Consider the following 72,089-nt stretch of genomic DNA (forward strand, 5'->3'; position numbering starts at 1 on the left):
TGTGGCTGCACATGCATCAACAAAGGAGCAGCGCCAAGCGTGCGCCTGTGTCCCATAAGTAAAGAGCCGGCTGGCTCATTTCTTAAAGGGTGGTGTAACCCACAAAGTGCACTACTCTCCAGCAAAAATAAAAAAATATTTTCTGTGTTTGTGTGCGCTTTAGCCGCACGTATATATCAATATAACATAAATGGAGGACCAAACTTTCTCCGATAAAAATAAAATAGGGAAAGATCAAGAACCACTTCCTCCTAGTGCTATTGCTGCTGCTGGGAGTTGTTCATCATCCCAGAGAGGAAGTAGGAACATCACTACTTTTACTAAACAATTGACCCTCCAACAGTCCTTAGCGATGAGGATGAAGTACGACAGCAGTCATCCTGAAGCAAAACGTATAACTGAGGCCTTGACTGCTATGTTGGTGTTAGACGTGCATCCGGTATCCGCCATTAGTGCAGTGGGATTTAGACAATTGATGGAGGTAGTGTGTCCCCGGTTCCAAATCCCGTCTAGATTCCACCTGCATCCTCGAAGCAGCAGCGACAAGCGTGCGTCTGTCTGTTAAAGGGTGGTGACACCCTCAAAGTGTGCTACACAAACAATAAAAATATTGTTCTTTTTTTTTCGGTCTTTGTGAAATGTGTAGGCTGTAGCCGCACCTGCATCCTTAAAGCAGCAGTGACAAGCATGCGTCTGTCTGTTAAAGGGTGGTGACACCCTCAAAGTGTGCTACACAAACAATTAAAATATTGTTCTTTTTTTTTCTGTCTTTGTGAAATGTGTGGGCTGTAGCCGCACCTGCATCCTTAAAGCAGCAGCGACAAGCGTGCGTCTGTCTGTTAAAGGGTGGTGACACCCTCAAAGTGTGCTACACAAACAATTAAAATATTGTTCTTTTTTTTCGGTCTTTGTGAAATGTGTGGGCTGTAGCCGCACCTGCATCCTTAAAGCAGCAGCGACAAGCGTGCGTCTGTCTGTTAAAGGGTGGTGACACCCTCAAAGTGTGCTACACAAACAATAAAAATATTCTTCTTCTTTTTTCTGTCTTTGTGAATTGTGTGGGCTGTAGCCGCACTTGCATCCTCAAAGCAGCAGCGACAAGCATGCGTCTGTCTGTTAAAGGGTGGTGTAACCCTCAAAGTGCGCTCCACAAACAATAAAAATATTATTTATTTTTTTTCTGTCTTTGTGAATTGTGTGGGCTGTAGCCGCACTTGCATCCTCAAAGCAGCAGCGACAAGCGTGCGTCTGTCTGTTAAAGGATTACATCGGTGACAGCATCCAAGTAGGCATGTCAGACAGTCCGTACCTGTACTGGCAGGAAAAAGAAGCAATTTGGAGGTCCCTGTACAAACTGGCTCTATTTTACCTGAGTTGCCCCCCCTCCAGTGTGTACTCCGAAAGAGTGTTTAGTGCAGCCGGGAACCTTGTCAGCGAAAGGCATAGGAGGTTGCTTCCACAAAATGTGGAGAAGATGATGTTCATAAAATGAATTATCAACTCTTCCAGGGAGACCAGCCTCCAGAACGTACAGAGGGACCTGTGGTTCAAGCGGGGACAAATTAATACTCTAAGGGTGGGTGGGAGGGCCCAAGGACAATTCCATCTTGCACCTCTTTTTTTTCTTTGCATTATGTACAGTTTGGGGCCTAGTTTTTCAAACTGCCATCCTGTCTGCCACTGCAGTTTCACGCCTAGATGGGTCACGTGTTTGTGCCGCCCACTCGTGTCGCTTAGCATAGTCATCCAGCTACCTCGGTGCAACCTTTTGGACATAAAAACACTATTGTGAGGTGTGAGGTGTTCAGAATAGACTGGAAATGAGTGGAAATTAAGGTTATTGAGGTTAATAATAGCATAGGAGCAGAAAAACCTACAAATTCTGTGATTTTAGCTGTTTTTATGCTTTTTTTCAAAAAAATACAGATCCAAAACACAAAACCCAGAACCCAAAACACGGAAGGGTGGTTTTGGCAAAACCAATCCAGATCCAAAACACGAAGAAAGATCCAGATCCAAAACCAAAACACAAAACACGAAAAGTGGCCGGTGCACACCCCTACTACTTACCAAAAATTTTTCAACAGCAAAAGAAAATAGAATAAAAAATAATATATTACAATTTTAAACATACACTTACCTGGATTTCTTTTTTACTCTTTTTCTCTGCTTTTCTCTCTTTTCTTTTATTTACTTTACCTGGGCTAATTTCTTCTTTCCTTGCTTCTGTCCTTCCCCTGCTTGTTTTTCTGTTCCTTCCAGGGGGCAGCCAGGGGCGGACTTTCCATGGCCCTGCCTGTATGGGAGTCTCCTACTCAGAGGCTACCATATAGGGTTCTAGACTCATATGAGTCAGTTATATATATTTTAGTAGTAATACATATGGGAGCCTCCTATTAAGAATGACGCTCCCATTTATTATATATTTATTATGTTATCTGGGTGTGGGGGCACCTGAAGTCTGAGGAGGGTCCTGGGTGACACAGCCGCTAGCTGCAATACAGCCATGTCACTAATATGGTCACACTGCTGGCCCTGCTTGTTGTGTCTCAGGCTGTCATCTGTGACTCACGGAGCACAGCCACAGCTACACACAAGCAGTCTCCCCTGTAATACGGTCGCCAATATCACAGCCTGTTCTGTTACTAACTTATAGCGTACATGGCTTCTGTCACCCTGCAGGACATAAAGTAACAGAAGCTGTAGCATGCAGCCGCACATGCAGACAGGTGGATCAAGGCCACATCAACCACTGAACCACCAGGGCGCTTACTGCAGAGAAGGCAGCCCAGGACTCTAGGTGATGGTGCGGCCCAGGAGGGGGAGGGGGGGCATAGGTCCCCCTGCCCCCCCTAGTCCACTGCTGCTGTGTAATTATCACCTACAAAAGTAATTTTTCAGTCATTATTTTTTTGAAACAAAACTCTCAGGGACCTGAATTGTCAGAGCTTTGCTCATCTCTAGTAACAGAAGTGACACGTCCATGACTGAGGACTATTTTCAGTATTCAGCTGTGAAATAAATAACATTATTTGTGCTAACACCTGTGTGTTCTGTATTTATCTTTTCAATAACTATTTGGTATTGTTATAAACTGTGTGCCCCTGTGATAGGGAATAGAGATTGTAAGCTCCTCCGGGGCAGGGTCTAATGTCAGTAACTGAAATGTTCTCTGGGAAGCACTGTCTAATATTTGTGCGCTACATAAATAATTGGTAATACATAATATATAGATAAGAAACAAATTAATGCTTTTTTTTTTTTAAATAAAATAGGTGACAAATATAATACAATATACACCTTAATATAGATACATTTTAATCTTATCAATTTACATTGATAAAACGACTCCAACCCCATAATTAAGGAAACCCCTATTTAATCCAGTGCTAATCTCACACATGCCTCCCTATTGATGTTACATGTACATAGGCTCGCCCAGCATACACCATGTATGTAGCACAGGGATATGGGCAGGTAACTGCCACTGATGGCACATGCCACTTTTGAAAGCTGCAGCTGGCGTCAGGGCAGTTTACTTTCAAACCACTGGTGGAAGAGCGACCGTTGGAAGCCAGGGATGAAGAAGGCCACCATGGAGAGGAGCATCGGTTCCAGCAAGAATGGGAAGAAGAGGTGCAGGAAGCTATCATCCAGCTCAGAGGAGTGGAGCAAGAATGGACATGACATGAAGAGGAGCATCACTTCCATCTCCTCCTCCGAAGAAGAGGTGAAGGTCTCCATCAAGAAGGGGATGAAGAGATGGAGGAAGCCATTATCCAGCTCAGAGGAACAGAACAAGACTGGACATAACAGGAAGAGGAGGATCCTATCTGACTCCTCTGATGCGGAAGAGGTTGTAGTCTCCATCAAGAAAGGGAGGAAGAGATGGAGGAAGCTATCGTCCAGCGCAGAGGAGAGCAAGAACGGACATGACAGCAAGAGGAGGTTTATTTCCAAACCCTCTGATGACGAACAGGAGGTCTCCAATAAGAGACAGAAGAGATGCAGGCACTTGTCATCTTGCCCAGAGGAGAAGATCGGAGATGGGGATAAGAAGAAGAAGAGCAAAGAACATCACGTAGATGCAGAGAGACAGGGTAAGGGAGACTCATACATACAAACTGTTTTCATACAAACACTGTGAATGACTTTTGGTAGGCTGTGCTATAGAAGACAAGTGCTGAGGCCTCTATTTCTATTACTATTATTTGAAAATACTTTTACAGTACATATATTTATTTACATCATGCTAAGTTTCTTGCATCAAAATCTAATTTAATGGTGCCTTATTAGTAATCCAAAAATGCTTATAAATTAAAATATTTGTATTTATTAGTAATAAGAGGTTGCGTTATATCTGGGCTGAAATATTGTGCCCCATGTACTACAACCAAACTTTTACTTATTGTGGGGAGATGTAACAAATCTTAGAGAGATAAAGTGGAGAGAGATAAAGGGATCTATTTACTAAGCCTTGGATGGAGATAAAGTGAACAGAGATAAGTTACCAGCCAACCAGCTCCGAACTATCATCTTTCAAACACAGCCTGTGACATGGCAGTTAGGAGCTGATTGGCTGGTACCTTATCTCCATTCACTTTATCTCCATCCAAGAGCCGTGTTCAATTAGCAGTGAAAACTGCAGTTTCTTTTCTCCATTTTCACCTGTTTGCCTTTTTTTGGCGATCACTTTGATTGTGCCCCCCACTGGCTATGTGCCAGGCTCAGGGGGCTCACAGCACGCCCCTTCCCAGCATGCAGCAGCGCTGCAAAAATATTATTTTTATTATATTTCCCCCTAAGGGGGCGTGGCCATGCCTCCCTGCGATTAGGCCACGACCCCCAATCACCTGGCCCCGGCGTCACTCTTGGTGCGCCTGCATCTGCCCTAAGAGTATCGGTAATGTGTAAAGCACCATTGACACCACATGTATTACTGTGCACTTTGTCTTTGCCATGGAGCCGCTCTTTTGCATCAGAGACAAATCAGAGCTCTGGTTTCCAGTAATGATACTCAGGTTAAGGACTCAGGCCCTCATTCAGAGTCGATTGCTAGTTACAAGCGGTCACTCTAAATGAGGGCGGACGCTTGTGGTGTGAAGTGCGGCCTCCTGGTCGCTAGCTAAGCTGTGGTTACCACCCACAGCTCTAGTGAGTGACCAGGTTGATGGTTGCGATGGTCAGGACCATCGCGACCATCGGGGCTTGCGACGAGACCCTAAGGTTGGGTCTCGGCAAGCGCAAGCCCCAGGGAGCTTCCTGCTCCGATCGAGCAGGAAGCTCCCCACTGACATCATTGCTGATGCCAGTGGGGCCGCCCCCAAACGGCAAGCGTTCCGTCAGGAATGCCTACGTTTGGCCGGCCACCCCCCCTGCCCACCTCCCAAACAGGGCAAACTGTCAATCACCATCGACAGCTCGCCCCCTTTGGTGCGAGACCCGTAGCGACGGAATGCCCACCGCTAGCCGGGTCTCGTGCATGTGCACGTCGGAGCCGGCTCTGACGTTTGCATGCCCAGTGGGCAAACATCGACTCAGTTGCGAGTGCTCAGCGCTTGCGACCGGGTCTAAATAAAGCCCTCAATCCAATTAATTGCGATGTACTCGCAGGTGCGTGTCATCGTGACACCTGCCGCACTTGACAGCGGCCAGGATTCGCATATAAGTGCCTGCACCTCCATTCAACTCAAAGCAAAATTCTGCAAATTCAGGCTCAAAATGGGCAGCGAGGGTTGCGAGATTCCATGCCATTGCCGACTTTTTAATGCTGTGGAAAAGGCAACTTGCGCCCTGTGCAATCAATTGAGTTGACCTCTTAGTGTGTGGGTGATGTACTGTAATTGGATGTGTAGAGCTGCCAATGACAAGGAAGCTTCAGTCACTTGCAGTGTGGGTAGTATTTGGATCTACTGATTAATGTGAATTAGAAGTAATGGTGAATACACATGTAATGATTTTGTAACCAACGATTTTCTGTCAGATTTTCCCTTGAAAAAGTGAACGATTTTTTGAAGTGTAATGAATGATGAACGAATAATGGGCCTGATTCAGACCCGGTCGCAAGCGCTGAGCGCTGGCAACTGAGTCGATGGTGGCCCAGAGCGCATGCGCACGATGGAGCTGGCTCCGTCGTGCTCATGCGCGAGACCCGGCTAGCGACGGGCAATCCGTCGCTCCGGGTCTCGCACCAAAGGGGGCGAGCTGTCGATGTTGAGTGACAGCTTGCCCCCTTTGGTGGGCGGGCCGGGGGGGTGGCTGCCCAAACGGAGACGTTCCCATGAGAACGCCTGCCATTTGGGGGCGGCCCCACTGACATCACGAGTGATGTCAGTGGAGAGATTCCGGCACTGTTAGAAATCTCTCTGGGGCTTGCGGCCACGAGACCCTACCACTAGGGTCTCGTCACAAGCCCGATGGTCACGATGGTCTTGACCAACGCGCCCATCATCGTGGCCGCTCACAATAGCTGTGGGTGGTCACCAACAGCTATGCGAGCGGCCAAGAGGCCGATCCAAAAAAAAAAAAGCCCGGCCACTAGGGCCGGTTTGACGGAGTACAGGCTTACCCGGGAGAACAACCTCCCAGATGGCGCCATACTCTGACATGCGCGGCCGCGTCATTGCGTAATGACACCATGATGCAGTCGCGGCTGGTGCCAAGACACTCCCGGGCAGCGTCCACCCAGGTAGGTGGATGCTATAGTGAGACAGCTCCTGCGAGCTGTCAACGTGCAGGGCTGCCCGTGAACCCTGCTTCCTCTGTTACTATGTGCGGCCACGTCAGGGCCGGATTATAGGCACGCCCCCTGGCTGGCTCCTGCATCCCGCCTCCAAGCAACAGCACCCAGTGATGATCGCGGCTGACTTAGGAAGGCCTGCCCCCTTTGATGAAATAATTCCGCGATTCGCGGGTGAGTAGGGTGTGGGGCATTATGCCGCGAAGTGCCTGCTCTCTTTAGAAAAGCTGGTACCTGCACACACTCCTTTCCTCCCTCTCAATCTTTCTCTGTTCCTCACTCCCTTCACCTCTCTCTGTCCCCTACTTCTTTCTCCCACCCTCTCTCTTCCTTTATCTCACTCTCTGAGGGGAATTCAATTAGGAGCGAATACATTCGCCAGGTCGACTCTGCGCGGCAGCAGCCGCACTTTACTGCGTCGGGATTTCGCTCGTTAAGTAACGAGCACTTTTGAGTGAATCGGGCATTCAGCTGACCGTGCCAAGGGTGCGAGAAGGGATGCCGTTGCCGGCGTTTAAATCCCGTGGCAACGGCAATTCGCACCCTTCGTTTGCAATTGAATTCTCTCTCTGTCTCTCTCCATCTCCCTCACTTTCTACCCCCTCTCTTATGGTCCATACACACATACGGACCATAATTCCATTGATACAATATTGCTGGCAGATCATTATGCACCCTCCCTGGTATGCTGGATGATCAATATCGATCATCCAGCACACCACCAACTTACCGACTACTATTGCAATCCGCGATCATCGATCGCGGGTCCCTATAGTAATTTGCTCATAATTGAGCAAGTTGACCGGCATGCATAACAATTTGAAAGATTACGGTAACGATATCATTATCGTTCAAATTGTTCTTTTAAATCGCTACGTGTGTACGCACCATTACCCTGTCTCCCTTTCCCCCCCCCCCTCTCTCTCTCTCTCTCTCTCTCTCTCTCTCTCTTTCGCTCTCTCTCCCTCCCTGTCTCTCTCTCCCTCACCCCTTTCCCTCTCTTAGGGGTCTATTTGATGCTAATTATCGGGGTCCGGACAATTCATCATAGCTCCAGCGCGGAGACAGCTGATCTGAAAATCAGCTGTCTCCCTAAAGTGTTTCACTGTTCCTTTCAGAAGAGACAAGTGCGCATGTGTGACCTACAGGTCACGCATGCGCACAAGAGCGTATGGGGACAGCGGGCCATTCTGAGAGAGGAAGGTAAGCAGGAGATATCTGTGATATCTCCTGCTTTACCTTCTTGATGAATGGCCCAAAAACCTAGGCCCTGATTCAGAGCCGGACGCTCTGACCAGAGCGCTCGCTCTGAATCAGGGCCCTCCTCCATTAATATGGAGCATCCTCCTGGACGCTCGTATATCTGTGGGTCACCACCCACAGCATATACGAGCGTGCAACAAGATGGTCGCAATGGTCTTGACCATCGCGACCATCGGACTTGCGAGTGAAACCCTGTGGTCGGGTTTCTCAACCACAAGCCCTGGAGTGATTTTGGCTCTATCAGAGCCAAAATCACTCCCACTGACATCACTAGTGATGTCAGTGGGGCCGGCTTCAGACGGCAGGCGTTCCCATGGGAACGCCTCCGTCTGGCAGGCACGCCCCCGACACGCCCACCAAAGGGGGCGTGCTGTCAATCAACATTGACAGCACGCCCCCTTTGGTGCGAGACCCAGAGCGATGGAAGCTCCCTCCGTCGTGCGCATGCGCAGTGGGGGCCATCGACCCACTTGCGAGTGTACTGCCGCTCGCGAGTGGGTCTGAATGACCCCCCTAATTTCTACAATTGCAGGTGAAAATGTTCATTTTCCTGTGCTTTTGTAAAAAAAAGTGACGATGAATATTCCGCTATGTATCTCACTCCCTGTCCCTCTCTCTCTCTATCTCCTTGTCCCTCCTTCTCTCTTTCTCTCTCTCTCTCTCTCTCTCTCTCTCTCTCTCTCTCTCTCTCCCTTACTCTCTCCCCTCCCTCACTCTCTGTCTCTCTCCCTTCAACCTTTCTTCTCCCTGGCAATTTTATTGATGGGGCCCCCACAAGTCTTAATCCGGCCCTAGTCCACGTTTGTACTTAGTGATGCGGCCAGGTAAGAGATGCGTGGCGGGGCTGGGCCTGGGAGTAACCTGGGAGGAATGGCTGGACGACATTTTGACAGCTCCTGTGAGCTGCCAGTAGGATTGCCCGGCGGCACCATGCTAAGGACACGGTTTAGTCACTGGAGTGTCACGTGCGGCCGCGGTGATGTCATGACGCGGCTGGCCGATGGATGAAAATCGCGGCAAGGGCGGACGAGAAGCTGACTGGATGTACTGGATGCCATCTTCGTACACCTCATGATCTGCTGACAGACGCCATCTGCAGATGCCAGGGTATTACTGTGAGTGGCATAATGTTTTATAAGAAACATTATTGTTTGTTAGTCATAATGTATAAGGGGCATTACTGTGTAGCATAATGTATAAGGGGCACTACTACTCCATGTCACAATTTATAAGGGCCACTACTACTGTGTGGCATAACGTGAATGGGCTCTACTGTGTGGTGTAATGTGAATAAGGGACACTACTGTGTGACGTAACGTGAAAAAGGGACACTATATTGTGTGACGTAATGTGAATAGGGGACACTACTGTGCAGTGTAGTGTGATGAAGGGATACTACTGTGTGGTGTAATGTGACTAAGGGACACTACTGTGTGACATAACGTGACTATTGGGCACTACTGTGTGACATAACATGAAAACTACTGTGTGACGTAAAGTGAAAAATGGACACTACTATGTGACGTAACGTGAAAAAGGTGCACTACTGTGTGACTTAATGTGAATAAGGGACACTACTGTGCGGTGTAATGTAATGAATGGGCACTACTGTGCGGAGTAATTTCTTTAGATTGTAGGCTCTCATGAGCAAGGCCCTCTTCCCTCATGTGCTTCTCCTTATACTTTCTTTTACTTCTTACTCCTCAAAAGAGCTCTAACAATTGATTGCTGACTTCCTGCTGTTTATTTTGAGTGCTATGATCGCTAATGCAGCATATACTTGTCCTGTATTCTATTGTACTGTAAGTCACTGGTTTCTTGTTCACTTATTTATTTATGTACTTTCTAAGACTCTGTGGAACACTTATGGCACCATAGAAATAATTTGAATTGGGGGTACTACTATGTGGTTACGCACCTTCCCAGCGAGACCACACCTGGATTTTTGACCACACCTGGATTTTTTTGGCGCATGCCTGCGGCACGAGTTCTCCCTGCTACACCAGCGGGTTGCGGCACAAACGCTCTTTTGTTAAAATGTGTAGTTACAGCTCTGCTTTGGTGTGCACAGATGTGTCTTCTGCGTACAGCACCTCTGCCCTAAAAAATTCCTGCAGTGAACACTATCTAATCCTGTACAACTGCTAAGCTAGGGCTTGGTCATTTGGGAAAATGTAATGTCTGACTATGGCACATGTTTGAAACCCTTGCAGGATGAGCTCTGTTGTAGGTATTACATTTTTAATACAGAGAATTATGTGTACTTTTATGTTGTTCTAATATTATATTTGTAAGAGCATAGACTAAGAAGTGGGAGGGGCCAGGAATAGTAAGGGGAGGAGTCTATGCCAGCAGCCAGATGCTGTCGTGAGTTGGGCCTGTTTGCTCTTTAAATGCCGGGGCCTATTTTCAGTCCCAGTACGGGCTTGTCTGGGGCCAAAGTACGATTTGTGGAGCTTGTTAACTATATCTCCTTCCAGAGCTTCACACTTGTGTATATGACAATATGACAACCTGCATCGTTGTTGGGCAGACACTGAATCATGATTGGCTTACAGTAGCAGCGCTGTCATGTGACCACACATTATAGGCAAATGCTATTGGAATAACATAGTTATTGAGATTAGACACATTTGTGTGTATATACTGTTATTGTGAGCAAAATTAAATACTATAGGGGCGATTCAATTGTTTTGTTGGCAACGATAATTGATGGGTGCCTAGTATTGCAATTCAGTTGTTCTGGGTGCCCATTAATTATTGTGGTCATTGCGCCGCATTAAACCAGGTTTAGCCACGTAAAATGGCTAAACCTGGCTAAAGTCCTGGTTAGGGCACCCAAACTGCTGTTTGGACGCCCTAACCACCGGTTTATTGCACAATTTTGCTCGCAGCCACCAGAGGGTGCAAGCAGAAATTCCAACGGCTATTGCGCCCATATGGAGCAACAATTGAATTGCTCTTTCTGGTGCCCAAAACAAATAGCCACCAAATAAATTTTTATTCAAAATGAAAGTAGTCCTGCTATGTACTAAACTGAACCCACAGGGACAGCGGTAGTGATAACTGCTGTCCCTGTGAGTTATTTCCCCGGCATTTTGGAGAGGAGTCTTTCACATTTGTGAAAAACTCTCCCTGGAGAATCTGACACTGCATCGGAAGATCTCTCTCCTGAGAGTAAAGCCTCCATAGACTTAAAGAGGTTTACACCATCTGAAAATGATGTAAACTAATAGGGCCAAACTACAAAACAATTTGCTTTTTGGAATTTGGGAGATAGGGGTCAGATCGTAGTCCTCATTGATAATAATGGGGACTGCGATCTGCAGTGTTAATTAGACTTCTGCAGGAGATTTCTCTGAAATGCCATGCATTAGGCTATTAGTACATAGCAACAATTCATAAAATTATGCAGAAACTGCAGTTTCTACATAATTTCATGAAAATAAAAACATTTGATAATTAGGCCCCTTAATGTTCTATGATATATGGGTGTTATTGAAATGTTCTCATCTCACTTTTCACTCCATTAGGAACCAGCAGTGCTCAGTCATCCTGCCTCAGCAATGAAGTCTCTCACACCATCCAGAGACTAACGTTCTTCCGTCAGCTAGGCCAGGGTGGCTTTGGAAAGGTAAATAATGAGGTTTCATTTGTCACAGGGGAATTACTGTATGTCTGAATTTGGACTTTAGTACAGATGAACAGAGCTACAGCACAATTTCTTTCAATGTTAGTTTTGATTTGTCAATCCACCTAATGTTATTCCACACTGTACTTGCTGCATTACATGTAATTTATAGTGCTGGGGCTGTGACAGCGTCAATTCATTGTGCATTGTGGTGTGGTTGGTGTATTATTAGGAGACAGCATTTGGGGTTATAGAAAGCATCTAAAGATAGACATACAGGACCTGATTCAGAGCCGCTCGCTAGATGCGATCGCTCGCCCCCAGCGTATGTAAATTTGGCTAAGTGACAGCATGGCATGCGCTCGCTCAGAAAGGCATAAGCACGCCCACTTTGTATTGGCGAGCGATCACTTTGTGTATGCAGACGCCCATTAGCGTATGTAGAGACGCCCACTAGCGCACGTCATCTCCAGGAAGTGTATTAAAACATTGGTACATCGAGGACCATCGGAAGAGCTCACAGCACTTGTGGTTGCCTTACCTTACCGCAAGCACTGCGAGGATTTCATTGTAAAAAAAGGCTTGTGACATGTACTATGACGCTCTCTGTTAATTATGCACGCCTTAGAAACGGTGTTGCAACACACAGGCACGCCTGCGTTCACACCTCCACTCCCCCATTATTAGTGTCCTGCCCCTTTTACCACCCACAAACAGCCTCTCCTGTCACTCATCACACTGGGCTGTCTTTGCTGGGCGGGCGAGCGGATTACGATCGCTCTGAGTAGTTCGCGTACACACAGAACGAAGCGTGCACATGCACGGCCGCTAAACATCGGCCGCTTGTGAATGGGTCTGAATGAGGTCCACAGTGCAAAAGTGTAAAGTTTGACCTCCTACCACTTTAAAATTACCCAGTGGCAGATTAAGGTTGACAAGGGCCTGGAGCTGAAACATATGAAGGACCTTTGGTCTGACTAGTGATGTGGTGGGTGTGACCTAGGGATGTCATCGTCCATCGATGATCTATAATCTACTATGGTTTATGGTCAGTGTCAAATGCTTTTACCATCGATGGGGAGAACCAGTTGGTTTCCCTCCATCAATGGTATAGCATAACCGAATAGTTTTTTTGATAAAGTTCCTGGACACGTAGCACAGCTTCACTTCAACACCTGCGAAGCTCCACCCCCAGGTTCTGATTGGCCTACGGGCCAGCCAGTCAAAGAACAGGGATGACCATCGGTTGGTGAAACCATCGATGGTCATCCATTGCATAGTTGGCAACCATCAATGGCCACTTGCTATATCATCATAGATGGTAACCCCACCAATGGCCATCCCTAGTGTGACTACCTCTACACACACACATATACTAACGGGGGTACGCTGCCATCAGGGACTAACAATGGGCAAGTGAAGCGCCATACCCATGCCCATCGGAAGCCCCGCCCACTGTCAATTAAGCTCCGCCCACCAACTGCCAAGGTAAAGTAGGTTCCAACCATTTACCCTGTGATGTCACGCGCAGCCAGTGGGGGGAGGAGCCCAGGTTACTGCAGGTGCTCATTAGTCACTACATAACACAGAGCAGAGGAGCCAGGTCCATCCATCTCTGAGAGTCATATTCTCCTTCTGGACAGGAAAGTGTAACTGGTCATCTGAAAAATGTCTTAATGTTATCTAAGAGGGTTTGTATATGGGGGGGAGAGGGATGGATTCATTTTTTTCTGGGGGATGCTGTTTTTTAATATGGTCTATGCCGGTGTATTAATGTTGCATGTGTGTGTTGGGGAGGGGAGTATTAATATTGTGTGTGTGTAAACGGTGTATTCATATTTGTGTTATATGTGGGTCACTGATGCTCTCTGTATTATATCACATGCACTGCAACACTTTCTGTTATATAGTGAGCACTGCAACACTCTCTGCATTATATGGTAGGTACTGCGGCACTCTACTAATATGGGGGTAAGTGCGGCACTCTCTGTATCATATGGCGGTCACTGCGGCACTCTGTAAATATATGGTGGTAACTGCAGCACTCTCTGTATTATATGGTGGTCACTGCAGCACTCTTTAAATATATGGTGGGCACTCCCGCACTCTGCATTATATGGTGGGTACTGCAGTACTCCCTGCATTATATGGTGGGCACTGTTACACTCTGCATTATATGGTGGCCACTGTGGCACTCTCTGCATTATATGCTGGGCAAAGTGCCACTCTGCATTATATGGTGGGCACTGTGACACTCTGCATTATATGGTGGGCACTGTGGCACTCTCTGCATTATATGCTGGGCACTGTGACACTGCATTATATGGTGGGCACTGTGACACTCTGCATTATATGGTGAGCACTGTGACATTCTGCATTAAGTATACGGTGGGCACCGCGGTAATCTGCATTATATGAAGGGCACTGTGGCACTCTCTGCATTATATGGTGGGCAATGCGACACTCCCTGCATTATATGGTGGGCACTGCAGCACTCCCTGCAGTATATGAGGGGCACTTTGACACTTTGCATTAAGTATATGGTGAGCACTGAGGCACTCTCTGCATTATATGGTGGGTACTGTGGCACTCTGCATTATATGGTGGGCACTGTGACACTCTGCATAATATGGTGGGCACTGTGGCACTCTCTGCATTATATGCTGGGCACTGTGACACTCTGCATTATATGGTGGGCACTGTGACACTCTGCATTATATGGTGAGTACTGTGACATTCTGCATTAAGTATACGGTGGGCACTGCGGTAATCTGCATTATATGAAGGGCACTGTGGCACTCTCTGCATTATATGGTGGACACTGCGACACTCCCTGCATTATATGGTGGGCACTGCAGCACTCCCTGCAGTATATGATGGGCACTTTGACACTTTGCATTAAGTATATGGTGAGCACTGAGGCACTCTCTGCATTATATGGTGGGTACTGTGGCAGTCTCTGCATTATATGGTGGGCACTGCGACACTCTCCTCATTATATGGTGAGCATTGTGACATTGCATTATGTTGTGGGCACTGTGGCACTCTGCATTATATGATGAGCACTTTGACACTCTGCATTATATATATAGAGGGCACTGTGACACTATGCATTACATATATAGAAGGCACTGTGACACTATGCATTATTAATTATATGGTGGGCACTGCGACACTCTGCATTATATGGTGGGCATCGTGACTCTTTGCAGTATATGATGAGCACTGTGGCACCCTCTGCATTATATGGTGGGCACTGTGACACTCTATATTAGGGGTGAGCGGGTTCGGATTTCTGAAATCCGAACCCCCCCGAGCCCCCCCGATCCGAGTCCGATCCGAGTCAGGCTCGACTTTTCCCGCCTGACTCGGATTCTGAAATCGAGGCAAAACGTCATCTTCCCGCCTTCCGAGTCTCGCGGGTTTTGGATCCTATATAAGGTACCCACGTCGGCGCCATTTTCTCACTCGGCTGTGGACAGTGAAGAGGGAGGGTGGGAGTTAGGGCTGTGTAGTGTAGTGTAGTGTAGTGCTGCTGTTGTCCACTACTTCAAAGTCCATAGGGGCTGGCTGTGTTGTGCTGTGCTGCTGTTGTTAATAGGGGCTGTGTCCACTACTTCAAAGTCCATAGGGGCTGGCTGGACTGTGTTGTGCAGTCAGTTCTCCATAGGGGCTGTGTCCACTCCAAAGTCCTGTGCAGTGTCCCAGTCCTAAAGGAGTGCTGTAGTGTTGTCCAGGGGGTGCTCTGTCCATCAGGGGTGCTCCCCCCAAGTGCTAAAAAAATAATATATTTTCTGTGTTTGTGAATTGTGTGCGCAGTAGCCGCACGTGCATCAACAAAGTAGTGCCAAGCGTGCGCCTGTGTCATAAGTAAAGGGCCGGCTGGCTTGACCGTTAAGGGTGCTGTAACCCCCGAAAGTACACTCCAGTCCAAACCAAAAAAAAAATTATTTTCTGTGTTTGTGAATTGTGTGCGCAGTAGCCGCACGTGCATCAACAAAGTAGTGCCAAGCGTGCGCCTGTGTCATAAGTAAAGGGCCGGCTGGCTTGACCGTTAAGGGTGCTGTAACCCCCGAAAGTACACTCCAGTCCAAACCAAAAAAAAAATTATTTTCTGTGTTTGTGAATTGTGTGCGCAGTAGCCGCACGTGCATCAACAAAGTAGTGCCAAGCGTGCGCCTGTGTCATAAGTAAAGGGCCGGCTGGCTTGACCGTTAAGGGTGCTGTAACCCCTGAAAGTACACTCCAGTCCAAACCAAAAAAAAAAATATTTTCTGTGTTTGTGAATTGTGTGCGCAGTAGCCGCACGTGCATCAACAAAGTAGTGCCAAGCATGCGCCTGTGTCATAAGTAAAGGGCCGGCTGGCTTGACCGTTAAAGGGTGCTGTAACCCCCAAAGTACACTCCAGTCCAAACCAAAAAAAAAATTATTTTCTGTGTTTGTGAATTGTGTGCGCAGTAGCCGCACGTGCATCAACAAAGTAGTGCCAAGCGTGCGCCTGTGTCATAAGTAAAGGGCCGGCTGGCTTGACCGTTAAAGGGTGCTGTAACCCCCGAAAGTACACTCCAGTCCAAACCAAAAAAAAAATTATTTTCTGTGTTTAGCCGCACGTATATATCAAATCGATATAACATAAATGGAGGACCAAACTTTCTCCGATAAAAATAAAATAGAGAAAGATCAAGAACCACTTCCTCCTAGTGCTGAAGCTGCTGCCACTAGTCATGACATAGACGATAACATGCCATCAACGTCGTCTGCCAAGGCCGATGCCCAATGTCATAGTAGAGGGCACATACAATCCCAAATGGCAAAGTTCAGGAAAATGACCTTGAAAAAGACATTTAAATCAGCTGAAGAGAAACGTAAACTTGCCAATATGCCATTTACGACACGGAGTGGCAAGGAACGGCTAAGGTCGATCCCTAGTATGTTCATGACTAGTGGTTCAGCTTCACATGACGATGGAAGCCCTCCTCCCACTAAAAAAATCAAAAGAGTTAAGCTGGCAAAAGCACAGCGAAGAACTGTGCTTTCTAAGAAGATATCACAAATCCCCAAGGAGAGTCCAAGTGTGGTGGTGGTTGCGATGCCTGACCTTCCCAGCACTGGACGGGAAGAGGTGGCTCTTTCCACCATTTGCACGCCCCCTGCAAGTGCTGAAAGGAGCACCCACAGTCCACTTGCTGATATGCAAATTGAAGATGTCACTGTTGAAGTACAACAGGATGAGGATACTGGTGTAGCTGGCGCTGAGGAGGAAGTTGGCGAGGAGGATTCTGATGGTGATGTGGTTTGTTTAAATCAGGCTCCGGGGGAGACAGTTGTTGTCCGTGGGATGAAAAAGCCCATCACGGTCATGCCTGGGCAGAAGACCAAACATTCCACCTCTTTGGTCTGGCAATATTTCTATCCAAATCCGGACAACAACTGTCTTGCCATATGTACCATATGTAAAGGTGAAATAAGTAGGGGTAGGGACGTCAACCACCTAGGAACATCCTCCCTTATACGGCACCTGCAGCGCGTTCATAAAAAGTTACTGTCAAGTTCAGAAACTTTGGCTAAGACCGTAAGCAGTCCAGGGACACCTAAATCCCGTTGTCCTGTTGTATCCAAGAGCCTGCAAACCACACCGTCAACTCCCTCCTCGTCAATTTCCTCCTTAGTCAGGATCGGAAGTAGTCCTGCAGGCCATGTCACTGGCATGACTGACTCTCCTATCCGGGATTCCTCTGGAGGATCCTGCATTGCTACGCCTACTGCTGCCGCTGCTGCTGTTGCTGCTGCTGGGAGTCGTTCATCATCCCAGAGAGGAAGTAGGAACACCACTACTTTTACTAAACAATTGACCCTCCAACAGTCCTTAGCGAGGAGGATGAAGTACGACAGCAGTCATCCTGAAGCAAAACGTATAACTGAGGCCTTGACTGCTATGTTGGTGTTAGACGTGCGTCCGGTATCCGCCATTAGTGCAGTGGGATTTAGACAATTGATGGAGGTAGTGTGTCCCCGGTTCTAAATCCCGTCTAGATTCCACTTCACTAGGCAGGCGATACCGAGACTGTACAGAAACGTCAGAAAAAGTGTCCTCAGTGTCCTGAAAAATGCCGTTGTACACAATGTCCACTTAACCACGGACATGTGGACAAGTGGAACAGGGCAGACTAAGGACTATATGACTGTGACAGCCCACTGGGTAGATGTATCACCTTACGCAGCAACAGCAGCAGCGTCACCAGTAGCAGCATCTCAGAAACGCCAGCTCGTTACAAGGCAGGCTACGCTGTGTATCACCGGTTTCAGTAAGAGGCACACCGCCGACAACCTCTTAGAGAAACTGAGGGAAATCATCGCCCAGTGGCTTACCCCACTTAGACTCTCCTGGGGATTTGTGATATCTGACAACGCCACCAATATTGTGCGGGCATTACATCTGGGCAAATTCCAGCACGTCCCATGTTTTGCTCACACAATAAACTTGGTGGTGCAGAATTTTCTGAAAAGCGACAGGGGCGTGCAGGAGACGCTTTGGGTGGCCCGAAAAATTTCTGGCCACTTTCGCCATTCAGCGACTGCGTGCCGAAGACTGGAGCGCCAGCAAACACTCTTGAACCTGCCCCGCCATCACCTGAAGCAAGAGGTTGTGACGCGGTGGAACTCAACCCTCTATATGCTTCAGAGGATGGAGGAGCAGCAAAAGGCCATACAAGCCTATACATCCACCTATGACATAGGCAAAGGAGGGGGTATGCACCTGACTCAAGCGCAGTGGAGAATGATTTCCGTGTTGTGCAAGGTTCTCCAGCCCTTCGAACTTGCCACACGTGAAGTCAGTTCAGACACAGCCAGCTTGAGTCAGGTCATTCCCCTCATCAGGCTTTTGCAGAAGCAGCTGGAGAAAGTGAAGGAGGAGCTAAGACGGAGCGATTCCGCTCGGCATGTGGGACTTGTGGATGAAGCCCTTCATTCGCTTTGCCAGGATTCCAGGGTGGTCAATCTGTTGAAATCAGACCACTACATTTTGGCCACCGTGCTTGATCCTAGGTTTAAAGCCTATGTGGTGTCTCTCTTTCCGGCCGACACAAGCCTGCAGAGGTGCAAAGACCTGCTGGTGAACACACTGTCAGCTGAAGCGGAACGTGACACGTCAACGGCTCCTTCTTCATTTTCTCCCGCAACTGGGGCTGCCAGGAAAAAACTTAGGTATCCTAAGCAACCCGCTGGCGGTGATGCAGGGCAGGCAGGACCAAGTTTGGACATCTGGTCCGGACTGAAGGACCTGGCAACAATTTCTGACATGTCTACTGTCACTGCATATGATACTGTCACCATTGACAGAATGGTGGAGGATTACATCGGTGACAGCATCCAAGTAGGCATGTCAGACAGTCCATACCTGTACTGGCAGGAAAAAGAGGCAATTTGGAGGCCCCTGTACAAGCTGGCTCTATTTTACCTGAGTTGCCCCCCCCTCCAGTGTGTACTCCGAAAGAGTGTTTAGTGCAGCCGGGAACCTTGTCAGCGAAAGGCGTAGGAGGTTGCTTCCACAGAATGTGGAGAAGATGATGTTCATCAAAATGAATTATCAGCTCTTCCAGGGAGACCAGTCTCCAGAAGGTACAGAGGGACCTGTGGTGGTGGATTCAAGTGGGGACGAGTTAATACTTTGTGAGGATGAGGATGTACACACTGAAGAGGGTGAGGAATCGGTGGATGAGGAGGATGAGGATGACATCTTGCCTCCGTAGAGCCAGTTTGTGCAGGGACACATTAATTGCCAGCTTGTTTTGTGGGGGCCCAAACGAACCAATCATTTCAGCCACAGTTGTGTGGCAGACCCTGGCGCTGAAATGATTGATTTGTTAAAGTGTGCATGTCCTGTTTATACAACATAAGGGTGGGTGGGAGGGCCCAAGGACAATTCCATCTTGCATTTCTTTTTTTTCTTTGCATTATGTACAGTTTGGGGCCTAGTTTTTCTAACTGCCATCCTGTCTGTCACTGCAGTGTCACTCCTAGATGGGTCACGTGTTTGTGCCGCCCACTCGTGTCGCTTAGCATAGTCATCCAGCTACCTCGGTGCAACCTTTTGGACATAAAAACACTATTGTGAGGTGTGAGGTGTTCAGAATAGACTGGAAATGAGTGGAAATTAAGGTTATTGAGGTTAATAATAGCATAGGAGCAGAGAAACCAACAAATTCTGTGATTTTAGCTGTTTTTATGCTTTTTTTAAAAAAAATACAGATCCAAAACACAAAACCCAGAACCCAAAACACGGAAGGGTGGTTTTGGCAAAACCAATCCAGATCCAAAACACGAAGAAAGATCCAGATCCAAAACCAAAACACAAAACACGAAAAGTGGCCGGTGCACACCCCTACTCTATATTATGAATATGGCGGGCAATGCTACAATCTCTGCATTATATGGTGTGCACTGTGACACTCTGCATTATATGGTGGGCACTGCAGTACTCCCTGCATTATATGGTGGGCACTGTGACACTCTGCATTATATGGTGGGCACTGCAGTACTCCCTGCATTATATGGTGGGCACTGCGACACTATATTATGAATATGGCGGGCAATGCTATAATCTCTGCATTATATAGTGAGCAATGTGACAACTTTCTGCATGCGGCACGAAGTGCAGCAGGCGCTGGCATCGATGTAACGGGACTAACTATGGGTTTTTCCCTCACCGTACATACATTTCAGACTGTACAGTGCTGATAGCTGTATCCAAGCTCTCCCAGGCTACAGCTTCTAAACCCTATGCCTTCAGGAGACTGGATATAAAAAATATTACTCACCTGGTTTCAAACTAGAACTAGAATATCAGATTCAGCGTTATTGTTGTTATTTTTAATTTGGCTCTGGACCTGTTTTCTGCATTTTACTTATGCTCCTCTGTTAGCTGGTCACATCCCTTTAGCTTTGCACTACCATGGCATTCCCCCTGTGGGCCCTTCATGTCCCAGTCTGACACTGTGTGTGTGTGTATGTGTATGTATATATATATATATATATATATATATATATATACCTATGTGTCGGGCACTCCTATTGCCCAGATGCAATCAGCATCGGCACTCAGGGAACTGTTAAACAGATGAGTCAGCACTGAACATTTGCATTCCAGCCTATCAGAATGTAATTATCTCCTCAGTGGGCGTGATTGAGAGTTGTGCACAAACCCCATAGTTTATGTACATCTCTGATGTTTGTCATTCTACGCATACATAGGATGTGTACTGCGCATGTGCAGATCTGTGTCTGTGACAATGGTCACAGTGCTCCCTAACCATGATTGACATGCTGTGGTCACTTGGGAACGTGGAAGGGGCAGTGACGGCCAGCGTTACAGAAAATAGTGGGGTGTCAGACCTGTGTTCTGGGCATACCAAGGTTAGTGGCTGCATCCTTGGATGCAGCTTCACAGGCCATGCTGGGTAACACAAGGGTTACTTAGATGACCGATGTTCATGCAGGTGATGCGATACAGCTGTGGATCACAATGGCATCCTGCTTTTACATATTATCGCAGAGCAGCTGCGTCCAGAGACACTGCTGCTGTGTGAACTGTGTACCGCTCTGAATCAGGCCCAATGTACATCATAAAACACTCACCTTATATATTCAAATGTAAGTTTCCAGCATGGACCCGGCAGGCTACAACCGGCGGCGTTGTCTATTTCCGGTAAACCTGGAAGTACATCATCACATCGGCACATCCTTATCAGGGTTTTGCTTGGTTACCATAGAAACATAGTGTATACGTAAATAGAAATAAACCCAAGTACATACAAGTAGGTAATAGCACATATACAAACATAATGATACTGTGAGCATGATACACTAATCATAATGAGCCAATAAACCACATATATAATATAGAGAATGTAACAACTGCATTGGAGACCTAATCATAGAAAATGTACAAATTACAAATTAACTAGATCTAAAAGGAAACAAATCTCAATAAATCTGCAGCACATATAATTGGTACCTCTGTGTATCCATCTACATAATGTAATCCTTCATTACATTGTTGACATCCTGAATGTTGTCATTCAGAACATTGGGGTTGATTCAGACCCTGACGCTAAGCTGCGCTTTCGCGTAGCCAAAAGGGTCCGGGTATGCAAATTCTGCAATCGCACTGTCTGGTGTAAGGACGTCCTCTATGTTTTAGAGAGCGACGGCAGAGTGAGCGCAAGCCGGTATAAAGATGCCCACTTTTCTTTCTTAGCACACGTCATCTCCAGGAACTGTATGATTAATCGGTAACATCGAGAGCCATCGGAGCTGCACACATCGCATGAGGTAGACCCTATCCACTGCAAGCAGTGTGATCACTGCAGACTGAAATACAACCAAGTGATGTGTACAATGACACTTCCATGCTAATTATACACACCCATAAAACTCAGTTTTGACACCAAGACATGCCTGCATTCGCAATACCACTCCCCCGTTACCATCCACAAATGGCACATTCTGTCACTCAAAATAACTCTAAGTCTGTGTACAACGAGCGCACGATTCCCAATCGAGGTGATTGGTTCGCGCACTGCGATACATATGCATGCACAGATGGGCAACAATCGCCCATAGCGTGCATCTGCGGCTTAGCATCTGAATCGACCCCACAATGCTGTTGACATTCTGAATGTTGACAAAATATATCACACCTGTAATCGGGTATGCACAAAACTAAAAGAAAAAAGTTCACCCCATATCCAATGACACCATGTGTGATTCCGAACGCTGCCCATCCTGACCGCAGTACGCTGTGATGACATAATAATACTAATAATAATAAATATATATAAATATATGTATATATGCCTGTGTGTGTGTGTGTGTGTATATATATATATATATATATATATATATATATCATATATATATATACATACATACAGTCTTTAGGCGATACTGCTAGTACATGTATATACTCCCTGGAGTGAAATAGCTTGGCCCGGTGCCCGCGAGGAATGGATAAATATTCAGCATGAAGTCGCGGCACTCAGGGTACTTGAAAAAGATTTAATGTGACATCTCAATAATGCCTTATTATTATTAATGCATTATTGAGATGTCACATTAAATCTTTTTCAAGTACCCTGAGTGCCGCGACTTCATGCTGAATATATATATATATATAAAATATACTTGCCCGGTGCCCTCCGCAGGTGTCCATCAAGTGAACCCGTCACTCGGTAATAAACAATGCTTAACTGTAGAAAGTATGAACTAACATTGTGATACTTTATTGTATCGTCTTCTGTACAATAAAGTATCTAAACTTGGGTTTATACTGTCTGCAGTTAAGTTTAGCTCATTATTATATATATCTCTAATCCATCAAGAACTGTCCCATCTCTGACTGTAGGGAGCAACGGGACAGTCTTTCACCGGAGAAGATAGAGGAAGACCACTCTGCGGGCACCAGGAGTGGGGTTACTATTCAGCGGGGATGGTTTGGAGGGGGGCTGGAAGGAGCAGGAAGCAAGATGGAACATATATATATATATAGCGTTCCCGCTAGGCTGTTTTAGCGGGGCGCGGCGCCCTGCCCTCCTTCTGGAGGGCAAAAAGCACCCTGCCCTCCAGGAGGAGGGCAAAAAGCGCCCTGCCCTCACAGCCTGCGGGAGCCGTTCTCACCCCCGGGACGCAGTGTCCCGCGGGTGGAGATACATGCGGTGACCCGGTCACCGCCGGAGAATAGACGCCGGGCGCATGCGCCCGGCATCTATTCTCCCTGTCTGCAGGGCTTGGGGGCTGCCCGGCGTGTCCGGGCACGCCCCCAAGAGTGACGAAAAGGGGACGCGTCTTATAGACACGCCCCCTTTTCTGATGACCACGCCCCCTTCTTCGGCGCGCGCATGGGCATGCCCTCTCTAGCTCCGGCGCCCTGCCTCCCGCCGGAGCTAGAGGGAACACTATATATATATATATATATATATATACACACATATACTTCCCATCAATGCGGCACTCCTGGTCAACACATCTCACTCAGACAGCGGCATGTATGGCAACGTTTCAGTGCCTGTTTATTGGTGTGGCACTTTCATCAGGTTATCATAACCTAGTCATCCTCCCTGGTTTACACACAAATTTAGGCAACACCCCTGATATAGCTCCACCCATGTTATCCACAACTACGACCAACTCTGCCCTATACCCTGCCTATTTTGTTAGTACTGGGCCCTGGAATTTCTGATGGCAGCCTTGCTTGTTGGACAAAAATACATTTGCCTTCATGTTCCTGTGTTGTTTATGAGGCTGACACTGTGATATTTCCTCTAGGTCCTGTTGGCAGCAGACTCATGTACCAGCCAGTTGTTGGCTGTCAAGGTCATCAAGAAGAGGGATCTGCTCGCCGAGGGCAAAGAACTCGCGTTTGTGGAACGGAGGGTGTTAGAGCTTGCCCATGGGAGCGCCTTCCTCACACATGCACACTTTGCTCTGCAGACCAAGGTACTGCTGTGATTGTGTCTTTATTGCTAAATATCCACACATACCATATGTGCTAATATTCTGCTGTGACTTTTCTTTTTAAAAATTAAATCTTATCTAGATGTAAATCACAATGTTATATGCTGGCACCATATATATAATAGACAGGTTCTCAAACTCAGTCCTCAGGACCCCAAACAGTGCATGTTTTCCAGGTCTCCTCACAGAATCACAAGTGAAATAATTAGCTCCATCTATGGTTCTTTTAAATTGTGTCAGTGAGTAATGAATACACCTGTGCACCTGCCGGTTGACCTGGAAAACGTGAACGGTGTGGGGTCCTGAGGACCGAGTTTGAGAACCACTGATAATAATGCATTTCCAAATCTGCATGTATGCTGTATCTACAGCACTTGGTGATAAAGGGATTATTGAAGTGTAACATCTCTCCCATTGGGTGCTGCCTTCTGCATTACATTCATTACAGTAATATCTCCTGCCCCGTCTGTTCCTCCACTGCTGGAACTGGGCTGTTTACTTGATTTAAATATGGCACAGATCTTAGCCGATGGTCATTTAATAATGGGGTTATCTGAGGGGCGGTATTCACTGGGCGAGTACATGGGAGGCATTAGTAGGTCGTGAGGATGGGATATCCTAACCTGGAAATACTGTTAAGCAGAGCTGGATTTAGGGCCTGATTCAGACCCGGATGCTAAGCCGCGAACGCATGCTATAGCCGATAATCACACGTTTGCGCATGCGTATACGTCATTATGCGTATGCGCAAGTCACTCACTGCGCTCAGGAATTGTGCGCTCGTAGTACACAGACTGGATGCTAGTTTGCGTGACAGCGCCGTTTGTGGGGGTGTAGTAGGTATTGCTGCCGGACGCAAGTCCGGCGCTTCAAATCCCGACAGCGGCAGCCCAGCAAGGGTGAAAATCCTGATCGGCCCTAAGGTAAGTATCGCTAACCTAATTCCCCCCCCCAACCCTCCCTTAGGGCTGCCTAACGCAAACCTCCTCTCCCAAGTGCCTAACCCTAATCCCTCCTCTAGGTGCCTAAACCTAACCCCCCCTTCCCCGTCGCCTAAACCTAAGTCCCCTGGTGCCTAACCCTAACCTCCCCCCGGGAGTGCCTAACCCTAACCCCCCCTTCCCCTAGCCTAAACCTAACCTCCCGGGGGGGTGCCTAACCCATAGTCCCCCCCGGGAGCCCTAAACCTAACCCTCTCCTCCCCGCGGCTGTCTGCGCCCGGCATCACTTTGATCGGTATGCCGGGCTTCGGTCTTCCGGCGTCTGGTTAATGACAGGCATCTAGATTTAGACGCCTGTCGTTAGTACCACGCCGGGATTAGAACGTCTGGAAGCCGGCGGTCGGGATTAAGACCGTTGGCTTCCAAACTACATCCCATTTGTGGGTGGTAACAGGGGAAGTTGCTTGTGAACGGGGGAGTGGATGTGCGAAGGCAGGTGTGTCTGGGAATCTAAATGGCGTTTTAGGGGTGTGCATAATTAGCTAAGAAGCGTCATTGTACACGTCACTGTTGTATTTTAGCCAGCACTGATTGCAGTGGTTGCGGTGGGGTAGGGTCTATCTCAGGGTCTATCTCAGGGTCTATCTCATGTGCTGCGTGCAGCTCCGATGGCTCTCGATGTCACCGATTAATCACACACTTCCTGGAGATGATGTGTGTTAAGAAAGAAAGGTGGGCGTCTTTATACTCCGGCGTGCGCTCACTGCTGTGCGCTCACTGCTGTCGCTTTCTGAGACATAGAGGGCGTCCTTAAGCCATTCAGTGCGATCGCGGCATTTGCATATCCAACCCCCTTTTGGCAGCGTGAGAGCGCAGCTTAGCGTCCGGGTCTGAATCAGCTCCTTAGACCTCATGACGCCCTAGGAAAGATACAGGTTTGGAGCCCCCTGCCACGAACAATCCATATCACTATACTATATACATATTCCTTTCATAAACATGTTTATATACACAGTTGGCTTAATGTACATATTTATAACATGATGATATGTATAAAATAAATATATATTTAATGTGATCTAGTGACACCTACTGTAATAACAGTGCAGATATTACAGTAGGTGTTTCTGGAGCAATATCTATCTATCTATCTATCTATCTATCTATCTATCTATCTATCTATCTATCTATCTATCTATCTATCTGTCTGTCTGTCTGTCTGCCTGCCTGTCTGTCTGCCTGCCTGTCTGTCTGTCTATCTGTCTGTCTATCTGTCTGTCTGTCTGTCTGTCTGTCTGTCTATCTATCTTGCTTTAGAAATACCTACTGTAATATATGCACAGTCATTAAAGTAGGTGTCACACATATATATTGTCCCTCCAGTCAGCCCCCGCCGTGTCCTTCCAGTAACAAGCTCCCAAGAATTGAAGAATTTAAACCGTTTCAATTATTTTTCTATTACTAATAAAACTTCTTATAGAAATGGTTTATACTATGCGTGTGAGAGATTGTTTCTTTGTATGAGAGTTCTGGAGACTATATATACATGATACATATGTAGATGGTACCTAGGCACATTATCTAATCTTGCTAAGTGCTTGTCAATTTGGGACTAGATAGATAGATAGATACAGGATAGTTAAATACAAGATACTGTAGATCGATCTAATGCAGGTGCCAGAATCCCGACACCTTTAAGAATCTCGGCACCAGAATTCTGACAGCCAGCATCCCAAAGGCGAAGGTAAGTAGCGGGGTTAGGTTTAGGCACTAGGGGGGGAGGGTTAGGTTTAGTGTGAAGGGGGGGAGGTTAGGTTTAGGCACCAGGGAGGGAAGGTTAGGGGTAGGAGAAGGGTTTAGGATACCTACCGACAGGCCAGTAATGGCAACAAGACTCATGCCTGCCTTTGTACTTGTCAGGGCCAGATTTCAGGGGGCCGCGGGCCTCCTGGGACCTGCCGGGCCCTAGGTGGGTGCCTAGGGGTAAATCCGGCTCTGCTATTAAGAACTAGCTGTCCATAATTTCTTCTTTCATATAGTTACTAATATATTATTATAACACCATCACTGCTGTATAACATTCCCATTTAATCTCTGTAACATATTTCCCCTCTCACCTGTAGTACAGTATTTCTTCCCCATCCCCCCACCTATACAGTAATACATTCCCCTACATATTACTTGTGTCATGTGCTCCGTGGATTGAGGATCAGTGCTATAGATAACAGCTTCTAGTGATAATACAGTTGTGCATTATTCATTATTTCTGTTTAAGATGCATAAGTTACTATTAATCTTTGCATATAGGACAATGTACTACCTATTATAATATTTTGGTATAAAAATAAAAATGTTACTGGTGTTATGTATTAATAACTGGACTGTAATAACATTATAGAACATGTTCCATAAACTGTAATACTTCTTTTTACCCATTGTGTCCCCTGCCCATGACTGTCCATTATATTCCCATGAGGCGAAAATAACCGAAGGACAGTTTTTATAAATGCATAATGTATATAATTTATCTTTACTTATTTATGGTGTAAAGATGACATTCCCCATGTCCTCCTGGCCTCTCTGACATGTATACTGATACTATTGCTTCTACCATACACAGGAGCATTTACTACTCGGCATGGAGTATGCATGTGGCGGAGATTTCCATCGTCTCCTGCAGAGGAAAGGCCGCCTTACCATCCCCAGTGCAAGGTGAGGATATGGGAGAATATCTTGTAGTTGTAACAGAATTGTGCATCTGCTTTTATCAAAGTGGGAAAACACATCACTGGTCACAGCTGGGTATTCTATACATATAATGGTCAGTGACATGAAGGTGGACTTTTACTAAGGGGCAGATTTCGTATGTGGTTTGGAAACCGCCACACATCAGATGTGATTTTCAGATCCAACCCATTGCATTTACTATTCTGTGTTTTGAAACAATTTGCATCCAGATTTGTGGTGGTTTTTAAATGCCTAAATCGCATTAGATTTTACCCCCTTATATTCTGTAAGAGCCCAGCCTGCCCAGCATTGGGCCCTATCCTCTAAGGGGGAACCTGAAAAACTGGTCTTAAAGGTGCAACTAATTATTTTATTTCCCATAGAGACTCTACCAGGGCCGTAGCTAGGGTAGTGCGGCCGGTGCCATCGCACAGGGCACCACAGGTCAGGGGGCTCTGTTTGGGCCTGTCAAATTTCTGTTTACTATCATTCTCACTTGTAGCTTCCTCTTATTTCATCCCCAGCATCTCCTGGCCTCACTTATCTCATCTCTGGCCCTTCCCCGTGAAGCCATGGCCTTTTTTGAGTGTATTACGTCCCTTTGAAAAATGAGGGGGGCGCCGATACTCTTTTGGCACAGGGCACCAAAAAGTCTAGTTACGGCTCTGGACACTACTATTAACTTTATTTATCATGGGGCACTACTCTTTATTAATTACGGGGGCACTACTCTTTATTTTGTTAATTACGGTGGCACTACGCTTTATTTTGTTTATAATAGGGGCATTACTCTATTTTATTTATTGCATTGCTCTTATTTATTTTTATGGGAGTGCTACTCATTAATTATTATAGGGGCTCTCTTTATTTTATATACTATAGTGGTGCTACTTTTTACTTATTACAGGGCACTGCTCTTTTTATATTATGGGGCACAACTATTTACTTTAGTGCAGGGTAATACTTTTTATTTTATTTGTTATGGGACAACATCTGTAGCGCACCAATTGTGCATACTGTTACTTGTAGTTCTACAAGAGTTTCCATTATTTTACAGTATTTTCCTGGCCCCTAATGGCCTGGAGCCCATTGTCCCTGGGCCGATACTCCTAATAATATTTTCTCCATTTTTTTCCCTTTACAGGCAAGATAGCACAAAAGGCCTGTGGTCTAGCTTCTGTCAGAGACACCTTTCTTATTTATGACTAGTGGTGATCGGCTATGTGGTTTGAGCTGATTAAGACAAGCCTAATCTATATCGTTCATATTTCTAATTATTAGGATTATAGTTTAAAATTGGGCAGTTTGGTGTCTGGTTTTGAGTTTAGTTTAACACAGCAAATTAGGATAGAGCTGGGGTAGAACTGAAGTTCTATGAAGGTGATGTTTTCCTGTGTACAGACAAGCTGACCTATCTAATTGAGAGATGAACGCCATTAGATCAGTGATAGAAATTGTTTCCATACTTTGCCTTCCATCCTGATAAATAAAGGAGACTGTTAGAAGAAAATGACTTTGTGAGGATCATCTTACAGGCATCAGTAGCATAATATTCCTTTTAAATAAACTCTTAAGCTGGGTACACACTGAGCGATGTGTACAGAGCCGATATGACAGGCCGACATATCGGATCATGGGTACACATCAGAATGAGGTAATAAAGGATGGAACGATACCTCATTACCTGCAACGTGGTCACTTGCAATATCGTCTGGACGGTGTCGCAAGCGGCCATGGGAGCGTGCATATTGGCCACACACACTGAGTGATGCGGCGATATTTCATTCCGATTCGTCCGGAAACGACATATCATGCTGACATTGCTGCAATGTGTACCTACCGTTATAAGCTGTATAAGCTATATTCAGTATATAGTGAATTGCACCAACATACAGAAACATCATATTAGGCAGTTGATAAATATGAAACAAAAAAATGGGGACATTTGGCAGAAAATGTGGGGACTGTTGGCTGGAAATCATTCATTTATTATTTCAATGTTCCAACAAAGTAACATTAACTTATTTTCTATCCACCAGGTTCTACAGTGCAGAAATTGTATGCGGCATGCAATTCCTCCATGCTAAGGGCATAGTCCATCGGTAATTATAAAGTTACAATTTAGCAATAGTACAATAAAGTTTTATCACTAAAGATTCTAATGTATACAATGTAATATACTTATCATATCTGTTCCCTACTTTCTATGTGCAAGGGTGCCCCGAGGGAAGAGAGAAGTGGGTACTAATTGCCAAGGCCCAGGCTGTTGGAGGGGCCCAGTGGGGATCCAGGTCCAATGCCCTCCCTGCCCCCTCTTACATGTCACTGCCAGCATCCTCTCTCCCCATGGGAGCGATTAAACTGACTATGCCCTTCCCCTTGATCTGCACCTAGCTGAGGGGCGAACTGCACCCCCCTGTGTGGCATGCAGCACCACAATTAATATTTTTTCATAGTTTGTTATAGGGGACATGGCTGCTCCTGCACAATTAGGCCCCTACAGTACTAGGGCCCACCACCACTCTCTATGGCACATATTACCACTTATATCTTACACACTCCCTCCCTTCTGCACAAGTGTTTTATTCATTTAATGTAATTTTCGGTTGAGGAGAGTATTAAAAATTTGTATTCACATTTTCTGTGCTACTAGCAGATCAGTTCTCTGCCAACAACTACGGGAAAACTGGGCAGAGACACTTGGTCTTGGAGGAGCTACCAGCATCTGTGATTACTGACTGATAGTGGTTTCTCTATGTCACAAGACTTGGGCAGTCCGATACAGGATAGGAGACTAAACATTAAATACAGTGCACTAATAGTGTTACATTTCTTTTCCTGCACTAAAGTCCAAACTGATTCAAAACTTCTCTAAGGCATTAGAAAAGAAAATGCTCTGAGCCAACATAAATAGAGGCTGATAGCAGCTCCGAGATGCAGTGACCAAATCTGTGAGTTAGAACAGTATATATTGGCCAGCAAGCAACATAGGCCCTGGCCAAGGGCAGACGATTTGCCAGGTCAGCAGGCTGGCCACTGTGTTATCATCACAACACATTGTTTAATCTTTTTTCACATAAGTGCTAAGGCACACATACCAACACCATTAACATGCATACTTCAGCATTTTATTAATGTATAAAACATGTATATGTTATAGAGATGGGATTTGAGTCCATAGATCTGTTAATGACAATATGTGGCCACAAGGATGGGGAAATAAAGGCTGTACACGGGATGTAGTTAGGATACCGGCGGGCGCTGTCCCGCCCGCCGATATCCTGACAGCCACTTTCCCAACATGGAACTAAAGCTAGGCATCCGAATCCCGACGCCTATCATTAGCCCCACTACTATCCTGACACCCGGCTTACCGTGCAAAGGTAAGCCGAGTGTCTTAGCATGTAGCCACAGTGGCGGAGGGTTAGCGTTAGGGACCCCTGGGGGACTTAGGGTTAGGCACCCCCTCGGGAGGGTTAGGGTAGGGAAATTGGGGTTTAGGGTTAGACACCTCTAGGGGGCATAGGGCTAGGCACCCCCCAGGAGGGATAGGTTTAGAGTGCGGGGAGGGGAGGGGTTAGGTTTAGGCACTAACTATAGGAGGTTAGGGTTAGGCACTAAGGGGGGAGGTTAGGGTTAGGCACTAAGGGGGGAGGTTATGGTTAGGCACTAAGAGGGTAGGTTAGGGTTAGGCACCACTAGGGGGGATAGGCCTAGGCACCCCCCAGGAGGGTTAGGTTCAGTGCGGGGAGGAGCGGTTAGGTTTATGCACTAACCGGGGGAGATTAGGGTTAGGCACTAAGGGGGGAGGTTAGGTTTAGGCACCACTAGGGGGGGTAGGGCAAGACACCCCCCAGGAGGGTTAGGTTTAGAGTACGGGGCGGGGGGGTTGGGTTTAGGCACTAAAGGGGGGAGGTTAGGGTTAGGCACCTCTAAGGGAGGGTTAGGGTTAGGGAGCGGAGAGGGGAGAGGTTGCCGCTGTTGGTATTTGATCCGGCGGCTAAACAACCGCCGGCATAACGTACTGATTCCCTGTACACTAGTAACATGACAGGCCCTGCACAGGGTCCCAGTACTGGCATATTATGTGGGGTCACTGTTTAGGGATAATGTACTGGGAACACTTCTGGTATAATGTGTGGGGACACTACTGAGTTAATGTATAGGAGTAGGAACAATAATGATGGGAATAGTAAATTGGGCTTGCTGAGGGCATGGCAGAGGCATGCTACTAAATTTGTGCCAAAAACAGCTTTTGCCACCTCTGCTTGCAGCAATAAATGGAATCCTGTGCAGGGCACAAAGGCTCTGTAACCCCATCACTGCTGAGCATAGTTTGGTACTCTTTGGGCTGCTTATATTAAAATGTTAATATCAGTAATTATTCATGCAGTACCCACACAAATTAGCATTGCAAATGTTAATGGTCTAAGTAGGGCTCTACTTATTATTAACATTGAATGCTGCTGAACACATACCAATGTACATGAAATAGTGGGATCATATGGACACTAACCTAACACTGAATACAATAGGAGCTGACACTCTAGTCCTTGCTTCTAACCATAAATTCAAAATTACAGATATTTAAAAAATTCACATATATATAATATAATTTTATGTACCAAAATAAATCATGTTTGTATGAAAGCATAGTGCATACAAAGATTTTATTTTCTTCACAGAGACCTCAAGCCAGAGAACATCTTAGTGGCTGAAACGGGCAATATCAAGATCGCCGACTTCGGTCTCGCTATTGAGAACATGCACGGAGACCGGAGAGCCACTGGCTGTGTTGGGACACGTGGCTACATTGCTCCTGAGGTGAGGTGCACATGGGTTTCCTACTGGTTACTCATGTACAGTAACTACACACGTTGGGCCTGATTCTAATGCTGGGCACACACTTTTCAACATATTGTTGTGTACAATCAATGAACGATATATCGCGAGTGCATCGGCAGGTGTATACACCCGATATGACTCTGGCCAATATAATTCACAGACATATTAGCTTGGCCCAGCAGCCGACAGCCCATTCACTTGCTGCAAGGACCGCTAACACTGACATCTCAACTGGATGGGCAAATTTAAACGCCCGCCTAATTGTAATGGCAGCTCAGATATGTTGAGCGGTTGATTGGTAAATGTGTATAGGCTACCAATGAGCAGCTCTGATATACCCGGCATAAGTTACATATAACCCTGTATGTGGCCACATCTAGCCAAACTTAGCAAACTGGGAATACTCTGTAGTACACAAATACATCTTTGCTTATTTCTAAGAGGACCTTCTTATGTGAGTATCATGGGAGTCATGCATATGCCTGAGCAACACCTATGTTAGACCGATCTGTTCTTCCAAGCATAGGGTACAGTAGGTGTAAGTGGCAGCCACTGAGAGGGGAGCAAGTGTGGCCATAGAGAGCAGAGAAACCGGGGACAGGCTGGTGGCAGGGGAGCTCAGGGAGAGGAGACACCAGGGGGAGAGGAGGGAGGACGAGACTGTGGGCTGGGGAGACACAGGGCAGAAGCAGCCGGCTGGGAGCGGAGAAGGCATAGATTAAAGGGAAAAGTATCACTGAACTGACTCCAGAAAAAAAGGGGCTTTTTGGAAGTGATACTATTGTTGAGGAGACTTGATGAATGCCTCCAAAACATTTTTTAAACTTGCAGTGAGTTTAAAACATAATTATCACTAGTGATAATTATGTAATGATGAATAAGCCCCTTATTGTTTATTACAAAACATAAAATTAAGATATAAGATACAACATTGGCTGTAGCAATGGTGCTGGTTACATATTTTGAGCGGGTGGGAGGGGTATTTTTATTTATTTAGCTTTTTAGCATGATAATCATCATGAAGTGATTTACAATGTTAGGTCTTGTGATGTCATTAAATAAATGGTAAGAAATGGTAAGCAAGGTAGGAGACCAAGACAGCAACTATTATTATATTCCCTAATAATCCAGGTCAGGGAAATGTCAGAGATTCACAACTAATAATGAAATAAAGTCCATAATAATTATTGTAATACTAAGGTAATATACATGCAGTCTTCCCCAGGAAACATAGCACATGCCAATATGATTACAAGACTGCACAAATCCACACATCAGTGTCCTGAATTGGCACATTACATTGTATTATGATTCTACTTTTGTGTGTTCTGTCTCCACATAAACACATATTATACAGAGCGATGGACTTGGTCAATTAAAAAAAGATAAAATGAAAAAATGATTGCTAAAGCCTGATAATGAATATCTCTCTTCTGGTAGGTGCGTTCTGGTGAGGAGTATAATGCCAGTGCTGACTGGTTTTCATTTGGAGTTATTTTAACTCAAATGATTACTGGAAGTCTTACATACAATCCCAAAAGACTTTCTGCATCGGACACTGCAGTCAAAGACATCATTGAACAGGTAAATAAGATTACATTTATACATTATTACTGTCAATGATGTGATTTTAATGGCTATAGACTTTATATGATGTTGCACACAGCAAGAGGGAAATGATAGATACACATCTATATAATAAGCAAGAAAGTGTGTGTGTTTTTCCTTTATGCACAGCCAGAGTTTTATACCTAGCTCCACCAAAAGTTATCATGGTGGTGTAGTTTGACCAGGATTAAGTTCTTTTCCTAGGTTTGAACTTCGTCAGGGCCACACACTGTCACACAATCCCATAAAACTGGGACATTCTTAAATTACACAGGTTCTGGAGCTGAGGGTCTGGCTTCATATGCACACACTGTCACAGTGCCTGGCTTATGAGCAGCTCTGCACTCCATAAATTCAGACTGTGGCAGATAGCATAATCAATCCACAATCTTTGATCCTGTCAAAGCTTAGTATACGGAGATTATAAACAGCAGTGGAGATTGATTACAGCCACATAGTGCCACTGTGAGTGAGCCCCCTTCTGCCCGGGAATGGGACTCCAGTCTCTGCATTTCTCGCTGACAGCAGCACTGCTAGACATGGTCTTCAATGTTGGTTTGCACAGTGATTTCAAGGGGTAATTCAGTTGCGGATGCAGTGACAGGGATCATGCAGATTTCCTGAATTTCGGGAATCTGCACATGACCCTAACCTATACTACGAATGTGTAGTGTGGTTCGCAATCCCAAAGCAGTCCAGCAATAATGATTGCGGGGAGTGGCCAGTGACAAAATGGCGGCAAGTCGCTTAGGGGAGTGGAAAGGCCAGGATCTCAGTCAGCTGACAGAGATTTCCTGGCCTCTTACTCATCTGTGGTGGCCGGCTTGCATGATTCCATGGTCACTCAGCCGGCTAAAGGGATTGCAGATGATTCAATGCTGTGTCCTTGGATGCAGCTCGGATCAGTAATGCATGCAGGAGGCATAACACCTCCTGCTGCATTACCATCTTACAGCTATTGCAGCTGCTAACATGGTAACTGCAGTAATGTTTCTTACATAGCCCAATAAATATATTTCTAGTGATCACAGGTGAGGTCATAGAAAAGCTCTGGCAATGACTACTTGGCCTAGTACACTATCATGCTGCTTATAATTCATATGCTTTGTTTAATAAGAAGTATAGAAATAATACTCTCATTTCCAAAAAAACCTGAGTACCAGGAGTGGTGTAAGAGAGGAGGGGCCCATGTGCTTACTCCGTATGGCTCCTCCCCTCTCTCTCCGGCACATTTGCAGAGTAGTCTCTGGGACTGTGCCAATGTCTAATGTACATATGCAGGACTCCAGGAACACAGTGATGGTGCCATATTCCCAGTGATTTCTCTACTGCACATGTGCAGATCTTGCAGCTGCACCTTTTTCCCAGTGATTTCTGCGAGGCCAATGCCAGAACGGGTAGTATACTGTATGGGTGCAGAGTGTGCGATGTGAGGCTCCCTGGGGCCATACTGACCTCCCACTGTTACACCCAGGGGCCAGTGCTCACTGTACACCCTGCACCCATTATAGAAACACCCATACTGACCACCCATTGTTACACCCAGGGGCCAGTACTCACTATACACCCTGCACCCATTATAGAAACACCCATACTGACCACCCATTGATACACCCAGGGTCCAGTGCTCACTGTACACCCTGCACCCATTATAGAAACACCCATACTGACCTCCCATTGTTACACCCAGGGGCCAGTGCTTACTGTACACCCTGCACCCATTATAGAAACACCCATGCTGACCACCCATTGTTACACCCAGGGGCCAGTGCTCGCTGTACACCCTGCACCCATTATAGAAACACCCATACTGACCACCCATTGTTACACCCAGGGGCCAGTGCTCGCTGTACACCCTGCACCCATTATAGAAACACCCATGCTGACCACCCATTGTTACACCCAGGGGCCAGTGCTCGCTGTACACCCTGCACCCATAATAGAAACACCCATACTGACCACCCATTGTTACAACCAGGGGCCAGTGCTCGCTGTACACCCTGCACCCATTATAGAAACACCCATACTGACCACCCATTGTTACACCCAGGGGCCAGTGCTCACTGTACACCCTGCACCCATTATAGAAACACTCATACTGACCACCCATTGTTACACCCAGGGGCCAGTGCTCACTGTACACCCTGCACCCATAATAGAAACACCCATACTGACCACCCATTGTTACACCCAGGGGCCAGTACTCACTGTACACCCTGCACCCATTATAGAAACACCCATACTGACCTCCCATTGTTACACCCAGGGGCCAGTGCTCACTGTACACCCTGCACCCATTATAGAAACACCCATACTGACCTCCCATTGTTACACCCAGGGGCCAGTGCTCACTGTACACCCTGCACCCATTATAGAAACACCCATACTGACCACCCATTGTTACACCCAGGGGCCAGTGCTCACTGTACACCCTGCACCCATTATAGAAACACCCATACTGACCTCCCATTGTTACACAGATAAATCAAAATTAGGAGCAAAATGAGAAGAAATGGCTTGGTGGGTAGATGTTCTTGGAATGGGGAATGATATTGGGAAACATACTACATACCCCAGATAGAATCTCAGTATAACATGCTGTGGCCATGGACAAATCACTTTATATTCCTCTATGCCGGGCAGTAGAAATGTTTCTCAATTATTGTATTGAGCTACCGTGCTGTATAACTCATTAAATGCAAATCATTTTTTTCAGCTCCTCCATAAAGAACCAGCCAGACGACTCGGAGTTAATGGTAACATACGCCACCATCCCTTCTATCAGCCAATCGACTGGGTCGCCATTGAAGCCCTTAGCACCGCACCCCCATACATACCTGCACCAGTAAGTATAGCACAGAAGTTCCATGAACTACTGGACAACCTGTCACTAAATGCTGGTCAGCAGATAATGCATACGTGTCAGACACATGGAGCTAAGGAGATGTGCACATGTGCATGTATGGTCCAGCAGTCACTCAACCTATTATTGACATTTATTATTATTGTTTATTGGTTGGATACGGGATCCCGGTGGTCAGCACGCCGGTGGTCAGAATACCGACCCAATTATATGTGTCCTAACCCTAGCCCACCTTTCCCACAGCCTAACCCTAACCCTCCACCCCACAGCCTAACCCTAACCCCCCCTGCCACACCCTAACCCTAACCCTCCACCCCGCAGCCTAACCCTAACCCTGCCCCCCAAAGCCTAGCTCTAACACACCCCCCCACAGCCTAACCCGAACCCTCCCCACCACAGCCTAACCCTAACCCTGCCCCCCGCAGCCTAACCCTAACCCTGCTTCCCGTAGCTTAACCCTAACCCTTCCTCTCACACAGCCTAACCCAAACCCACCCCCTAAAGTCTATCCCTAACACTAAACCTTACTGTACTATATATACTATATACTATACTTTTGTATGTGGACACAAAAGGGACTCCCCAGTCTGTGCATCCCCTTTAATCCGACTCTGCAACACACACACTTGGGTACATTTTTGTCAGTGGTCAGTTATCCTGCCAGTGTGTTTTTGGAGTATGGGAGGTACCCGGGGTACCTTGAGAAAACCCACTCAAATACTGGAGTTAATGCAAACGCCACACAAATGGGGCCTTGCTTGAGAATTCAGCTCATGACCCCAGCACTGTGAGGCGTCAATGCTGACCAATGTGCCACTGGGCTGTCCTCTTTGTGACAAAATCATGTCTGCTTTTACAAAACTATAAATTAAAAATAAGATATTTTTGTGGTCAGGTCTACATAAATATGTCTGACAAGTCACATATATATATGAGTTTTCTTTCTGCCAGGGGACACTGGTATGCATGTGCCATAGGGGTTTCTAGGGCTATTTGTGCATGCTCAGTACCAAATAATCACTCAACTGTGCAAACATTGACACTGCGTCCACCTCTGACTCAAACCTCCTGTCCTGTATACTTCTAGAATCACGGGCTTGTTATGGAGTGTCACAGGGGTGTTATGGATAGTCACAGGTGTGTTATGGAGAATCACGGGCTTGTTATGGAGTGTCACAGGGGTGTTATGGAAAGTCACAGGTGTGTTATGGAGAGTCTCACGGGTGTTATGGAGTGTCACAGGCATGTTATGGAGTGTCATAGGTGTGTTATGGAGTGTCACAGGTGTGTTATGGAGAGTCACAGGGGTGTTATGGATAGTCACAGGTGTGTTATGGATAGTCACAGGTGTGTTATGGAGTGTCACAGGGGTGTTATGGAGAGTCACAGGGGTGTTATGGATAGTCACAGGGGTGTTATGGATAGTCACAGGTGTGTTATGGAGTGTCACAGATGTGTTATGGAGTGTCACAGATGTGTTTTGGAGTGTCACAGGCATGTTATGGAGAATCACAGGCGTGTTATGGAGAATCACGGGCTTGTTATGGAGTGTCACGGGGTGTTATGGAGAGTCACAGGTGTGTTATGGATAGTCACAAGTGTGTTATGGAGTCACAGGTGTGTTATGGAGTGTATAGAGCATGTCAGTGAACAAAGCTGCATTCTCAAAACTAGATCCACAACCATAGATGCCATGTTTTGGAGATGTTTAGAAGGAAACACTGTGCCTGCCATAGGCTGTCATTTTGATATTATAAGTGATGGTGCGTTGATGGTGGAATGTACTCCTGGCACAAGCATGGAAAGTGGGCATCTCAGAGCTTGTAGAGTCCTGTCATACCGGGATTCCGGCGGTCAGAATGCCAGTTCTGGAATCCCAACACCTGTCAACATCCCAAAGTTAAGTAGTGGGGTTAAGGGAAGGGATAGGATTAGGAGTTATGGTTAGGCACTAGGAGGAGGGTTAGGCACTAAGGGGGAGGGGGAGGTTTAGGGTGCAGGGAGGGGGGTTAGGTTTAGGCATAGGGGGCAGGTTAGGCACTAGGGGGTAGGTTTAGACACTGGGGGCATTTAAAATGTGGTTGAAGTGTGATATTTGCATTGCAAATTAAGAAAATATCACAGGGATTTATCAAAAATCCCTTGTAGGGCCCGAGCCTGGGATAAAGCTCTGTTCCTGCGAATCCCGTCCGCAGTCTTCTCATTGTATTTTTCACAAAAAATACAGTGAGAAGGTGCCAGCACATACGCCGACAGGCTCACCATACCACCCCGTGTGACCACGATTCCCCCTGCCTGTTAGAGCAGAGCAGGAGTCGGGTAACCAGGGGAAACCCTGGATAACGCCATCTCCAGGTATTTTTTCACAATTTATCTTTAGTAACTCAATACAATTATGGGAAATGTGATTTGCTTGCTAAAAATATATGATAATTAGGGTTTGGAAAAAATAATGTTAATAAATAGAGCCCTCAGAGTTATAATCTAGCACTGTGGTAAAGGGGTGGACATGGTACATTTCTTGCTGACCTAAGGGGCCATTTCTGCTGTATAAAAAGATGTGACCATTGCACCAGCTGATGGTCTTTGGGTCTCATCCTACACTGTTATTGGGGCTCCTCTTAGCCTTCATATGGCACATCAGTGGAGAAAGGCATTCGTAGCGTCCCTAACACACGGCACCATACATAATACAGTATTATAGGAGGGAAACTGTAATTATTTATTTTAATATTGGGTGTAAATAAAGTGGTTGGAAGTTGGATTTTAAAGCTTAGCTTACTCTTTTCCATAGTTATCCTCTGGAAATTCATTCTCCTCTATAAACATCAAGGTGCACTTCTAGGGTACATAGACTTCTCCTGAGTGCATAAAGTATGCCAACACCTTTAGTTACACCAGAGCAATCTCACATCTAATACAATACAGTTATATATGGTCTGAGTGACAGTTCTTTGTGCAACATTTATGCCACTTCCTTTAGCTTTATATAAACATCTCGGGGTATATTTACTAAAGTGCAGGTTTTTAGAAGTGGAGATGTTGCCCATAGCAACCAATCCGATTCCACATTTATCTAGCATCTTTTAGAAGATAATATCTAGATACTGATTGGTTGCTATGGGCAACAACTCCACTTCTAAAACCTGCACCTTAGTAAATGTACCTCCTTGTAAGTACATAATATGTAAACTATTGTACAAAACCTCTACAAAAGGGAGTGTTGTAAATACCTCTTTTTCTACCTTACAAATAAAAGATGCAATAGTCATTGGTATAAACGTTATTTCTTCTTTCTGTAGCCAACCGTTCCACCGCCTGCCTCCAAAACTAAACATCTGGAAAGAATGGAGGCAGCAGAAGCCCGTAAACTGCCTCTTACAGCCGAGGAGCAGGAAGAATTTGCAGGGTTCTCATTCGTCACCTCCACCTGGAGAACCCTGCCAAAGCCACCCGGCCTGTAAGAACATAGAGCTGAGGCTTCAGCACTGCTGGGTTGCCAGAATGGGAACCTCTGCATGTATGTACATTATATATTTAATATTTTTTAAACATGTTTGATTGAAAATGTTAATATTAAACCAGGGAAGGATGAAGAAAGAAAAAGGGAGATAGAGCTGGGCATAATAGTAATTTGAGGATCAATAATAATCAGTTTTCATATTGGACAATAAGCTTCTTGCAAGATGAAATGCAGAAATAATTGCAGGCTGGGGATTATTACATAAACAGATATAGCTGAAGAGATATAAAAATAATAGCGGGGGAAATGGAGGAGAAGGGGCATGTCAGGGATGTGAGCAGAGGAAGAACAATGGAGGCAGGGAGGGGTAGGAGGAGTGAGGTGTACCTGCTGCATGCACAGAAAAAGCAATAGAACCAAACATAGGGCCTGATTTAGCACGGAATGCAACTGAGTTCTTAGCTGCGTAATCGTACGCATAGTTGCTGTGATAATATGCTAATGTCTGCCACCGCTCAGCCAGCATAGGGACGCCCACTACTGCTTTCTCACATCTCTAATACTTTGCAGTCCTGCATATACATCAGTAACATCGAAGGACATCGGCCCGTCATGCACAATTACAGCAGGTCTAACCCGTCACAGAAATTGCAAGTCTCGTCACATGTAGTGAGTACTCAAGCTGCGTAGGCAAGCACAGTGTCTAATATATGCATGCCCATGCAAGGTGTTCAAACGGACATGCACGTCTGCATTTCTCCAACCACTCCCCCGTCACCACCCCCAAACGCTCACTACCTGTCTCTCACTCTGCAATGGATTCCTATCTGCGTGCGTATTCGCAGTGGAATCACTGTGCATGCGCAGTACGCAACAGTCGGCCGATCTGCGTACTTGGTTGCAATTGCGATCCATGCTGAATCAGGCCCATAATCAGTTTTATGCTTCCTCATGGTTTGTGACCCAAGGGGAACAAACACTGCAAGATTTATTCCAGCACTCATGAAGAGCACATGTTATATACTCTAGATGGTATGTACAGTAATAGGATAGATCAGTGCAGTATATTTATAGTGGGAACATTTATAATTTTATGGCTCTATAATAGATGATGCATACATCATCTATATAATAAGCGAGAAAGCATGTTTGTATGTCTCTCTGTCTGTTTGTCCTTTATGCATTGCCAGAGTTTTGAACCTAGCTTCACCAAATTTGGCATGGTGGTGTAGGTTGACCAGGATTAGGTGTTTGCCTAGGTTTGAACCTCGTCAGGGCTACACACTGTCACATAATCTCTGAAATTGAGGAAACACAGGTTCCAGGGCCGGCTCTAGTGGGAACTGGCAGATGTCAAAAACCTGTGTGATAGCTACAAAAGTATCCTTTTCACCTCAATCTGAGAAAACTTTATGACTCATGCAAGTTCATATTAAAGCCAGAGCCTATGATAGGTATTGAATTAGCCGCAGAGTTTACCCCTCGCGACTAATTGGCGGCCAAAATCCCCACAGTGCGGGGAAAAGCTATTCAATAAAACAGCCTTTTTCCTGCGCCAGAAAATCACAAAAAATTCTGCGTAAACTGCTGAATCAATGGGTTTTTTCCTTGCGCGCCAGCCCAATTGGGTTTTTTTTTACGTGGATTTTACCTCGCATCTCCATGAGCTGTGAAGTAAAGTCTGACTGCGGGGACTCGCATGCGGGGTCTCGGGGATTCGCACGTGAAGAATTCCAACTAATTGAATAGGTCTGGCGCTGCAATTAGTCGCATATGCCCCTGTGTGTTTGCATGCAAGGGCATAACTACATAGGGTCCACAAAGCAAGATCTTATAAGGCCACCCCCAGAGGTAAAAAAAAACACATACAGTACATTTGCCCACACATAGAGCCCATTCATGTTATGCCACAAAGAGCCCATTCATGTTATGCCACACAAACCCCATTCAGGTTATGCCACACAGTAGTAGTGCCCCTTATAGATTATGCCACACATTAATGCCCCTTACACTGCACAGTAATGCCTCTTACACAATATACCACAAAGTAATGCCTTTTACAGATTATGCCACATAGTAGTAGTTTACCCATATAACAAATTATTCCACACAGTAGTAGTGCCCATTACACATTATGCCTATCAGCAACTCACCTTCCCATGCCCTCCAGCAGCCTCTCACCTCCCCGTGTGCCATCACCAGCCAGCAGGTGTGGGTTTGGGGCCAGACCACCAGGCAATTACAGCTGGCGCGCTGACAGGCAGTGGTACACATGGACAGACAGCGCCAGCGCAATTTGAATATGGCATCGCAGCTCACGGACTGGCAGTCAAATAGAAGCTGTCACTGCTGATTGACCGCTGGTCCGCGAGCTCAGATTGCCTCGTGACCGCCAGTGTTGTCTCTCCATGACTTCCTGCCAGTGAGCCATCTATAATCAGCTGGTGACCTGGCACCAAATCAACATTGCTGACATACGAGCCCCCTTTGATGGCCCTGACTGGACCAGCCCTCCTTGTCGGTGGGCCACAAAGGTAGCTCGGGTACCATAGCAGCCGCACTCCTTGCACCCACGGTAGTTACACAACTGTTTGCAAGCATGTTAGCAAACAGCAGGGTCCTTTTCAGGATCAATGGAATGAGGCTATAGGCGAGGATAATGTAAACAAATAAAGGATACAGGTGTACTTCAGGGTCCAGTCTTCAACCCGGGCAACGCCGGGTATCCCAGCTAGTAAAATAATAAATGTTGCCCAACATGAAGACATTTTTTACACCTGTAAATAAATAATATCCCTCCCTTTATAAATGAAAACATTAATTTCCAGCCTGGTGCTGCAGAATAGCACTCTGGTGACAGTGGACAGATAAGTATAAAGAGTATATGGGAGCAGGGTGTGCAATGTGGGTCCCCTGGACTGTGAGGGCTGTGGACTGTCTTTTCTGTATGTTTCCCTATTATATATTGTGCTTTTATTACAAAAATTATTTGTGCACCAAGTAAGACACTTATGTCATAGGTGTCTGGGTGATACAAAATCCGCCCTACAAAAAGTATAGAATAACTCCCAATTACCGACATCCTCTGGGAATCTGTAAAAGATCCTATAGCAGGGAAGAGACTCTGCGACCACCCGCTAACCAGAGAATGCCTCTGATTCTCAGTCTCCACCCCTTCAGTCTCATTTACATATTTTATCCTGTAAGTGCTAACAACCAATAATTAGCTACAGACACTGTGTTATATCCATCTTCTCCCACCAAGATGTTGCACCACACCATAGAAGTCGCCCCATTGATGTACAGGTCCAGGTGCTTACTGTATAAATGATCGCATTAGTGCAAAAAGAAATGTCACAAAGCAGCTTATGCTCTGTGGACTCATAATGTTACACTAGTAAATAATCCAAAGGTTTTAAGAAGTCTTTATTTTTTCTACATAGAAACAAAAATGTATATTATGTTATATAATATCTTGTTATCAATGTTACTAAGTACACATGGTGTAATCTGTACAATGTATTTATATTATTTTCTAATTATACAGCACAAAGACATGAGCAAGATCAGCCGTAAGGGAAGAAGACATACAATCTCCGTAGTCTATATAAGTATTTTTGTAATTTCTGAAAAATGTTGTTTGAGATAGAAAAATATTTTTTTTAGTGTTACTTTTTTTACATTTACATTTTCATATTTACTATATTAGAATAGGTTAGTTTTAATAAGTTTTAAAAAGATAACATCAAAATAGAAAGGTGTGTGATTGGCCGGCTGGAAGGGGAGGTTGGAGGCCGGGATAGCAATTATGCTATTTCTATTTTATTACTATTTCTACATTTATATTTTAATATTTACTATGTTAGAATAGGTTAGTTTTAATAAGTTTTAAAAAGATAACAACAAAATAGAAAGGTGTGTGATTGGCCGGCTGGAAGGGGCAGTTGGAGGCCGGGATAGCAATAATGCTATTTCTATTTTATTACTATTTCTAAATTTGCATTTTAATATTTACTATGTTAGAATAGTTTAGTTTTAGTAAGACAATAGCAACACAATAGAAAGGTGTGTGATTGGCCGGCTAGAAGAGGAGGTTGGAGGCTGGATACCTATAATGCTTCCTGCACTGTTATTACTTTAAGTGCGAAGTCCAGGCGGCAGCCGAGTACCTACGAACAAGTGTGTGTTCCGGGAAAGGGGGTTGTTATTGGTGAAGGGCACTATGTTAGGTTTTGACAGTGCAGGAGTTCATCAGGTATCATAACAGGTGAAGGCCGGACAGCAATAATTCTATTCATGATTTTTACTTTTTCTACATTTACATTTTAAAATTTAGTATGTTAGTATAGTTTAATTTTTTCCAAGACAATAATAATACAATAGAAAGGTGTGTGATTGGCCGGCTAGAAGGGGAGGTTGGAGGCCGGATAGCTATAATGCTAGTAATGTTTTTTACTTTTTCTACATTTACATTTTAATATTTTGTATGTTAGTATAGTTTCATTTTCAGAACACAGCAATAACACAATAGAAAGGTGTGTGATTGGCCGGCTAGAAGGGGGGGTGCTGTTATATCTGTACTCGGCTGGTCGAGTCTAGACTGAATCATGGTTACTGACCTGTTTACCTGTTATGATGATGTAAGCCTCGACTGTGATTGGTCTGCCAGCAGTTTTAATCAGATGCTGGCTCTTGGGCCTGTGTGGGTTGTTTTGTTCTTGCTGTGTCTCCCACAGGATTCCATGTCTTGCCTGGTCCCTGGTTCTAGCTGCTTGCAGGTTGCCTAAGATTGATGATTTCTTTATCTACTAAGTATCCTGGATACTTTCCATTACATATTATTGCTAGCAGATGTACACCTGGCTAATATACTACTTTGGGTAGTCCATGTGTTTAAAAATGTTTTGCAATTAATCTCATGTTTTTTTAAATTATCATTCTGGAATTATTACTATTGCTTAAGAATGTATATATTAGTAATGTAGTGAAAATATCACTGCATGCCATTTTGTTGGCTGCATTAATAGCCAAAATGAATCCTTGTTTGTTACTAGCTTGCAGTCATGTTAATTGCAGGAGAGTATTCTGGTAATCACTCTTTAGGAGAGCTATTTGTGTTACTACATCAGTTAGCTTTAGACAGATTTTTTCTGTCTAGGGTGGGATGATAAGCAGTAAGGGCTTGGGTTAACTCCTGGATGGGAGACCTTCTGAGACTCAAGGTGTAGTTCCCTAATGAGTTCTTAGAGTTGCACATCCTATGTCTGTACCTGTGCTTCCTAAACTGTTATTACTTTAAGTGCGAAGTCCAGGCGGCAGCCGAGTACCTACGAACAAGTGTGTGTTCCGGGAAAGGGGGTTGTTATTGGTGAAGGGCACTTTGTTTAGGTTTTGACAGTGCAGGAGTTCATAAGGTATCCTAACAGGAGAAGGTCGAACAAGCAATAATAGTATTCATGATTTTTACTTTTTCTACATTTACATTTTACTATTTAGTGTGTTAGTATAGTTTATTTTTTTTCCAACACAATAATAATACCATAGAAAGGTGTGTGATTGGCCGGCTAAAAGGGGAGGTTGGAGGCCGGATAGCTATAATGCTATTTATGTTTTCTACTTTTTCTACATTTACATTTTAATATTTAGTATGTTAATATAGTTTCATTTTCAGAAGATAGTATAATAACACAATAGAAAGGAGTGTGATTGGCTGGCTAGAAGGGTTGGTGGTGTTATATCTATACTCGGATGGTTGAGTCTTGACTGAATCATTGGAATGGCTTCTGACTTGTTTACCTGTTATGATTGTCAGCCTCTGTATTGGCCTGGTTGACTGTGATTGGGTTGCCAGCAGTTTTAATCAGATGCTGGCTCTTGGGCCTGTGTGTGTTGTTCTGTTCTGGCTGTGTCTCCCACAGGATTCCATGTATTGCCTCGTCTAGAGTGGAAAGCTAAACAGTAAGGGCTAGGGTTTGTTCCTGGATGAGAGACCTATTGAGAATCAAGGTGTAGTTCCCTAATGAGTTCTTAGAGTTTCATATTCCTATATCTATATTTTGATGCCTGCGCTTCCTGCACTGTTATTACTTTAAGTGCGAAGTCCAGGCGGCAGCCGAGTACCTACGTACAAGTGTGTGTTCCGGGAAAGGGGGTTGTTATTGGTGAAGGGCACTTTGTTTAGGTTTTGACACTGCAGGAGTTCAGCAGGTATCATAACAGGTGGAGGCTGGATAGCAATAGGCCTATTCATGATTTTAACATTTTCTAAATTTACAATGTAATATTTAGTATGTTAGTATAGTTTAAATTTTCCAAGACAATAATAATACAATAGAAAGGTGTGTGAATGGCTGGTTAGAAGGGTAGAAGGGGAGGTTGAAGGCCGGATAAATATAATTATATTTATGTTTATTACTTTTTCTACATTTACATTTTAATATTAAATATGCTAGTATAGTTTCATTTTCAGAAGACAGTAATAACACAATATAAAGGTGTGTGATTGGCTAGCTAGAAGGGGAGGTGTTATATATGTACTCGGCTGGTCGAGTCTAGACTGAATCATTGGAATGGTTGCTGACTTGTCTACCTGTTATGATGACGTCAGTCTAGGCATTGGCCTGGTCGATTGTGATTGGCTTGCCAGCAGTTTTAATCAGGTGCTGGTTCTTGGGCCTGTGTGGGTTGTTCTGTTCTGGCTGTGTCTCCCTCAGGATTGCATGTCTTGCCTGGTCCCTGGTTGTAGCTGTTTGCAAGCTGCCTAAGAAGGATTACTGGTTTCTTCATCTGCTAAGTATCCTAGATACTTTCTATTATATATTATTGCAAGCAGATGTACATCTGGCTAATATACTACTCTGGATAGTCCATGTGTTTTGCAATGTCTTATCCTGCAGTTTGCTGTATATCTAAAGAAATTAGTGAGTTTTGCAAATACTCTCATGTTTATTGAATTTTCATTCTGGAATTATTACTATTGCTTAAGAATGTATATATTACTAATGTAGTGAAAATATAACTGCATACCCTTTTGTTAGCTGCTTTAATAGCTAAATTGAATCCTTGTTTATTACTAGCTTGCAGTGTCGTTATTTGCAAAAGAGTATTCTGGTAATCACCCTTTAGTAGTGCTATTTGTATTACTACATCAATTAGCTATAGACAGACTTCTTGTGTCTAGCATGGGAAGCTAAGCAGTGTCACATTACTATGTCTATATTTTGATACCTGTGCTTCCTGCACTGTTATTACTTTAAGTGCGAAATTCAGTTGGCAGCCGAGTACCTATGAACAAGACCATAACTAGGGTAGTGAGGCCTGTGCCATGGCACATGGCACCGCAAGGTAGGGGGCGCTGTTTGGGCCTGTCAATTTTCTGTTTATTATCATTCTCACATGCTGTTTAGTGTGGGAGCACCTAACCATTAATGCAATGTCCACTAGACTTTAGCCTAAACAACATTGGGCATTCATGAGCATATTTAACTGCAAATCCTGTGAGATGTTTGATACCTCTCCCATGGGATGCGGTCACAATCCCAACCGCTAGGATTCTGGCATTCAGAATGCAGATGCCGGAATCCCGACAATTATCAGAATACCGGTGCCATCATCCCGACCTCTAGGATCCCTATGATAAGTACTTGAGTTAGGGGAAGAGTTAAGGTTAAGCACTAGGTGGAGGGTTAGGTTTAGGCTGTGGGTGGGGGGGTTAGGTTTGGGCTGCAAGGAGGGAGGGTTAGGTTTAGGCTTTATGGGGGAGGTTAGGTTTAGGCTGTGGGGAGGGAGGGTTAGGGATTAGGTTAGGCTATCTTACCTTGAGGCATTGGGATAGTAACCTGGTCGGGATACCGGCATCAGGATTCTGACTACCGGGATCTCAAGTGCCGGCATCACATACTCATCCCCTCTCCCAATATATGCAGCCTGGGTATCTTGGCTTGTAACTGGTCTTCTTCTATACCCTAATAGGCCACATTGTGATGACTGTATTGCAGCCCACTTGTACTGCCAGGCGAAATGTCACTACTAGTATTATCTCGCCTTCGCCATGATAATTCACAATCTCTGGGTGTTGTCTATCAGGCTCTAAGGCTGACTCTTTTTCACTCACTTTTGCACTGCATCTACAGTGTGGGTTCGATGACCTACAAATCCGGCACTTACCAAGAAAGGGTGAAGGAAGTCATTGCAATATTTGTCTTGTTCCTGCCTAATTGTTAAGGTGCCTACACACTATGCGATGTGCTCACAATGCGATATCGTGTCCGATTTCCCTTGAACTCTCCCCAGCAGCTCCCCGGCAGTCCTGGACACGATATGGCAGGGCCAGACTGGGAATAAAACATGCGTTCGGCATCCATTCACCGGCAGTGACCGCTGCGCCACCGTTTTGACCACCCACGGGAGACGGCATTGTGTTGGTTCTGTTAAGCTATGTATACACCACCTATAGATATATCTGTCCAATTCGTGTGGTGGGACAGAAAATCTGGGAATGTATGGGACAAATAACAATAGAAATTTGCTCCCAGATGCTGGAAAATGGACCAGATTTTCCTTCCCACCAGACAGATTGGACAGATATCTATAGGTAAAGCTGGTACTTCACTGGTGTAGATCATACACAAAGAAAGGGGAAGGCATTTTCCCAAGCCCTAGTTTAGCAGTTGAAGATTAGATAGTGTTTACTGTAGGACTCTTTTAGGACAGGGGTACTGAACGCAGATGACATCTGTGCACACCAAAGCAGAGCCGTAACTACACATTTTGACAAAGGAGCATGTGTGCCACAATCCATAGGTGAAGCAGGGAGAGCGCGTGCAGTAGGCACGCGGAAAAAAATTCAGGTGTGGTCTTGCTAGGAAGGGGCATAGCCACCTAATTTTTCATGTTACGTCACACAGTAGTGTCTTTTTCACATTACGTCACACAGTAGTGTCCCATAGTCACGTTACGTCACACAGTAGTGTCTTTTTCACATTACGTCACACAGTAGTGCCCCATAGTCACGTTACGTCACACAGTAGTGCCCCATAGTCACATTACACCACACGGTACTGTCCCTTCATCATACTACACTGCACAGTAGTGTCCCTTATTCATGTTACATCACACATTAGTGCCCTTTTTCACCTTTCGTCAGACAGTATTGTCCCTTTTTCATGTTACAACACACAGTAGTGTCCCTTTTTCACCTTATGTCACACAATAGTGTCCCTTATACACAAACATGAATATTTGCACATAACAAGTATTATAAAATAGAAATATTATAAACAATATATTATATACAATTAATATTAATACTACATGGATCTGCAGGTTTTAAATAGCAACATACTAAAAGGAATAGAGGGAGACAGGAAAAAGATGAGTAAGTTGGGCAGCTGGGGAGAAAGAAGGAAAGAGGGGACCAAATAGGGGAATTAAAGAGCTAGGAGAGAGGAGGAACTGGGGTAGAGAGAGAATATGGGGAGCCAGGAGAGACGTAGGCTAAATATGGGGAGTGGGAAGGGAGAGGGAAGAGAGAGAGAGGAAATAGGGAGAGCCAGGAGAGAAAGAGAAGGTATAGGTTGAACCGGGAGAGAGCAGAAATAGGCAGAGCCGCAAGAGAGTGAAGGAACAGGTTGAGCAGAGAGAAAGAGAGTAGGAATTGGGGAAGCTAGAGAGAAATAGGGTGAGCTGGGGGAGAAAGAAGGAATAGAGGAAGCCGGGAGAGAGAGAAGGAATTGGGGAGGCCAGGAAAGACATAGGAGAAGGGAGCTGGGAGAGAGGGGAGGAAGAGAGAGGGAGGAAGGGAGAGAGAAGGAGGAAGGGAGAGAGAGGGAGGAAGCGAGGGAGAGGGAGGAAGAGAGAGAGACAGAGGGAGAGGAAGAGAGAGAGAGAGGGAGGAAGAGAGAGGGAGAGAGAGAGAGAGAGAGAGGAAGGGAGAGGAAAGGAGAGGAGAGAGGGAGGGAGGGAGAGGGAATGAGGGAAGCTGGGAGATAGAGGGTAGGAATAGGGGGGAGACGGGAGAGACATAGGAGAAAGAGGGGAAGCTGGGAGAGAGAGGAGGAATAGGGGGAAATGCAGTGCCCCATATACAGTGCCGCCAGTAGTGCCCCCCCTTATACAGTGTCCCAGTAGCAGCCACCCCCCATACAGTGCCCCCAGTAGCAGCCATCCCACCTATGCAGTGCCCCCAGTAGTGGTCCCCATATACAGTGCACTGCCCTCAGTAGTGGTCCCCCTATGTAGTGCCCCCAGAAGTGGTCCTCTGGAGTCCCATGCATTGCCCGTGGTAGTAGTCCACCCAGTAGTAGCCCCCCCCTATACTGTGCCCCCAGTAGTAGTACCCCCTATGCATTGGCCCCAGTGGTAGTCCCCACAGAGTAGCCCACCCACCACACCAAGGGGAATAAAAATTGTGCACACTCACTGTGACTGCACACACGATTGTCTGGGGTCTTGGCTGCAGTCTCAGCTGGTGTCTGTGTCAGGCTGTCAGCAGCAGCTCATGAGGTCTGAAGATGGCATCGGTCCAGTCCATTCAGATTCCCGCCCACGCCGCGCTTTTGACATCACCGCGGCGGTGGTGATGTCAGCATGGTGTCCCAGCGCTTGTCCCGCAGCAGTTAGCCCCCCTGCAGTCAGCTCACAGAAGCTAATGGCTGGGTTCCGCCCCCACCGCTCATAGTACCCGGCCGCGTCATGACATCTTGACTCGGTTGCATCATGACGCAGCCGCACTTAACACCGGGAGGCGCAGGAGCTGGATACATAGCCTCCAGCTGCATGCCTGATGGCCGCGTAATGACGTCATGATGCGGCCGCGTCATGACATCATTACGCACTGATGCAGCCATGGAAGAAACCAGGTAAGAGCTGAACACTGCAGTCCCGGTCGGGTAAGCCTGTGCTCAGCGGCAGCCACACCGGCCCATCTGCCCATCGGCCCTTCTGGCATTTGCCAGAAGTGCCCGATGGCCCGTCCGGCCGTGCGATATTGTGCTAAAAAGTGTCCAATCTGATTTAAGATCTATCATGCACAATATCTATCTATTGCACCACATCGTGTCCCAGATTGGCAGATCTTACCTGCAGCAGGCAAGATCTGAAGATGCGATGTATGACCAGCGGGTATGCGCATCGGCATTGTGATCATGAGTGAACACTCACGATTTGGACATATTTGACATGATTTGTCATTCCGTTGTTTAGAAATCGGGCAAATCGTGTAAAATATCACCTAGTGTGTAGCCACCAGCAAAGTTTCTTCTATGTACTAATGCATTTGCACCAGGGCCGGATTGAGGCCCACATGGGCCTGGAGCTGAAAATGATCAAGGGCCTATTATGAGAGGCAGATGAGGTGTGATCGGTGCTGTGTGGTGTGGCCAGAGCCACATGGGCATATACACCCTCTATAATCTCAGCCCCAATGTCTCCGTAAATATTTAAAAGAAAAAAATGCTTTATTTTGTGAAGTAAATAGAAATACAATTTTACTACTTATGATTTATGGCTGATCATGTGGAGAGCAGATGGTCATTCAACATCCTGCTGTTATGATGATGGGCCTATTTTTATTTGGAGGCCTGGAGCTGTAGCTCCATCCGCTCCATTGTTAATCTGGCCCTGATTTGCACATTGGTGAATTAAATTTGCTTCTCATTTAAAACTTTTCAGCAGGGCCATAGAGAGCCAGCCTGGGCCCCATTACACTGGGGGCGTAGCTAAATAGTGGATTATGCCACCCCTTAGGAAGAAAAAAACCATTTGTAGTGCTGCACGCCAACAAGGGAGGTGCTGTGAGCCAGTGGCATCAAAAAGGGGGGTTCGGGGGGTGTCATCCGCCGAGGGGTGACACCAAGGTGCAGGCTGCGCTGCGTGCATGGCATCCCTCCCAGCACTGGGTGTCACCGCGGGGAGGGATGCCACTGTTGTGAGCCCCTCAGATAGAAGAAAATCCAGGTGGGAGTGCGATCAGAGTGATTGCTCCCCCACCCTCACACATTCAGAGGAGAGAAGATAGCTGCTGCTGCTCAGAGGCAGCAGTCTCCTTGATCCCAATGCAGCCCAGCACACAGCAGCATGTGCTGGGCTGCTCATAGGTAAGAGGAAGAAGGGAGGGTGGTTTTGGACCCAGGCCCCCGCCAGGCACCTCCTACAAGCATGGGCCTGGGTAATTATTACTTGGTTTTTATTTCATTCTGCTACTGGTTAGGATTTGTCCTTCTCCCCTGCTATGCTACCACTCTGCTACTAGTTTGATTACTCGGACACTGCTTCTCCCCTTTTCTGTCCTTATTACATGCAATTTCCCTGTGTTCTAATGTTCCCATGGAGCCTCTGAATTGCCAGTCATGTTTCCACCTTATGCCCTGCTGGAAGGGACATTGGGCCTGATTCAGATGTGGACACTAATGAAATCACATCTGTGATCCAGTACTCAGCTGTTGTGCGATAATATACTAATGCTGGACAAATATGCAGACCCTATGGTAGCGCAGAATGGCAGAGGAAACTCAGACCCGGCGCTGCTCCTTGCAGATGCCGGGAAACTGCAATGAAAGGAGCCTACGCTCCTGTGTAACCCCCGCTCTGCTACACACAGACACCGGGGTAATGGACACACAGCCGCTGTCCTGCTCCCCTGATTAGACCCGGCGCTGCTCCTTGTAGACGCCGGGTAACTGCAATGAAAGGAGCCTACGCTCCTGTGTAACCCCGGCGCTGCTCCACACAGACACCGGGGTAATGGACACACAGCCGCTGTCCCCCTCCCCTGATTAGACCCGGCGCTGCTCCTTGTAGACGCCGGGTAACTGCAATGAAAGGAGCCTATGCTCCAGTGTAACCCTGGCGCTGCTGTCTCGCAGACTCCGGGCTAATGCACACACAGCCACTGCCCTCCTCCCCTGATTAGATCTGGCACTGCTCCTTGCAGACGCAGGTAACTAGAATGAATGAATGGAGCCTGTGCTCCTGTGTAACAAGCAGCCGCTGGCCCCCCTGGGTGCTGCTCCTTGCAGACGCCGGGTTATTAGAATGAAAGGAGCTTGTGCTCCTGTGTAACCCCGGCGCTGCTCCTCACAGGCGCTGGGGAAGTGCCACCGCCTATCCCCTTATGCCTCCTCCCCTGATCAGACCCGGCGTCTGCAAGGAACCTGTGCTCCATGTCTTAAAATAGTTTAAAAGTGTTTAAAGTTTCAGTTCATGAATTTCAAAAAAATTGCTATTTTTATGGTATACTATGTTTCAAAAGAAACACAAAAAAAACAGAAAAAAAAGATTTTTTAAAATAAATTTGTATTGAATAAGTTTTAACTAGATGTTCTTGACCTAATTCAATCATGAAAAAAAAAAAACAATTTCAGAGCGGTTTTTGGAAAAAAGTGGTTAACCCATTTTCCAGCACTTTGCACTTTTTCACCCCAAAAATGACATGTCATCATTGGCCAAATTAAGCTAATTAAAAATTTATTTTGCCTAATTAGTCATTAAGGTGGGTGTCCCAGTGGTTCTGAACCAAGTCCTGACTTCTTTAGGCAACAATAGAGGAATTGCACAACTTTTCAACTACTAAGGAGGTGGCGAAAACTTTTCACGGCAAATGGTATGGTGATTTTACACTCATCAGCCAATCCTTCATCCAGCAGGACCTCATCCTCCTCCTTTCCTCAGCTCCATCACCTTTCAGCTTCAAATAGCCATAGGCTAGCAGAAGATTATAGCGATAGGAATCAATTACCACACAACAGAATGAAGTATAAAACACACTTTGTTAAAGACAAACCAAAGTTCAGCAGAACAATAAGGAACTGGATCAGCCGACAGTGCTGGAACCTGTGCAGTCATTGATCCCAAGGTTAGTGCGTGCTTGTGTGAATATCTAATTATTATTTTTTTTATCAGATCTTACACTGTATGTAAATGACACCTCAGTCTCCGGCTTTCCCATCCGCCCTCCACTCACAGGTCCCGGCCCATCTGCTTTTCTGACCTCCATCTAGTTGCTCTGTCCTGCCTTCCTCCACTCCCTCCATCACTACATGTTGGAGGGAAGTGGGATAGAGTTATTAGCATAGGGGTGGGCAATAAGCGCCCCTCCAGCTGTTGTAAAACTACATATCCCAGCATGCTTTGCCACAGTTTTGCTATTTGGCCATACTAAAATGGTTGCAAAACATGCTGGGATGTGCAGTTCAACAACAGCTGGAGGGCCGCTAATTGCCCACCCCTGGACTATAAGGAGGTCTAGCTACGCCCCACCCCTGACCTGGAGACTGCATTAAACTGAGATCAGGATTAGCGTGCGGGCCGTATTTTGTCCACCCCTAATTTAAGGCCACAAGTAAGGGGTGTGGAAACGTGGCTTTACAGTGTACAATATTTGCTGAAGCTGGTAAATAAAGTTCCTCAATAACAACCCACTATTTAGTTCTTCGCAGGACAGGACTGTGGAGAATTGGTGCTTAAATCTAGATTGTTTCCCTTCCCTCAAAACCAGACTATTCTTTTTAGCTGTTTTATTTTTTGTTAAAAAGATGTTCAGTCCTGATGTGTATTGCCATGGTTTAGAGCAAATAAAGGTTTATTATAATTTATATTTTTCCTATCAACATAATTTTGGAAAATTTACAATTTTTTGAGATCCTTTTCAGTTTTCTGAAGAAAGTTTAAAAAGTAAAGAAATATCTTTAGTTACATTTATTCTTAGGTATCTTTCACCATGATCTGTATGGCAGACGAGTGAAGTGCAAGACTACAATTTAGAATACGTTATTTGGAAATTGGATACATTTCCAAAATGATGGAAATCACTGGTTATGCTTGGAAGAGAGACAAGGTTTGTGCTTGTTGCAAGTAGATTATCAGTCAGCAGGACTAATGAATACTCTCCACTGAGAATCTGAATATGTATAGCTGGATTAGCACTAATGACTCTTGTAGAGTTCCATAGGCAGTACATATAGTATTGGAGACAGCAGGCAACTTTTGCTCATGTCATTTGTAATATGGGATACAGAATACAGAAAGTGACCCTTCAATTCTAACTAATGTCAAGGATTCTGTGTATGATCGTAGGACCAAACCCATTTATTCCAATATAAAACCACTTCATCATATCTATTGCTGTTTTTACGATATGGGATAAGAGGAAGGTGTGAAGTATATTCGTGGTGAATGAAGTTAAATACTTCTGTGGTATGGTCTCTTTGGGGGGTATTCAATTAGGTGCCAGAATAGCAAAAATCCAGCGCTTGTAGGGTTTCTCCCGCAGGTATGATATTTTTTTGCGCACCTCCAGAGCACGACCAATTTTTCCTAAAATCCATATTTTTAGGAAAAATGGTTGGGAATTGATCTGGGACCCCTGTGGCACCCCCCCCCCCTAATGACTAATTAAGCAATTGGAGGTTTCCAATCATCTTAATTAGTCAGTAATTACTCACCTTCCGAAGCACTCTCTTCTTCCTCCAGGCTGTTGAGACCTGGTCTTCTGCAACAGTGTGTGTGCAAGTGTGTCTGCATTGTTAACTACATCTCCCAGAAGCCACCTCCCCTCCCAGCAGCCTCCTCCCCAGCACAAAGATGGAGGGGAGATGACTGCAAGCCGTGGAGACCACCGAACCGGTAAGTTTTTTATTTTTCCCTCACACCGCTGGGTTTTCAGTGCTGAAAACCTGACGTGCATATCCGCGGTATTCCAAAATTGGGCGAAAGGGCCAAGTGATTTTTGCGGAGAAAACCTTGCTCCCAATTGAATTCTCCCTTTTATGTCCAGGCACAAATCTTACCAATAAGAAGTATCAGGAGTGAGGAATATTTTCCTTTTTATCTTTAGACTGAGGAATGTAACATTTAGTTTTAGCCTCATGTGTAGCTTTATATTACTAAGACACACTGGGGGTATTTATTTATCAAAGATTGGAGAGATATAAAATTGTGAGATAACCAGTGAGATAATCAGTTTCTAATTTACATTTAACAGTCTGTGTTTGCAAAATAAATTAGGAGCGGATTGGTTGGTACTTTATCTCACACAATTTAATCTCTCTCCAAGCTTTGATAAATACCCCTCACTGTACAGTATTTAATTAGTTGCAATGTTTGTATGGCAATGTAAGTGATTTGGGTTACAGGTCCTTAGAAATTTGCTTTTGATAAAACAGGGTAATCAAACGAATGCAGTAATAATGTAAAATCAATTATTCTAAAGGAAATAACAGATCACATGATTTTTCCATATTCACAAAATTGTCATTACAAGAGCTGTTAATAAAACCTGTGGATGTTCTTTCAAAAGTAGGGCACTCTAGTGACTCCAGATTGGTTGCTATGGGCATCAACCCGGGTTTTTGTTGATATAAATGGATCCACCCGGGTCCAAGGACCCTACTCGGGTAGTTTGCAGGGTTGGCCACCCTGCAGTGTAAACGGCGCAATCCGGGGCATGATGACCCAGATCGTGTCGTATTTCGCCTGATTGGCCAGCTTCAGTGGTGCTTGGAGATGACATCATCTACAAGCGTCCACAGTAACGCCGAAGAGCCGGGTCACTTGATACCCGGCTCTGGTGTGAATGGAGCCGTTTAGGCAGGGACGGTTCTAGGGGCCGGCTAACAGGGCGGTTGCCCAGAGCGCCAGCCCCTAGAGGGCGCAGCTGAGTCCCCTCCCCATCAGTGAGCTGGAGGAATATGCGGTTGCTGCTTCTTGCCTTCACAGCTCTCACCCGTGGATGGCGCTATCTGGAGTGGAGGAAGAAGAAGGCTGCGCTATGGCAGTGAGTGCAGGACACTCAAGGAACCATTCGGAGGTTGCCTGCCGCCTGACCCCACCACGGTGATTCACCACTTCCCTTCCCTCCCCTCTCCTCTCCTCTCCTCCCACAGTGCAGCACCCCTATGGTATTCTGGGAGTCCCAGAATGCCAGGCACGGCTAGGGGCTGCGACAACGTCACTGAGCACACAAGGGGAGAGGCAGGTAACCCACCGGGACACGGAGAGCAGCATCAGCTTGGCTGCAGTGAGTGTCAGGGAACTTGGGTCATTTGATGTAGGGGTATGACGGCGGTGGCGCGCGTAGTACTGCAGGATACTCACACCACCTCCACTCGTTCGTCAGCTCCCTCCAGTCCCTGCTTGTTCAACAGCTTGGCTTGTGATTACTGCTGCAACCCGTGGCCTCTGCTGTCAGACTGTGTGCAAAAAGTATGTATATCTGATCATTCATATAACATTGTATTGGGCAATACTCTGTGTGGCATATTATGTAAGGGGCATTACGCTGTGTGATATATTATGTAAGGGGCATTACCCTGTGCGGCATAATGTGTAAGGGGCATTACCCTGTGCGGCATAATGTGTAACAGGCATTACCCTGTGCGGCATAATGTGTAAGGGGCATTACCCTGTGCAGCATAATGTGTAAGGGGCATTACCCTGTGCAGCATAATGTGTAAGGGGCATTACCCTGTGCAGCATAATGTGTAAGGGGCATTACCCTGTGTGGCATAATGTGTAAGAAGCATTACCCTGTGCAGCATAATGTGTAATGGGCATTACCCTGTGTGACATTATGTAAGGGGCATTACCTTGTGCGGCATAATGTGTAAGGGGCATTACCCTGTGCGGCATAATGTGTAAGAGGCATTACCCTGTGCGGCATAATGTGTAAGGGGCATTACCCTGTGCGGCATAATGTGTAAGGGGCATTACCCTGTGCGGCATAATGTGTAAGAGGCATTACCCTGTGCGGCATAATGTGTAAGGGGCATTACCCTGTGCGGCATAATATGTAATGGGCATTACCCTGTGCGGCATAATGTGTTATAAGGGACACTACTACGGAATCGGTATGAAATCCCGGCAGTTGGGATGCCTTCTGTCAATATACCGACAGCAGCATCCCGAGCTCAGGAACATGACAAGGGTCAGGTAAGTATGGTAACCGTCCCCCATTGTGCCCCTAACCCTAACTCTCTGTTGTTGCATCCTAACACTAACCCTGCCCACCCCTTGGTGCCTAAATCTAACCCTTCCCCCTTAGTGTCTAACCCTAACCCACCCTCGGGGGTACCTAATCCTAACCTCCCTCTTCCGTAGCCCAACCCTAACCCCCCTGTTTTGTCTAAATGTAACCCTCCCCCTGCGGCTAAGACCTAACAAGCCCTACTATACTTATGATCTGCATCCCGGATGTAGGGATTCCGGCGTCGGCATGTCAATTACTGTCGGTATTTCGGTGCCTGTCTTCTGGTTGGGTAGTGGCAGGCGCCGAGATTTCGTCAGCCGGGATGCCAGCTGTATGTATGATAACTACATCCGACTCTACAGTGTGCCATAACATGTATAAGGAGTACTACTGTGTGGAATAATGTGAATGGGCTCTGTGTGGCATGACATACAAATGCTGCTGTTCCCAATCACTCCCAGTCTCCCAGAATGCCGGTGGTGCCGGGTGTGACGTCGTCGCGCATGACAGTGCATCCACCTTCTGCTGGGCGTGTTTCCTAAAGTGATGATCAGGGGGTGTGTCACAAAGCTAAGCCCCTATTCGGGAGTGCCCTCAGAAAAAAACCCTCTTTTGTTTCTGCCTGATTTTTTTTTTATTCCGGGGCAGGGAGCCAATGGGAACTCTCGCCCTGAGCTCCACAAGGTCTAGAACCGGCCCTGCGTCTAGGGAATATGCTGGGTGGGCGCCGCAGTATGAATGGGTTCTGTTCTGGGTCTGATCGGTATTGGAAGTTGAACAGTGTTCCAACTCCCGGATCAGTCCCGGCACTTTGGTATAAAAGAAGTATTAGTCATCTTTGTCTTAGGTGAAATAACACTTCTCGATGCAGCAGAACAGCTAGTACTATTTAACTATCCTTTCATTCAAAAGACTATTATAGTTTATCACATTAGTCCCAGACCCAATAAAGCATAAAGACCCCTCAGACTAAGCAACTGATTTGGTAAGCTTACATACTTACCAATCGGACGTTCATTATGTCTGGCCAAATGTGCGGGCATTTCAATTTGTACTGAAAACAAAGAGGTGTACTGTACCCACTCTGGACGTTACCTTTTCTAAGCAGCTGGTGGTTGCCTGAGTCCCGTCACCTAAGGACTGATTATAATACTGGGAAACAGGTTGGGTGGGCAGCCAGTCTTAGCACTAAGAATATGCGCAAAGGAGAATAAGTAGCTAATGAAGGCTGGCACATATGGGGGGAGGATAGGCATTGGTACCCCTAGGTAATAAGTGTGTGTACCTACCTGGACGAGACCAGTGATCCAGACCCTTGTAATTATTGTGACCCTTGTGAATGACCCCTTAGGACAATCCAAACTTCTAAGGAACTAATTACCTAGGGTTCCCAGTGTCCAGCCTCCGGGCACGTGTCTGCCTTCATTATTTACTTATTCCCTTGATTAAGAGTAATTGTAAATGTGTTACATTTTTTATTTTATTACTGCATTATCCCTTGTATTAAGGGTAATTGTATTTGTTTAAATAAATGTGCAATTTATTAGCCATTTTTTGGGGGTTTACTTTTCACCAGTTGTATTATCTGTCTCCACATTAGTATTATTGGAAATATGACCGTCCCCTTTGCGCATCTTCTTAGCGCTAAGAGTGGCTGTCCATTCAACTTGTTTCCCATTTAAATTTGCCCACCCAGGTGTGGATCACCCATACACACTGGCAGATGCGCACGACATATCGCAGCTGCCTTGCTACACGGCTAATGCGATATAGCTGTGAATTATGTTGTTTGCAGGTATAGGGCTCAACCCAATTAGGTGCGAATGGCGAGTAGTGAGTTTATTTCTGGAAACTCGCACACTTCGCAGTGAAGCGCGCTCCCGAGAATTCCCCAATCCAATTAAAAATGCCTTTTCGCACTACTCACAGCGGAGGGGTGCGAATTGACTGCCAAATGAGATTTGCGAGAAATTACTGAAAATGTGGGGAGACCAACCTGGACCCCCAAAATGGATAATTTTGTCAGCAGGACCATATAGAAGGCAGTTTGTGGGCATTAGGAAGGTACTGTACGTTTTTGAATGGTGTCAAATGGCTGATTTGTGTTTTTTTTGTAATGCAAGAGAATGATAAAAAAAACAAACTTTTTTCATTTAATCTCAAACGAATTAAACAAAAAATGCAAATTAAAGTAAGAAAAAGGGTGATTTTTGGGGTACTTTGAGGGCACCTTGAATTTTTTTAAAAAAAATTATAAAAACAATTATTTTTCAACTAAAAAATTATTATAATTAACTTTGGGGTGCCTAAACTAGTTGATTTGGGGTAATTTGAGGAAACTTTTCTTTTACCTCCAAAAATGACATGTAATTATTGGACTAATTAAGCTAATTGGAAACTTCCAAATGCCTAGTCATTAAGGGGGGTGTCCAAGAGGTTCAGCACAGTGTCTCCACATTTTAGCCTTAAAATAAAGATTTTCCTTTCCATCTCTCCCCGGGTAGGTGCGAGTGGAAAGTTGCAAATTCAGTCTGACTAATTCAGTGCGAGTTGCTAATTGGATTGCAAAATGAATTCGCTATGTAAATTAGAAGTGAAAATAGCAACTCGCAATTCGCATCTAATGGGATTGACCCCATAGTGTGTGTACACACGTTTCGGCACACTTAAAGATATATTGTTCACACAGCTGACAAATGATATATTGCATACCGTGTACCTAGTATTAATTCCCTAACACCATGGCCGGATTAAGGGGGGGGGGGGCGACAGGGGCACTCGTCCCTGGGTCCCCACAAACAGAGGGGCCCCCACTAGCAGCGGTGCAGCTGGTGGCTTCACCCGCCGCTAGTGTAGTGTAGACCGCGCAGGGAGTGCGGCCACACTACACAGTGACAAACACACAGCCACCGGCGGCAGCTGTGTGTTTGTTACAGCAGCCGATGAGAGGCACACAGACTCTCATTGGCTGCTGCTTCAACGGAGGGAGCCGGCTGGAGTTCACTTATGAGCTCCGTCTTCCGGCTCCCCCCTGGGTGATGATGGGAGTGACGTCATGACGTTGACGTCTCTCCCATACTGCAGGAGAAATGGAGCCGGAGCGGACAGCGGCGGTCGCGTCAGGAGTGGGAATTAAGGTAAGTTGTGTTTTTTTTGTGTGTGTGTGTGTAAAGGGCACTGCATAGGGGGGGCCGCTTCATGGGGGCAATGCATAGGACAACTACTGGCGGCACTGAATAGGGGTGGGCTACTACTGAGGGCAGTGTATAGGGGGGCTACTTCTGGGGGCAATGCATAAGGGGGACCACTACTGGCTCTGGGGGCACTACTGAGGGCACTGTATAGGGGGACCACTACTGGGGAGTTATATAAGGGGCACTGCATGGGGGGACCACTATTGGGTCTGGGGGCACTACTGGAGGCACTGTATAGGGGGACCACTACTAGGGCATTATATAAGGGGCATTGCATAGGGGGGGACACTACTGGGTCTGGAGGCACTATATAAGGTGCACTAATGGGGGCACTGTATAGGGGGACCACTACTGGGGCATTATATAAGGGGCACTGCATAGTGGGGACCACTACTGGGTCTGGGGGCACTATATGAGGTGCACTAATGGGGGCACTGTATAGGGGGACCACTACTGGGGCATTATATAAGGGGCACTGCATAAGGGGCATTACTACAGGGGACGGTGGTATATAGGGGCCCCCACAGTCCTTAATCCGGCCCTGCCTAACACAAACATACTTTTTGTGTATGTGTATATATATATATATATATATATATATATATATATATATATATATATATATATATATATATGACTGTATATATATATATACAGTCAGGTCCATAAATATTGGGACATTGACAGCATTTTCATATTTTGGCCTCTATTCACCACCACAATGACTTTGAAATGAAACAGACCAGATGTGCTTTAACTGCAGACTTTCAGATTTAATTTTAGGGTAATTACATCCAAATCAGGTGAACGGTGTAGAAATTACAACGGTTTCTATATGTACCTCCCACTTTTTAAGGGGTCAAAAGTAATGGGACAAACTAAACAATCCTAAATCTAACTTTCACTTTTTAATACTTTGTTGCAAATCCTTTGCAGGCAATTACAGCCTGAAGTCTGGAACGCATAGACATCACCAGACGCTGGGTTTCATCCCTGGTGATGCTCTGCCAGGCCTCTACTGCAAATGTCTTCAGTTCCTGCTTGTTCTTGGGGCATTTTCCCTTTAGTTTTGTCTTCATCAAGTGAAATGCACGCTCAATCGGATTCAGGTCAGGGGATTGACTTGGCCATTGCATAACATTCCACTTTTTAGCCTTAAAAAAACTCCTTGATTGCTTATGCAGTATGCAGAATTCATTCTGCTGCTTTTGTCAGCAGTCACATCATCAATAAATACAAGAGAACCAGTTCCATTGGCAGCCATACATGCCCACGCCATGACACTACCACCACCATGCTTCACTGATGAGGTGGTATGTTTTGGATCATGAGCAGTTCCTTTCCTTCTCTTCTCTTCTCTTCCCATCACTCTGGTACAAGTTGATCTTTGTCTCATCTGTCCATAGGATGTTGTTCCAGAACTGTAATGGCTTTTTTAGATGTTGTTTGGCAAACTCTAATCTGGTCTTCCTGTTTTTGTGGCTCACCAATGGTTTGCATCTTGTAGTGAACCCTCTATATTCACTCTTGTGAAGTCTTCTCTTGATTGTTGACTTTGACACATATACATCTACCTCCTCGAGAGTGTTCTTGATTTGGCTAACTGTTGTGAAGGGGTTTTTCTTCACCAGGGAAATAATTCTTTTGTCATCCACCACAGTTGTTTTCCGTGGTCTTCCGGGTCTTTTGGTGTTGCTGAGCTCTCTGGTGCATTCTTTCTTTTTAAGAATGTTCCAAACAGTTGATTTGGCCACACCTAATGTTTTTGCTATCTCTCTGATGGGTTTGTTTTGATTTTTCAGCCTAATGATGGCTTGCTTCATTGATAGTGACAGTTCTTTGGATCTCATATTGAGAGTTTATAGCAACTGATTCCAAATGCAAATGTCACACCTAGAATCAACTCCAGACCTTTTACCTGCTTAATTGATAATGAAATAACGAGGGAATAGCCCACACCTGTCCATGAAATAGTCCCATTACATTTGGTCCCTTAAAAAGTGGGAGGCACATATAGAAACCGTTGTAATTCCTACACTGTTCACCTGATTTGGATGTAATTACCCTCAAATTAAATCTGAAAGTCTGCAGTTAAAGCACATCTTGTTTGTTTCATTTCAAAACCATTGTGGTGGTGAATAGAGGCCAAAATCTGAAAATTCTGTCAATGTCCCAATATTTATGGACCTGACTGTATATGTACATACATAGAGTATATATGTAAACAATGAATCAAACTGAATGTGGAAGGAAACCAGAGATCCTAGAAAAAATATAAACTCCATACAGATAAGGCCCTGGTTGGGAATTTAAACTATGCAACTAATATTGTGAGGCAAAGATCTTAGGCACTGTGCAATTGTGCAGCCACCTCTGCTGTCCACTTTAACTGCCACAAATATTGTGGAGTTTCCTTACTTACATCTCTTTTACATTGTGCCAGTTTGCACCCGGGATTTTGTTCACGCGCCCATCCTGGGTGCAACCTGGCACTAATGGTTCGATGACACCATCGGCATCGTGTGTTGACCCAGCGCTTAGAGATGATCTCTTCTCCAAGCGCCAACTCTACCCGGCGTTTTCGTATGTGCAGTAGGAAATCACCGGGAAAATGGCTGCCGTGCCATTTTTTGCCCGGTGACCTGCGCATGCGCAGTAGACTCAGGGCACTGACTAGTGTCTGGAGTCTACTGCTGCTGCCAGATCGCTGAAGGCAGCCGGGGAGAGAGGAAGGGGCCCCAGACGGGGAGTGAACACTGGCCCCCTCCTCTCTTAATACGTCCCTAACTATAGGTTAAAGGGCACACGTTAAAAACCAATGATGGTAACAGAACAGCTACAGAACAATGTAAAGGAATAATAATTTGTGGCAAATTCATAGGGTGACTGATACAAGAGCAGTGGTGTACAGTGTTCCCGCCAGGCTGTTTTAGCAGGAAGCCGTGTCCTGTCCGATTTCAAAAGAGCAGAATGCGCCCTGCCCCTTTTGGCGGCGCACCGCTAAAACAGCCTGCCGGGTGCCTGTCCCGTGGGTGGGAAGAATAGCCGTGCATCGATCCCTGCTGGTGAATAGATGCCGGGCACATGCTATTCACTGACACAGGAGAACTTGGGGGAAGCTCAGCATGTCCATAAGTACCGGGCACACCCACAAGAGTGACGAAAAGGCCTTTTCACATGGCCATGCCCTTGCAAGCGCCCCTTTCTAGGTCTGGCGGTGGACCTAAAATGAACATTAACAGGGGTATTCAATATGAAACGTTAACTTCACTGTCGAAGTTAACGTTTCATATTGGAGTTTTTACCTGCGTTAAAGTATCGGGCGCGCTCCCGCTTATACCCGTATTCAATATAAAATTAATGAAAACGGGAAACTCCGAAGTTGGATTTGCGTAAAGTTATGAATTTTTCCTTGTAAGACCCCCCTAAAGTAGTAAAAACATGGGGGAACACTATGGGTACCCCCGTTTTAGCCTTTAATTGAAAGTCGGGGATTTAAATAGCCGCAGCAGGTGTTTTTTTCCCGACATTGAAGAAGTGATGCAGAAGAGCACTTAGGTTATATTTTTTGTTTTTTTAAGTGGTCCCATCAAATTTGGGATACATGAAAATGGGTACTAGCATATTTTTATGTCCCTAAAGTAAGTTTTTAAAAATTCAGCATTTGTGCACCTGCCGCTATAATTCTATTCTAGAAAACACCTGCCGCATACTTGCAGAATAGCCCTGAACCTATTTCCCTATTGTTATACAATTTTTTCCCATTTTTTTTTTTTCACCCCAATTTTTTAATTATTTTTTTGGGGTGTCCCTATTTTTTTTTTTACTTTTTTTGACACAGTTTTTTTTTAAATGTCATTCCCAGGGGTGCAGGCTTTTTTTTTTATTAAGCCTGCATCCCTAAACCCCAATTCTGCACTTTTTTTCGACACCTATTCAATGGTGAAAGTTATCCCCGTTTTTTATCAAAGACTTTTCAAAACTGCGATAAGTCTTTGAAATTGAATACGGTGTAAAAGTCAAACCTGTGATAATGACGTCAAAAGTGCGATATTAATGCAAAAACGATGTTATAGCTCCCATATTGAATACCCTTATAAGTGTATATCGAGTCATAAAGCAGAAGATATACAGATGTGTCCTCAGATTGTGGCTTCAGGCACGCCAAAAAAACCCTCAGTGTGCAAGGTCCTGGGCGACTCTGCCGCACAAAGCATCTTTCTCACTCAAAATGTGCATCTTATTTTCATAAATAAAACAACTGAAAGCGACAAAACTACTCTGCTAGATAACACTGATCAATGTAATGTGACAATTGTACATCTGTGTGTGCAGAGACGTCACCAGGTCTGGTGACACCCGGTGCGCACTATGACTATCCCTGCGTGCCGGAGACTCACCCGCACCCAAAAAGAGGGCGTGACCTAAAATAAAGGGGCATGGCCCCACGGGAAATTCCTATGACTTCACTCCGGGTGTAGCCCATCATTGCTGGAGATGCTGGGCTGTCAGCTCCTCTTCTATGACAGGAGCCGTGTGCTGCAGGAAAATATCACACTGCAGCACGGGCTCATGTCACTGCAGATGAGCCGGCTCCGAGGGTGACACCCGATGCATCCCGCACCCCCCTTGATGACGCCACTGTGTGTGAGTGAATGAGTCTAAATCTGTATAAGTAGTGATACAATGCCTCAGACATGGCTTTTTCCTCAGGCCAAGTTCTGTTGTGCTTCATCTGCGAGTTTCTCCACGTGTAATACGAATCTCTGTATGTTTAAAGTCGCAGCCCAGAGGCTCTAGTACACTTTGAGTGGTGTTTTACTGCGCCTGTGATGCAAATAACAAGAGATATGGTAAGAACTTACCTTTGTTATCTCTGTTTCTACGAAGTCCATAGGGTCCACAGGGTGACCTTGGGGTATAGCTGGATCCTGGATCCTCGGGCACCACGGAGTTAAGGCTTTTAGCTGCTCCCAGGATGCACTTGGGTCCAACCTCCCCTATACCCCGCCCCCGAGCCACAGGCACCTCAGTTGGTAAGCAGCCCAGGCCGGAGGAGGAGACGAAACAGAGAGAAGGAAGACTGGAACACACAAGAACCATACTCACAGAAATGGGAGACGGAAAACCGGTGACCAGTCACAGAGCCCATATGAAGCCAGGTGCGTCAGGGCGGGTGCCCTGTGGACCCTATGGACTTCGTAGAAACAGAGATAACAAAGGTAAGTTCTTACCATATCTCTTGTTTTCTACTTCAGGGTCCATAGGGGTCCACAGGGTGACCTTGGGGATGTCCCAAAGCAGTCCAACTAAGGGCGGGGACGCTCCTGTGCTGATAGGAGAACCCGGCGCCCAAAGGATGCATCCTGAGAGGCAAAGGTGTCAAACGCATAGAACCTCAAAAAGGTCTGAATGGAAGACCAGGTGGCCGCCTTACAGAGCTGAACAGCAGAGGCGCCACGGCTAGCAGCCCAAGAAGGGCCCACGGACCGAGTGGAATGAGCCTTAACCGAGGCTGGAACAGGTAAACCCTCCTGCATATAAGCCTCAATAATAACAGAACGAAGCCAACGGGCTAGAGTCTGTTTGTTGGCAGGCCAACCCCTCTTGTGAAAACCAAAGAGGATAAACAAAGAATCCGACTTCCTCACAGAACTAGTCCGGTCCACATAAACCTGGAGTGCCCTTACAACGTCTAAGGAAGTCTCCCCAGCCGAAAGATCAGGTGACTGAAAGGCTGGTACAACAATTTCCTGATTAATGTGGAACCTGGAAACCACCTTAGGCAGGAAATCAGGACGAGTGCGAAGCACCGCTCTGTCCTGATGAAAAATCAGAAAAGGGGGACGACAAGAAAGCGCCCCCAAATCTGAAACCCTCCTGGCAGAAGCAATTGCCAAGAGGAAAACAGTTTTAAAAGTTAGCCACTTGAGCTCCACTGACTCCAAGGGCTCAAAAGGAGGACCCTGTAAGGCCCTAAGAACCACCGCCAAATCCCACGGGGCCACAGGTGGCACAAAGGGAGGCTGGATTCTCAAAACACCCTGGAAAAAAGTGTGTACGTCCGGCATAGCAGCGATCCTGCGCTGGAACCACACCGACAGACCAGACACGTGTACCTTCAGTGAAGAAAGACGTAATCCTAAGTCCAAACCGGACTGAAGGAAAGCCAGAATACGCGAAACTCGGAACACCTGGGGATCATAGTTTCTGGCCTCGCACCACTGAAAGTAAGTGTGCCACACTCTGTGATAGATCCTCGTGGAAGCAGGCTTGCGCGCCCTCAGCATGGTGGTAATAACGGAGCTAGAAACGCCCCGAGACCTCAGGACGGCTGTCTCAAGAGCCACGCCGTCAAAGATAGTCGACCCAGATCCGGGTGAAGACAGGGCCCCTGAGACAACAGGTCCCGCCGTTGAGGTAGGAGGTACGGAGCGTCGATGGACAGGCTCCGCAGATCGGAGTACCACGGCCTTCTGGGCCACGCTGGGGCCACCAGGATCAGTGTGCCTCCGTCCTGTTTGAACTTGCGCAGGACCCGAGGCAGCAGAGATATCGGAGGGAACAAGTAAGCCAGGCGAAACAGCCATTTCACCGACAGCGCGTCTATCAGACTTGCACCTGCGTCCCTTGTCCTTGACCCGTACACAGGCAGCTTGTGATTGTAACGGGACGCCATCAGGTCCAGCTCTGGCAGCCCCCACTTGTCCACGAGTAGTTGGAATACCTCTGGATGAAGCGACCATTCCCCGGGATGCACATCGTAACGGCTGAGGAAGTCTGCCTCCCAATTGAGGACTCCTGGGATGAAAACTGCCGAGAGAGCTGGAAGATAGCGCTCCGCCCAAGCCAGGACGCGGGACACCTCCGACATCGCAGCTCGACTGCGAGTCCCTCCCTGGTGATTGATGTACGCCACCGTGGTGGCGTTGTCTGACTGCACCTGAACGGCCCTTCCGTGAAGAGCGGTGCCGGACGACTGCAGGGCTCTGTATACTGCCCGCAGTTCCAGGATGTTGATGGGAAGAATCGCTTCCTCCGCCGACCAACGACCCTGAAGTGACAAGGAGCCTGTCACCGCCCCCCAACCCCGGAGACTGGCATCTGTCGTGAGCAGAACCCATTCCGGGATCCAAAAGGGGCGCCCCTCCAGGAGATGCGCTGTCTGCAGCCACCAGGCTAGGGACAGACGCACCTCCGAGGACAACACCAGCATCTGAGAGCGGATCCTGTGTGGCAATCCGTTCCATTCTGAAAGAATCAGCCCCGGCAGGGGCCTGGAATGGAACTGGGCAAACTCCACCATGTCGAATGCCGACACCATGGACCCCAAAACTCTCATCGCTGAGTGCACCGACACTCTGCCACTGCTCAGACAACTGTGAATCCGCAGCTGTAAGGAGGAGACCTTCTCTGGAGTCAGAAAAATCCGTTGCTGACGAGAGTCCAGCAGGGCCCCCAAATGAACCATCCGTTGTGATGGGATGAGGGAGGATTTCTTCCAGTTGATCAACCAGCCGTGCGCCTGTAGACAAGCGACCGTCAGGTGGAGATGCTGGATCAGTACCTCCGGGGAGCTTGCCAGCAAGAGGAGGTTGTCTAGATACGGTAGCAACCGTATCCCCTGGCTCCGAAGGTGAGCCGCCATGACCGCCATCACCTTGGTAAATACCCTTGGTGCCGTGGAGAGACCAAAGGGTAGAGGCCTGAATTGGTAGTGGTTGTGGAGAATAGCAAACCGCAGAAACCGTTGGTGCGATGTTGCTATAGGCACATGGAGGTAGGCGTCCTGGATATCCAGGGAGACCATATAATCCCCCGGTTCCATCGCCAGTATGATGGAACGCAAAGTTTCCATCCTGAATTTGGGAACCCTGAGAAACCTGTTCAGGGACTTCAAATTGAGGATGGGGCGATGAGAGCCATTGGGTTTCTGCACCAGAAACAGCGTAGAGTAATACCCCATCCCACGTTGAGACTGTGGTACGGGTATAATGACCCCCGCCGTCAGCAAGGCCTCTATGGCTTCCTGAACCTGCAAGGCCTTGGTTTTGTCCTGAGAAGGACTTGTGCAAAAAAACTGGCAAGGCGGCCTGTGCCGAAAAGACAGGGCGTACCCCTGGGAGACCACTTCTCGCACCCAGGCATCCGTGGTGGTATTGTGCCAGCACTGGGCGAATTGAAGAAGTCGGCCTCCCACTCTGGGGTCCCCCAGAGGGAGGCCCGTCCCATCACGCAGAAGGCTTATCTTCTGGCTTGGAAGAAGGGCGCCTAGCACTCCAGGCTTGCTTCTTTGGCTTTGAGGCGGTCTTGGGTGCGGACTGCCTCGGGAAGGACTGACCCTTTGCCTTGCCCTGAACCCGAAAGGAACGAAACGCCGAGCTCCGGACCTTAGCAGGTGTAGTAGCTGAAGGGAGGAAGGCTGACTTGGATTTTGCCAGGGTATCTACTATTTTGTCCAGGTCCGGACCAAATAGTAATTCCCCATTAAAAGGTAAGGCCTCCAAGCCTTTCTTTGAATCCGCGTCTGCTCTCCAAGACCGCAACCACAAGGATCTACGAGCAGACACTGCTGCCGCCGAAACCCTAGAGGTCAACAGGCTAGCATCCAAAGATGCTTCTCCAATGTAGGAGGCGGCATCTCTCATCTGTCCTAACAACGCCCCCTGGACGTCCGGAGATTCATCCGTAAACGTGTCCTCCAAGGCGTTGGCCCACCCCTCAATGGCCTTGGCCACCCAGGAGATGGCCATGGACGGCCGGGCTACAGCCCCTGAGAGAGAATAAATAGACTTTAGACAAGTCTCCACCTTCCTGTCCGTAGGATCCTTCAGCGAGGATATAGACGGCAATGGCAAAGTAGCACTCCTGATGAGGCGTGTTACATGGGAATCGACTGCAGGCGGAGTTTCCCATTTCTTACAATGCACTTCCGGGAATGGATAATTGGACGCCAAGCGTTTCTGTGGCAGGAAACGCTTACTGGGCGTCTGCCAGGCCACCGCCATGTGATCAGTCAACTGATCAGACAAGGGGAACGCTGTAGAAGTAACCTTAGCTTTTTTAAAACTAGGATACCTTGACTTGGGAGCGGGTGCCTCATCCTCAATCAGAAGAATAGCCCGCACCGCCTTAACCAGAGCCCGCACATTGATGGAAGACTTAGTGTCTACCTCCTGGACTGAGGCATCTGAGGCTGAGTCATCCTGTACCTCACCATCATCCGAGAACCCCTCAGAATCCGAAAGATGCGCAGCCTGTGCCATGACTGAGCGTTTAGACGCCCTGGAGGGCACGTCACTGCGCAACATCGACTGAAAAGCCGAAAATGCTGCCGCCAAATCTTGGACAGTGTGGGAAAGCGCATCCACCCAGGGTGGAGGAGCTGTCACAGGAGCCTGAAACGGCACCACAGCCGGCTGTGCCACAGGGGTGGACTGAATATACATTGGCAACCCCGCATAGGGACCAACAGGCTGAGACCCCGGGGGAGTCTGCAATAATTGTGGGACACCCGGGGAATGGGGGATGGCAGGCTGGGGCAACGCCCTAGTAGGGGCGGCAGTCGGGACCGACAGTCGGTCCGCGATTGACACCAGCACCTGGGAAAACATCGCCCATGGTGGCTCCTGCGAAATGGGAGGTTTAGACGTACCAGGGACCGCCTGGCACCGTCCGCACAGGCCGTCCTGTGACAAATCCTCCCTATCCACTCCTGCAGAACAGCGCCTGCAGGAGAACAATACCGGAGCCCCGGAGTGCTCAATCTCCTCCTCAGACATGACTTAGGAAGAAAACGTGCGCACTCACCAGTGTGCTGAACAACAGCCCACAATATGGCACCGTGTAATACACAACTGTATGTGACGGACCTCACAAATACGTGATCTATATAGGTGAGGTCAGTAGAAACACCCTTCCCCCGCACACCTGTAGGGCTTGTAGGAGAAGGAAAGGGATAGGTACAGGCTGACAGTAAGTAGAAAAAAGACACAGACAGGCAGCACTAGCAAAAGTCACATACCATGCAGGAAGATATACTCACTGCACCTTTCCACTACAATCAACCTCCCAGATTCAGTGTCTGGGAGGGCTATAGCGCTGTGTACACTGTCCTTCTGCAGGGGAGAGGTACACAGGGGGACCGGTCCGCGTGCTCCCTGAGAGTATCCATGCTGCCACAGAGAAAATGGCCGCTGGAGACCTCAGAGGAGGAGTGGCCGAGTATCTGCAGCTCAGCGACGCCAGACTCCGAGCTGAAAGGCGCGCTGAGCTGAGGGGAGGAGCCGCTGACAGGGAAGGCTTCCTCCCCTGGCTAGCATATTAACCCCCGGGTTGC

At 46.4% G+C, this 72,089-nt stretch overlaps 1 protein-coding gene across 1 annotated transcript; it reads left to right on the forward strand.

Moving 5' to 3' along the window:
- The first annotated feature begins 3,490 nt into the window (after positions 1 to 3,490).
- LOC148537741 (protein kinase C delta type-like) lies at positions 3,491 to 40,595 on the forward strand. The gene is made up of 9 exons (XM_088460394.1): positions 3,491 to 4,100; positions 11,536 to 11,636; positions 23,959 to 24,129; positions 27,709 to 27,800; positions 29,855 to 29,917; positions 32,501 to 32,639; positions 34,101 to 34,244; positions 36,985 to 37,113; positions 40,434 to 40,595. Exons 1-9 carry the CDS (start codon positions 3,491 to 3,493, stop codon positions 40,593 to 40,595), a joined length of 1,611 nt encoding a protein of 536 aa, XP_088316520.1.
- Positions 40,596 to 72,089: the final 31,494 nt, after the last annotated feature.

The sequence above is a fragment of the Taudactylus pleione genome, unplaced genomic scaffold (assembly GCF_031769625.1).
Source record: "Taudactylus pleione unplaced genomic scaffold, aTauple2 ptg000044l, whole genome shotgun sequence".
Lineage (NCBI taxonomy): Eukaryota > Metazoa > Chordata > Amphibia > Anura > Myobatrachidae > Taudactylus > Taudactylus pleione.

Excerpts from the sequence above, each read along its gene's own strand:
- LOC148537741 (XM_088460394.1), top strand. The coding sequence starts at position 3,491 with ATGGCACATGCCACTTTTGAAAGCTGCAGCTGGCGTCAGGGCAGTTTA. Across the intron at positions 24,130-27,708 it reads ACTTTGCTCTGCAGACCAAG|GAGCATTTACTACTCGGCAT; the intron begins GTACTGCTGTGA and ends TACCATACACAG. Across the intron at positions 27,801-29,854 it reads CTTACCATCCCCAGTGCAAG|GTTCTACAGTGCAGAAATTG; the intron begins GTGAGGATATGG and ends TCTATCCACCAG.